Below are 72,089 nucleotides of genomic sequence, written 5' to 3' on the forward strand. Positions count from 1 at the left end.
GAGAGATGGCGGAGATTCTTTTTGAAGCTCGGGTCAAAACCAATCAGCCTCTCGCAGAAGGATGGATCCATACAGCTTTGCATTGTCACAAACTGGCCAGAACTAGGATCACCAAAGGCAGACGCACGCTCTATGATCCTGACACCAAAACCTATCATCCTCTTACACCTTATGAAGTGGAGATGACCACAGAAAAGCGGGATCAACTTGAGCAGGAGGCCATTTACAAACTCATTCAGAAGGAGAATGTTGGCACTGGGACTTCTCAGATGCCATCCAGGCCAAAGGGTAAACGAAAGCTGGTTCAGTGGAAGGATACTGGGTAGTTCCATCTCCGAATTCAGTCGAGGGCTTTTGCCTTCTCATCTGGAAGGTTGATATCAGTCTGTGTAGATGATGAGAGTCTACACTGGCCTTTTCAACTGTCTCTCTATCATTGGTCAAGTCCGGCCTCCAGAATCAGAATCAGACGGTGGATTTTTTTCTCATCAAACCAGAATCAGACGGGGTAATTTTCTTTTCAGAAATTTTGGAATCTTGCCAAAATTCAAGAAAGGAGGGAAGGATGTAGATGGCTGAGACAGTTTCACTATGTGGGAGCCGGCTCTTGTGAGACGGGCAGTGGATCAGTCAGCAATTACTACGATAATTACCATGGTAAACCCAAAGCATATAAATAGGACCCATTACATTGTAATCGGGTTGGCAGTTGTTGTCGACAATTATGGGCATAAGTTACAGGCAGGCATTAAGTCCTTTGTCGACTGTACTCTGTTCATCTTTTGGTCCACAAGCCACATCATCTTCATTGTAATCCATCTGTAATTCCAATTACAGCAGTGCAGTATATTCCAGTTATACTTACTCTGTATTCAATTATTTTGAATCTAACTATGAATCTAAATCTGAATATCATTCTCAGTGCTTAGTCTGGTTCTTATTCCAGTAGATGTATCCCAGTTCAGTCTTTGTTCCTTTGTCCAGTCTACTGTTTGAACTAATACATCACCAGTAGCTGTAAGCTTCTAACACTGGAATTATCTATCTCAAGAGATCAGCTCCAATTCCAGGCGGCATACACACACACACACTCACTCAATCACATATTGTCGAGCATCAACCTCAAGCAAAGCTTTTGAAAGAGAGAGAGAGAGAGAGAGAGAGAGAGAGAGAGAGAGAGAGAGAGAGAGAGAGAGAGAGAGAGAGAGAGAGAGAGAGAGAGAGAGAGAGTACGCACTTGGGTGTGTGTATACACAAGAGAGCGGGATGGCGGTGCCATTTCCGACTAGCACAGGAGGACGAGTAAGCTTGGGCATCCCTCGGCATTGCCTCCATACCCTCCGAGCAAGGGAGGGAGAGAGAGTGCATCGGCTCTCCTTTAGTGTGCATATATGACTTTGACTGTCGTGTTCTTGGCTTCGTGTTCTACTCTACGGCTTCGCATGGGCTCGGCATCGACAACTACATCAATGCGCACTTCCATCTGGCAGTGAAAGACGGCATCAACGAGTTTTGTTTTTCTCTACTTTGACAGCACAAGAGCAAGAGAGAGTGGCCTGGCTCTCCTCCAGCATAGCTTTGCCACCAATTTTCCTCCCATGTGCTCATCCGGACTGGTTTTATCTCCGATGGTTTCCCTTGGCATTCCGACTCCCCTCGACGGCATTTCGGCTTTGACGATTCCCTTCGACGGCACACACCAACGCATAGCAACTCCGACGGACCATTTAGAAGCAGTTTTTCTCATGAGTGCGACTCTGAGATGGCATTTTCGACCATCGGTAGTTGGTTGGCAGTGCTATGTGTTTGGTTTCCGATCGACATGTTTTTCCATCGATGAGGTAGTGTGCCAGATGTAGGCAATTTTGCTCACAGGTTGCGCGATATTTGTGCAGCACAGCTAGTGCTTGTGTTTGATTGTGTGGATTATTCTAGAGAGTAGTTTCAGCATGGCTTGGTGTGTTTATGCTATGTATGCATAATTGGATATAGCTTGAGCTAGGTATAGCTCGTACGTAGTGGGTCCATAGGTTTACATCATTTTTTGGATAGGTACTTGTCCATAGAGCCGTTCATTCGGGAGTGAGCTTGTTTGCTAGGGTTTTGGCAATTGATGTATACCACATTGTGGATTTTGCTACTAAGGCACTAAGTGTCTATTTTCATGCATTTTTGGTGAGATTTTTGAGATTTTTCTCAAAATACAAGGGAAACTATGTCCGTTTGTCCAAATTCTTGCCATGTTTTGCACGTATTCGCAGTTTACTCTCTGATGGTTAGTGGTCGAGTCTCACTCCCACTTTGACAAGTTTTGTAAGTCTTCTACACGCTCTCGCAGGAGTAAGAGTTGCATATGCTCGTGTGGCTACAGACATATAGGCACAGGCTTTACAAGCTCTATAGGTTTTTTGGCAAACCTTTTTTGTAGGCCTACTTGGGATGCATTTTGAGCGTGTTTGCTCACTACTTGTGCATATGGTTATGCGTTTTATGCTCAATTGAGCCTGTTGTCCTAGACTTGGCTCACTTGGTTTAGTGATGTTGTTTATCCTTGCAGATTGTGGACCTTTTCCCAATGGTGCATCATATACTCTACGACATGTGTGCTATATTCCTCAGCTGAGACAGAGCTTGATCTCAGTGAGACAGTTAGCAGATTGTGTGTGTCAGATAGCAGTCTTTCCAGATGCATTGCAGTTCATTAGTGATTTGTAGAGAAGCCCGCAATGTCTTGGTATATCCTATGCATGTATCTGAGGTATGAGACGGCAAGGTCTTGATTTTTTTGCTGGCATGCTTTGAGCGAGAGACGAGGTGTGTCTCCTTCGCGAGTGAGCTCCACCATGCTCACAAGACAACAAAGCATTTAGCTTTGCAGGATGTTGTTGTAGACCCTGTAGAGACAGAGGTAGAGTGGTAGTGCTCTAGTGAGATACATCAGGTCTTGTCAGAGTATGTGCATGCAGAGGTAGAGCAGGTCTTCTCCCTAGAGACACAGACGAGATGACAAACATGGAGTTCTTTGTTGATATGCCCATGCTAGAGGCTCATGAGTTGATTCTAGGATGCATGGTTCCACCTATGGGTGAGGGGGATGTAACCATCCCAGTGTCAGTGATGACACATCCATAGGTGATGAGTAGTCTTGATCTTGCAATGCATGCAGATAGCGCTAAGGAGGCAAGTACAACCAGGTTTGTAGAGATTTCATCAAGGTTCGGGTGTCTCATGTACGACCTACTGATGTCGAGCCTCGACTTAGCAACTGTAGTGGGAGCATTTGCAGCAGGGATTGTTAGTCATAAGATAACTAACACTAGCATGATGCATAGTGGAGTTCTGTAGACCATCAAAGTTTTTAGTAGGATTTACATGTTGGATCTAGCATGGATATGCACACTTGGCTATCACTAGAGCCAATACAGCTTCATGGAGATCAACTTAGCGAGCCAACGGGCGTATTTTGAGAGAGTCTCTCAACCATTTTCTTGTGCATACTAATAGTTTAGCTAGTAGGGCCCACTTATTGGCACATTCAACTTTAAGTGGGAGTCTATTAGGGTGAATGCATTGTGCCTTTGCCCGAGTCGAACGTCCAGTGTCCAGTCCCCCACTAACCTTAGGGGCAGCTCACTTTGAGACTTGCTCCACCCACACAACACCTTGCACTCTCTCCTTCTCCCCTTCTTGCATACACGCACACTGCACCACACGTGTGCATTGCACTCTTCAGGCTTTAGGTATTTATTTCACCTATTTGTCAAAGTCTAGGTGGTAGGGCAATTTACTGAGGTGTCTATATAAGCACACTTAGCCCCCATTGTAATCATATCAATTATCAATTCATTGCCAAGGTTGGTTGGTTTAGAAGTCTCTCTCTCTCTCTCTCTCTCTCTCTCTCTCTCTCTCACATTCTCCCCTTGGTCTCTGCGCTTCCACATCATTGACTCTGGCATTCAATGTGGGACGAGAAAACAAGTATACAAGGGAAGATCAAGTTCCCTAGAATTATAAAATTGTGTGAGAATGGAACCACCTCATTGCCATATGAACACATGGTTTTTTCTTTTTCTTAGGGGGCAAGCATGTGAGCATGATCTTTTGAAAACCATGTTTGTGAGGTTATTTTTACAATTTACCTATGCTAATTCTCCATTTCTCGAATCTTGCAAGGTTTGGACGATGAATAAACTTTATTGTTCAAGCACGTAGAATCAACCATCAATACAAATTCATGTATAATTACTTCAATATCATTGTAGCATAGCATATTTGACAATAGTTTCCAGTGTCAAATGCTATGATTCAAGGAAGCTTCTAGTGTTACTTAGGTCCTAGGTAAGGGTCCTCTTGTGTTCAAGAGAGCTCGGGTCTATGTATTTCCATCAAATCTTTTGTTCGATTCACAAGAGTCTCTACAAGAAATCTACCATGTATGGGTGGAATTAGTAGGCCTTCCATGTTGGTTGTGGGACAACCTTAGGGATCTGGGAGTTCCCTGGCCACCCAATTGTTCATCCCGACCGAGACAAACCTTGGCAGAAGCTCCAACATAGTATTATGCATTGAATGGAACATCTCCAAACCCACCCCCCAAACAAATGGTTTTCGATGTCAGGGCAGGACTAAAAGTAATTCCATTGCAATTTCGGACTTACTTTAGAGCGTGTTTTGAATGCAACAAGTTCGGCCACTTCGCTAGAGATTTTCCATTGAAACCTACAACATAGGAGGGAGAGAAGAAGGAAGATGTAGAATGTGCAGGAGGAGAAAAAATGGATTGTTCTGAGGCCCTCGAGAACCACTTAAGGAACAAACCAGTATATTCCAAACTACAAAACCTCGTCTACTTATGGTGGCCCGAAATGCGCAAATCACAATTCCAAAACAAGATACGACAATCAAGGCAATTAAAAGAGTAAAAGGGAGGAGAAAAAACTATCCTATCATAAGAAAGGGTAAGGAGAAAAGTTATCACCACCACTCACCTCCCCACTAGGGGGAATCCGTCCCCCACAATGCTTTTGAGGCACTACAAGACATGATATTCCCAGACAGCCAGGAGTCTCCCCTACAGTAGGAGAAGTGAGAGAACCTGGGGCTGTTGTTGAGGAATTTGTCCCCCTTTCCCCATGAACTCTATTCTCCAAGTGATCTCTTGGAATGTAAAAGGTATAAGGACAAGGGAGAAACAAGAACAACTTTGGCAGGTGATGAAGAGAAGAAGAGGGGTGTCCTACGGGTGTTTCCAAGAGCACTACCGTGATGTCACCTCTCCATGAAAGTAGACCCTTGGGAAAATCCTAATTTTCTATCGTACCACAATAGATGGATCTAGGGAGTTTTTCACAGGAGTTCATAGGGACCTCGAGCCAAAAATTGTCTACCAACACTCATCCAGGAGGGTACTGGGTATGTCAATCAAGCTAAACAATACCATGATCATGATCATCAACTTGTATGAACCCAATGAGTTATTCTCAAATTCCTTCCATCAAGGTTTTGATCAATGACAGTTGTATCGATGTAATCCTTCAATGATGCAAGCCTGTTTGCGGGATGGTCGGACTGACTTAGTTGTATGTCATAGGATGCTATGTCTTCAACTCCAACTCTCCTCGTCGGATATATCTTTAGGGCCACAAGAAACTCGTCGTTGTTAGGAAAAGCTGGTCGACACGGCCATGCGTCATGTGACGGTGGTGAGAGTTTACGGTGCTAGGGCACCCCATTTCTTTCACTCACAGATGTGCAATATGTCACGCCTAGAGAGAGAAAATAGTACACACAGAGAGAGAACAGTGTGCGCTCTCCCTACAGTGAGTTTGCACTCACACAGCCCACCATGGGATTCCAGTAGTCCTAGAAAGAGAAGAAAAAGGAAGAAGAGACCATTGTCTCTCTTAAGTGTAGGCCATCTCTCTGTAAATGTCTGCATTCTCTCTTACCTTTAGTAGTTGCACTCTTCCAGTAGCAGAGCCATGGCCAGCAGCAGGCCTCGCAGAAGAGATAGTGAAGCTCTCTGATCACCACATTGCGAATTGGGTCTCTCGTGAGCAGCTCTGCAAGTGTGAAGGTGAGCTTCTTCAGCTCTCCGCGGCGCCATGCGATGTGAGCAATTTGTCGTAATTCCTCACAAATCTTGCAGGTATGTTAATGTCTTCCTTCTTTGTTAGCAGGGGAGGGCGATGAAACAGTGTTAGGACACCATTAAAGCAGAAACAAAGCAAAGCCCCATCTTGCAGCGTCTATAAAAACGAAGAGTAGAAACAGAGTAAAGCGTGCCTCCACTAAGGCGGCGGACTCTAGCGGCAAGTCCAACAGAGCAGGTCTCGGCAGAGTGTCATTAATCTCCTCCTCTTGACTGCATTCTTCACTCCACCATGCATACCCACACCAAGTCAGATTCTGAGGTTACGAGCTTGGCGCCCTCATCCCCTCGATCGCCGCGGTCGCGCCCCCTCTACTTTGTGCAAAGTCCATCCCGTGAATCCCATGATGGAGACTCGAAGCTCTCTTTCCATTCTACTCCAATTTTGAGTCCTATCGGGTCTCCCCTTCATCCTGCAGCATTTTCAACATCGTCGAGATCTAGGGACTCCACACAATCACTTGCATCCGCCTCTCGAAAGTCAGGTTCGCGCAAAATTCTTCCGCAGCCACATGGCCACCATAATGGTAGCAGAAGCAAGCACAACAAAGGGTGGGCAGCCAACAATGTGATTGAAGAAGAAGACCCAGATTTTGACCAGCCAAGCAAAACCCCACAGATTTACACCATCCTTCTGGTCCTTCTTTCATGCATAGTTTTCCTGATTGTCTTTATTCTGCTCTTCTGGCTCATTTGCAGACCTTCCCATCCAAAGCTTGCCCTCAAGGTAAACAATGATGTTCTTGCTCATCTATAAGTCTTAAATGCTGTCGCTTCTCAAAGGAGTGGACCTGCACATTGGGGTCTTCAGTAGACTTACCCGTAAACTAACTGTATTTGAAACCTGGTCTTGAAAATCAACATGCATTTTGCACACATTCACTTTGTGTAGATCTACACTAATCCATATACATTCGCATCCATGCAACGCATACATTGTCCTCGCTCATCCTATTTTACTTGATTAGCTTTACTTGATGTGTTACTCTCCTTCCTACTTGATACATTTGCCGACATTTTGACTCTACATTGCATAGGCTAACTGAGCTTTGTATGTTTGCAGAATGTGGTTTTTCACTACTTCTACGTGAATGAGGGCATGGATGCATCGGGGGTGCCCACTCAACTTGTCTCTCTCAATTGCACTGTGCAACTGAACTTTTACAATCCATCAAAGTATTTTGGTGTCCATGTAAATCCGGTGGAAGCGGTTTTCACCTTGTCGCAACTTGAGATAGCGAGAGGAGAGGTAATATCCTCACACTTTTTCTACCTTCAAAATCTGTCTTATGAAGTACTCTATGCAGAAGGTGTCCAGATCATGTCAGCGTCGTTGTTGTGAAGTTGAAATCATGGTTTTCAAGGGCACCATGGTTTTCATGCGGTTTCAAGTCAGAAGTATGGTTTTCCAAAATGCTATATTCGACCAAAATCCTACTTCTCATGTGTGCCCTTATCGGCACATTCATCCAAAATTTAGTTTTCTTTTTTCTTCAAATGTTACTAGCTATGGGTGGGGTGTGCACTGAGTCTTCTGGTGATAGCCCTATTTTGTCAGATAAATCTATCAAAGTTGAGCTGCTAAAGTTTGCATTTTTTGGCATGATCACACCCGGTGTGACATAATGCTCGGGAGTATTTTTGCCTGTACTAAATCACTGCATTTTGTACAGATTTCCAATTACTTTCAAGCAAAAGGAACCCACAGGACAATTCCCGTGGTGGCGCAATCTACGAAGGTTCCCCTCTACGGCGCAGGCAATATGATATCGAATTCAGATGGGTCCTCCAAGCAAATTGTCCCATTGAGCATGGTAGCTACAATGCACTCTCAGTATTTTGTGGTGGGCAAGATGATAAAGGCAAAGTTTCAAAGCCAAGTGGTGTGCGACGTTCAGCTGGACCCACGGAGCATGTCATTACTTGTGCCACTGAAAAAGTCGTGCACATACAACAACTAGAAGGAGTGGGTGGCTATAGTGGGGTTTCCTCTGTAATTGCTAGTGTATGTATGTATTCCATGTTGCTTGCATTATGGTTGTGCGAGAGCCGAAGATATGGCTGCATTGCCCTGTTCCTTAATGTATGTATATCAAACATTTTGAGCTTTTGAGTATGTTGCTTGGAGAGAGGGCAAGGGGTATTGTGGATGTGTAGGAGGCATTGGGTGTAGTACAAAGTCATCCAATGGAGGGCCTAGCTGTGGTGTTACAATGGGAGAGGGTGAAGAAAAGCTTTTTGTACTTTTTAACATTGTATTTTGTTTGGTAATAAGTGACTTGGCCTTTTGGAGGGGCATAGCATTATTTTATCTGTTAGGTAGGAATTTCACTTCCTACTTGCACATGGTACTGTCCTTAAACATATTGTATGGGTGGGTAGGGCCTGTTGCTTTTTATCTTAATGTTTTTGACCTAGCAGTCATGGCATAATTGGTGCCTTTCCTTTTCGATGTGGTGTGATGAATCTGGGAGTCGAGTCCTTAACCACTTTGTCCCATGGCTCGACTCTTTGCCCATTGGGTAGCTAATGATTTGCCTCATAGATCTTTGAGGTCTCTTGGGATTGTTCTTGTTATAGAAATGATATTTTATGATTTATTGTAGTTGACAGGTGGAAAAGACTAGACCCAGTTGGGTCTATGCAAATGTATTTGTATATCATGTACATTTTATTATTCAAGTGCTCTTTTATGAGCTTCGGCCAATTATGATTGGCTGGCAATTTTGTAACCAATTTGACCATTCAAGAAATCTATAAAACAAACACGTGCAAAAGGGAAATGGTCACTTTTGCACGGGGGGAGATTGCACCCAATGCATGTGTCTATTCCTCTCTCTTCTCCTCTTTTCTCTTTCGTGGTGTCGGTGTAGCACTCCCTTCGAGGAGGTGCATCCGTACGTGCCCTTTCGCTCTATCTCGCTCTCTTTTTCTCTCTGTTCATGTATGATTTGATTATATGTTCACAGGCTTTGTCAGGTATGCGTATTTGCGGTGTTTTGTTGTTTCTATCATGCTATTTGAGGTATTTTGCAGGGATGCTATGTCTTCCGAATGCAGCAGTGGTATCAGAGCGAAGGTTGACGTCCTTGGTGATGCACAAATGGTTTCTATGGAGGATTCTATTTTTTGCAATATTGATGCAGCTAAGTTAGTTTCTAAATTTTATTTGTCCTTTTTGCTCCCTTTGTGTTTATAGACATTGTTTTTCTATATTCATCATCGAAGCACTTGATGTATGTATTGAAGGAGTTCATGCATGGATTTTACATATTTCAAATGGGGGTGTACAATTCATAAGAGACGTACCTTAAAATAAAAAAGGTTTTAGTAAAACACACAAAAGAAAAATTGGTAGACATATTTACATCCATTGGTGGAAATATCTTTGTAAGCTGGTAGATTAATTTATATTAGATAATGCAGTTTGATAAGAAGAAGATATGGACGAAACTCTCATCTCATGGAAAGGAAGAAAATGCAAAAAAAAGATGAGATTTTGATCATCAACACCATGAACCCCTCTGGTTAGGACCAAGGTGGATGAGTCAAGGGACCATGTTCCCAAGCAATAGATGGTCACTGTTGTGAGACACAATGCCAATAGACCTTTCAAAGGAATTTGTTTTCCTTTCTTTTGAATTAGAGAGGTGCAGATGGTGGTTATGAGACAGGGCAAGGGGAGCGCAGGCTTCGAACCAATATAGGAGCAATGTCGCTACTTAAGTACGGTGTGTAAAAGCAAGCAGCATCATCACAAAAAATGACTCTTGCTAACCACAACCATAGTTGGCTTCCCTAAAAATCCTATGACAGGAGGCATTCTTGTTGGTTGTTCCTTGATAACCACCAGATGACACAAAGAGGTATCCAAATCTGTGTGTGGATATGTAATGAGATTGTTGCAGCAGTATGTTGTTATCATTGCCTGCATGCTCTGCATGCTAGCGCCCAACCAGAGAAGGAACATACACACACACACACGACGGTGCCAGTCTCTGTAAATCATGGCTAACCACACCTTTTTGATGCATGGCTAGCCCGTGCTCATAGGTAACAACTCCCTACCTAACTCCAATCACCATGCAAACACCCATACACACACACAAACGTAGTTGAACTCTCTCTCTCTCTCTCTCTCTCTCTCTCTCTCTCTCTCTCTCGTAGTTCCCGACCACCCTCTCTGTGAAGCCACCATGCAGCCCTCATCAAGCTTGCGGCGCTCTCTCTCTCTCTCTTGTCGGACACAGCAGTGGTGTGTACCCGCCAGCATGTAGCTCACTATCGCTCTCTCTTGATTTGGTGGTAGACCACCCACCCAACAGTTCCACTAGACATCTTCGACCCCACCAACTCCCCCCACTGGCGCTGCTGACTCTCATGCCATGCAACTCCTCGAACTGCAGCTCTCTCTCACTACAACCGCCAGGCACTCCCACACACTATGCATGCCTCCGTTCGACACCCCGCTTCTGCCTCTCCCTAATTTCTCTCTTTTTCTCACCTTCGTTGCAACCACGTCAATCATCTGTGAGGGTCTCTCTCTCTTTCTAACGCTTGTGTACCCCACACACCCAATCCCTCACAGACTTCTTCTCCCCTTCACAGTCTGAATACCTACGTACAGAGGTGGAAATCTCTCTCTCTCTCTCTCTCTCTCTCTCTCTCTCTCTCTCTCTCTCTCTCTCTCTCTCTGCCCCACTACAACTATGTGCAGCAGCGGACATTGACGAAGCTTTGGAGCAATCGTTGCACTACTTTCTCAGCAGACAAACATTGACGATGCTCATGCGCTCAAGCGTGCAAGAGAGTTGATCCAACTCTGGCTCGCAAAGGCCTCCATGGGTCGCCCTGCTCGCCGTCTACTTTTCATTGTCGTGTCATTGCTCTCGGTTGGGTTGCCAAGCTCGACGACCTTAGCTAAACATAGTTTTTCTTTTCTTTTTTTAAACCTTCATCTCCACTGCTAAAGGCCGGTTCACCCGCTTGTGTAATTCGCCATACAAATTTTGTGATAAACTTCTAAATTTGTTGCTCAATATACAATTGAGGTGAACTATGGTAAGCTTGGCGGCAATGTGCTCTCCCCTCATGGGGCATTTAACCAGATCAAAGGTATGAAGGTGGACATGGTGGCGATATATGATGCCCATCTTTAAATTCTTGAAGAGCTTGCGAACACCGACATCAAGGTCTCTGTGATGCTACCACTGGCTCATAATTTTGTCGTCCCCAACAGATCGTCATTCTCCTCAAATATTAAGATGCGCACTTTGCTAGCAGGCAATGAGATCATTTCTGCAGCAAATGAAACATGGCCTTATCTTGTCCCTACTATGATCACCTTACATGAAGCTATTCAAAAGCACACACTTAGCAAGGTAAATGTGAGCACCCTTTGTCCATGGATTTATTCAAAGGGACTTTGTCTCCTCCCTCGAGATCCTCTTTTCATACTAATTTAATAGATGTTTAAATTAATTAATTAATTTAACAAAAACATATATATATATATATATATATATATATATATATATATATATATATATAGTGAAAATAATAATAATAATAAATATATAAAAAAATGTAGCCAAGTTAGGTTCCTACAATTATGCACCGACTATTTATAGATTGCATCTGCTCAAGGCTCGAGGGTTGTCGTGACACAATTCTTTAGATTCTTTTTAATATATATATATACATTTAGCATCCGTTGCATTGCTTTCAATAGGGTCCTAATGGATGAGAGCAATGTGAATGGGTCATTGTCTATGTCTAGCTTGGTGCAAACATGCTAGCTCTGCTAAGCATATCAGCAACAATGGGCATCATCTTCACTTGCGTAACCTACTTTATGATATCTTGATTCTTGCTTGCTTTTAAAACGTCTCATTGGCATGGACAACATGATATTGAACCTTCAGAGAGGATACCAAAAAAAAAAAAAAAAAACCATTTCTTTGCCAAAGACTGAGGTTTAAATTGAACATAAATGAAATATTAAATGTGGGGTCAAACTTTTAGCATTTGTTTCTGACATCATTGTTAGCTTACGCATCAATGGCAACATTTACTTATTGTTTTTCTTCGGATTTGTAACATGTGATGCAAAATATTTTATTGTTATTTGCTTGTTTTTCCTCAAGTCTACCTATTTAGAACACCAACTTCACATCATTTTATCATTAATAGCCTATAAAATGTTAATGTCTTGAATTTGCACTTAGATTATTATTTAATTTGTTATTGTCTTTGAGAAACATGTTTGTAAAACTAAGCCCAATGCTATTAGAGAACCTCCAGACATTCTCACAACTCTATACCCCAACAACTCTATGCTTTTGACCGCTCCTAACATTCTTACATTGAGTGTGGCCTCACTTTATCTGAAGACCGATATCCACTGGTCATCCCAATCTTGAAAACCACCCTGCCAATTTAGATCACACCTCCCTTATCCGCTCATTTATACTTAAAGTTGTCTACTTTCATTCTCTTTTCTTGGCAAAAAAACTTTGCATCAAATTTTTCCTTCATGATGTTTCAAATGTTAATGCATTTAATCTGCAATTATTAGCGTCTTCTTAAATTTAACAAGCAAATGTTTTTAGTGCTTTGTTTTTTTAGAAAAGTTATGCAGATACATCTAACTATAATGGTCTCATATCAAAATCCAGGTATAACACTCCGTAATGCATTATGATAATACCCCTCTTGAAACATTATTACAATGCCAGTGCAACTTTCTATTATTTGTGTCTATTTCCCCCACACACACTGGTATATATATTTTCAAAAACAATATACCCTCCTTGTATGTACATAAAATACATTCCTCTTTTCATATTTCATTTGTTGGCAGTGTGTTCTAAGCTGCATACTCAAACACTACTAAGATCATGACTTCTATTGGTATTAAAAGGGAATTTTTACTAAGCTAACTTGTCCATAAGCTATGCACCTACTCATGCAAGCTAAGGTGCTTTGGGATACTAGAAAAATTGTTTGTAAGTACTTTGTCACATAAGCATACTCAAATTTTATGTCAAACATGCAGTAGATATTTTGTCTTTTATGCCTTGTCTAGTCCATTGGTCATAAGCACACATATCCGTCGATTTAGGTAGTGTGTAAATGCTCATCTTGGTGTAGACTCGCCGATTTAGGCAACACCAGTTATCTGTGCAGATCCGCCAATTTAGGCAGCACACTGAAAAATTACAGATTCACAAGGGAAAATGCAGATTTGCCGATTTAGGTAGCATTAGTGTAGATTCGCCGATTTAGGCAGCACGTCTTATTGGTGTAGATTCGCCGATTTAGGCAACACCGATCACGAAATCATGCTGCAGCGGCTGGCCACCACTGCAACTGGTATGATATTGTTACCCGGGTATACAAAATGAAGAATATTTAGATTTGGATTTGCAATGGGTATATGTTGGCAGATGGTTGGATTTGGATTTGGAATTGGTATATGATGATTTTCTGTCACGACAGTATTTATGAAAGTGAACTTGAGATTGATGAGAATTGATTTATACAATGATGAGTGTGACCAATGATATCCTGATTCATCAGGGTATGACATATACTGCTTATTCTAGTGGTATGGGACACTAGAATAGGTAGTATGTGGATGACGGCAGGCATAAGCTAATGTTGTTTAGTTTCATAAATTTTTCTTTATTACGTGATGTTTTTGACACAACATACTAATCACTATTTTGACAAGTATTGTTTGCAGATTTTTATATTCGCAACTGAGGACAGTTGCTTTCCAACGGAGAGGTATGTTATAGAAATGATATATTATGATTTATTGCAGCTGACAGGTGGAAAAGACTAGACCCAGCTGGGCCTATGCAAATGTATTTGTATATCGTGTACATTTTATTATTCAAGTGCTCTTTTATGAGCTTTGGCCAATTATGACCGGCCGGCAATTTTGTAACCAATTTGACCATTCAAGAAATCTATAAAACAAATACGTGCAAAAGGAAAATGGTCACTCTTTCACGGGGGGAGATTGCACCCAGTGCCTATGTCTATTCCTCTCTCCTCTCCTCTCTTCTCTTTCGCCGTGCCGATGTAGCACTCCCCTCGAGGAGGTGCATCCGCACGTGCCCTCTCGCTCTATCTCGCTCTCTTTTCCTCTCTGTTCATGTACGATTTGATTATATGCTCACAGGCTTTGTCAGGTATGCGTATTTGCGGTGTTTTGTTGTTTCTATCATGCTATTTGAGGTATTTTGCAGGGACGCTATGTCTTCCGGATGCAACAGTTCTCGGGGGGTCCACCTTAAAATATGTAATTGTAGCATGTGATCATCAAGAGGGTTTTTTAATTTTGAAACAGTTACAGGTTTACATGACAGAAGCTCTCTCTCTCTCTCTCTCTCTCTCTCTCTCTCACACACACACACACACACACACACACACACACACACACACACATAGAGCACACCTTTTGTGGATTGTAAAGACTGTTATTAATAGAACTGCTAAATTCTAATGTTTCCAGAGTGGTCTATGGGTCCTAATGTTGCGAGTTTTCAGAACATTTGTGTAAGCCTGGGCAAATGAGTTTAGGGCAATGTCTCATGCAATTTATGCATGTTGCACATGAAGCATAGTCGTTTTCCACCATTTCAGCTTACTTTAAGGTATATATTTGTTCTTGCTAGGCTAGTTAATGCATTTTAGGTTCATCTCTTGTTAGTTTACATGGTAGCACACCTTGTAAGGTTCTTTGTTACAAGTACTTAGTGGATATAATATGTAGAGTGTCATTACTTGTTTTATTTGTTGAGATTTCATCTTATGGTAGGACAAGGCACTTGTAAAAGGTACTCCTCAGGGAGTGGATAGTTCATGGGTTATCTATAGGCAAGGACCTATATATAGGTGGTTGAGTGGAGATCAGACAACCTCGAACCTATTGGGTTTTAGGTAAGAGGAATCATTGGAGCTCAAAGGGTTTGACTATGGAGATGTTGTAGTCGGAGCCCTCTCAAATATGGTGTCATCAAGACAAGGGCCTTGTGGAAGACACCCCTCAGGGAGCTGGTGATTCAGTGGCCATGTATGGGCAAGGGCATATGTGTAGTGGTTTCAAGTGGAGGGCTCAATGGAGCTCAAAGGGTTCGACTATAGAGATGATGTAGTTGTAGCCCGAGCTCTCTCGTGATAACATACCAAAATTCAAAATTCAATGTTTCTTTATGAGAAAGATTGCATGTGGTATACCAAGCAACAAAAGTTGGTACGATGTGTAGGCACAGTAATATTTGAGCTCTTTTTTCCTCACTAGGAGGTTTTTCCTGCTCAAACATTATACTTCTGTCCATACCTTTAGGTGTAACTTCTCTCTATACTTTGACACTAATCAAAAGGAGTCCATGTTTTTGCCCTCTTGAGCTTTTCCCTCTGCAAGCTGCATATGCATGTCCTTGTGATTATGAGCCCAATGTTTGATATCAAAGGAAGATTTGTTAAGTGGCATTTTCTTTTGTGAAAAGTTGTTATAGGTTTAAGCTTGCGGGGGTTCAAAGTATTTTTAATCAACTAAATTTGGAAAATTTTGAGTGATTCCGAGCTTGCCTTGAAGAACCACTAAAATTTACAAGTTTTAGTGTAATTATTGGCAAATGCTTGCATCATCATCATTCCAAGACCCCCCCCCCACCGCCGCCCCCCCCTCCCTCCCCCCTCCCCCGGACCACCACTACCCCACACACATAATTGTCATAAATGATATTCATTCATACTACTCGCTCTCGTATTCGCTTTCCTTTTATTTATTCATTACTTCTTGAGATGTTCTCTGAGATTCCTTCTGTCCTCTCAAGTGAATTCTTCACTACCTTTACCAAAAGGGTTCTCCCCAGTTTCGAGCCCCCACCAGATTTAATAAATACCTTACTGCAATTCTCGTAACCACTTCAGCACCTAGCTGCCTGCTCCAGAGGGCACGTCGTATAACAAAACAAAAAAACAATTCTCCTTTCGCAGCTGCTCGTCGGCTTCGCATGTTGCGTCCTCATGCGCTCTTCTCGTCTCTCCTCCGCATGCTACAATCAGGATATGGGCTACAGCCTACAATCGGGACCTTCACGGCACCACTTGCCTCTCTACGCACTTGCCAAGATTCGGTACGATTTTTTTTTCGAAAAGTGTATCACCTACTCAGAAATGAGCAAGTTTTCTATTCTCACCTAAGTAAGATGTGATGTATTTGTGGCTAAGGGATCTGATTGTTCTCCCTACAGCTACTAGTCAGGCCATTTGATAATTTTGTGCGAAAACATTGAAGGGTTTTCGTTATGATGTCACACGTGCCTCGCCTTTGGGTTGTGGCATGATGTCATGCAATTTTTCTTTTACAAACAATGAACTTTTGCACTAGATACAGGAATGGCCATGGTTGCCAACAATGATGGTCCCCCAAGTTGGTTATTGAGAATGAATTGGACAGATCAAGCAACAATTTCTTACCTTAATGTGGTGTCATTTATTAATGGCAAAGAGATTGTAGAATTTTTTGAAAAGAACCCATCCACTATCATGTAGTTGAACATGCAAATGCAATAGCAATAGGTGTCGCTAAACATGTTGCATGTTCTACTATCATTGCTTTTGGGAGGTAGATGCTACAAAAATTGGCACAACCGATGCTAAAATTAATCCACTTATTATTTTCAGAATATTTTTTGAAGTGCCAAAATGTGCAACCTCATGTTTTGATTGTGTTCACTATTCAAATCCACTATTATCACACACGTTTGCTCATGCCCAATACTCAAGGGTGCAAATAGATATCAAATAAAAAAATGAGGCCATATTGCTTGTAAGATATCACTTTATGTAGTGGTAGTGTGTCTACGCTTATGCATGACATTTCTCATAAGGGAACCCCCCCCCCCCCTGCTTTAAAGCCAATTTCGCTTCAAAATCTTCGATTCAATACACCCATTTAATTGAGCCACTCACAAAAACTTCTTGGGTTGAGTCTTTTGAAACAACATAAACAATGAGATATGGTTTATGTATGTTACCTTGTGGATGTTTTAAAGTCTATAATTTGCAAATTAGTGGATAAATTTTTTCTTTTCACTACATTGGCATTTGGTTTTGTTGATCTCTACCAATTTGATGTGGTTTTCTTCATTTTGTGACACGGCTCAATAAAGTGGGTGTATTGAATCTATGATTTTGCAATCCCCAATGAGGCACAAGAAGTTGGATGCATTCTTGAACAAGCAAGTTTCTATTGAACAATATGTATTCGATTTAATTATATAGTAGAATCTAAAGAATATGCAATTAATGTTTCTTCAATCTTTCTACACAAAGGAAGACCTATTGTGAATGTAAAACAACCAAGCAAGATCTATTGTGCATGTAGGACAACCAAGCAATATTGGGATACTCTACCTATTGTTTGAGGAAAAAACTGAAGTTTTTCTTTTTTGGGGGAGGAGCAACTAGACAAGTCACTAATGCATGAGGATGATAACAGGATAGAGCACGTAACAAGGGCACATGATCTTAAAAGATTTATGAAGTCACTACGAATGAGGAGATATTTAGAAAGGCTTTTGCATTTTGGCCTTGTTTTTTAATGATTATTTTGGACTTCTCACATTATGCATGAGAGGTGGTTCAACTTTTATGAGGTTCCAAGGGTTAGTTTCCTTTTTGCACCAAGAAGGAGCAACAAATGACTGTTTCCATATCTAGCCATGATAATACCTTAATTCACATGATAGAGGCAAGAATGCAAAACATGCTTTTCTTGAGGCAAATAAGTGTAAAACTAGGTTAGTAATTAAGAAGTCTCATGTCAAAACGAAGAAGAAATTGGAATCATTATTGTCATAGATTTGAGCATTATGCATGAGAGGTATTTAAAATTTTATAAGGTTCCAAGGGTTAAGCAACAAAAGAGCATGGATATTTCTATATCTAGTAATGAAATGCATTAGTAGTTTTGTTGGAGACAAGAATGTAAAACATATTTGGCTTGAGGCAACCTAGTACAGAAGTAGGTTCACCTAAGAATTCTCCTCAAAAAGGAGGAAAAGAAAAAAATCATACTTTTGGAAACTTGGGCATTACATCTATGAATGTAAAGGCTTGTGTAAGAGAGAAGATAAGGAAAATAAAAGAATCCAACAACAAATTATTTTTTTCTATGCAAACTTCAAAAGATGAAAAATATACTCTATTTTATGTAGCATGATATAATTTTTCATGGGTGAGGTGTTTCAAACAATGTGGTCATTCTTGTTTTGCATGATATTTCATAAGGATTTGTTTATATTATTGAAGAATGCTTTAACTTGCATACTACATGTATGATTGATGCTTCTAACGTTGCGAAGCCATTGCAGTTCAAAGAGGTCCATTATTTTAGATGAAATTGTGTAGTGTAAAATTGCAGATAACGGTTTGAGTTCAAATTGATGCATTATTTTAGAATGATAGATGCATTGCTTAGTGTAAAGATTGGGGATCTAGTCTTACATTGATAGGTTCTTTATACTAGGGATTATGCATGTTAGATCATTAGGACATATTTGCTCACAATGTTTTTTCTCGTGTGGATTCAATTGCACAATTGTGGCAAGAGTAATTTAGCCGTTGCGATTTTCAAGATTAATTTTAAAAATCATGGCATGGTGCCTATGTTCATCTTCTAGTATGAAAGCATTCCATTGGAGCCTTCTATATAAATTTGTAGCAAGAGCAATATCGGCCATTTTGGTTTCCATGGTTTCCTATATTTGCAAAAACATGGCATGGTGCGTAATTGCCTATGTTCATTTTTTCCAATTGGAAAGATGCAACAAAAAATGTACTTGTGTTTGAGCTCCTTGTAAGCTTTGTCACAATAATATATAAGGACCAATGACTACTTTGGTTTTATGCTGGGAAACTTTTTTACCTTCATTGATGACTTAAAGACTTTACTTGTTGAAAGAAAATTCTTGAAGCATATTGCACGTATGTGTTTTCTTAAATCTCAAGGATTGCATGACTTTTGGCACATGCAACCCACATTGCTATACATGTCACAACAAAATGTTGTTCTTGAGCACAGAAAATTGGTTTAAGAATTTGCTAACAAAAGCATATTTTGTATCAATTTTTATGGACGCAATTGCTTATCCTATCATGTTTTAAACCGACTTCCTACAAAAGCATTGAAGGTAATGCCTCCTTTTGAGGCATATTCCGGCCATAAAGCCAAATGTTGAAAATTTGAGTGTCTTTGGTTTTCTTGCCTATATCGACGAGTGGAAATTTAAACAAAGCAAGATGATAAAGCAATCAAATGGATGTTTTGAGTTATGCTTATGACAACAAAGTGCACTATTTCTAAATCCTCTGATTGGCACAACTATTAAGAATCTTCATAAGCATAAGCATACATAGGATGGTAATATACAAGATTGCTTAAAGTGAAGGAAGGCAAGATGATACTCTCAATAGCAAGATGCCGTTAGTGGGGAGCAACAAGAAATTTGTGAGGCACATAGATTGCGTATTTGAATTTTATACGATGCTAAGCTTAATGGTTCTACAACAGAAACTCAATTAGGGGCCACATGTGAACATTGCTGCATATGCATGTGAGTTTGATAGTCCCTGTGACCCTAATGTACACATGCTCTACATTGTAATTAGTTTTTTTCATTTCTACCGTCAATGCAGGGGAAGATAGCAGGGAACCTTGTACATGTGTATTAACAACCGGACAATGCTGTACACATTCCACCACAGTGGGCAAAGCCGTGGGTACAACTTCCCCAGTGGAGCAGTCGACAATGCTGTGAGCCTCAAACCCTCTACCTTGGACTTCCACCACGAAGGCGCAATCAACCAAGCTATGATCTTTGGAAAGATGCCATGCAGTTTGGCAATTAATGCACACTGCGAATCCGTTCTGCTGAAATACCTCTTATTTAAACTTAATGGGACCATTGAGTTATTTCTTCCTCACCTCTAACCTTACATGCACTCAGCTGGACCTGCCTACAGCAAAAAAAAGATGGGCACACATCTGTGATATCAAGTTGTAGGGGTTCTATTGCAAAGAAGACAAGCCCCGATACAAAATGCTGGGCCATTTTGCTTCAACACAAAATCATAGAATTGTCAAACGTAATATCTGCATGCATTGCTTAGGTAGCAAGACAATGTTCACATATACTCTCATATAAAAAAAGATGCCAAATTCTGCATCTGAAGAGAACACTGTGGTCATGCTTCCTTATAACAATCCACCGCTTTCTTGAATTTGTCAATAAGCCATTAGAATGTTAGTGCTGCTGCAAAAATAACAGCTGTACAATATTCATGTATACATATTCTTTGGTTGCAATATTACTCAAGTGAAGAAAGATGGAATGTCTTGCAATTCTGCATTTGAGGAGAAACTGCTGGTTACATCCCTGATACCAATCCACCACTTTCTTGGATTTGTCGATATGCCATTTGAATGGTACTCTGTGACGTTGCCAGCTCAACTACAGTTTCCAAAGCTAAAAAGAAATCGAACAAATCAGTGCAATGAATATTCTCTTTAACTTTTAGAATATTAAGTTCTACACAAACAGGTCTGCAATGATATGTAAAAATGTCACTTGCCTTCTTTGAAAGATGATTGAGCGACTCGAAGATGCGGTGAAACCAAAGTCCCAAACCATGCTAAAGAATCGTGCCCCCTTGATTTACTCTGTGCAAGCTCCGATGTCAAAACTTCAGTTCAATATTCATTGCAAGTAAAAGATTACCTTCCAATGTTATACCACTAAAAAACAAAGAACGTTTCAATACCATTAACACACTACACATGGATTAAAGTTATAAGAAATAGAAACATGTATGAGAGCAGGAATGAGAACAGCCAAAGGTAGGGGTCAACTTGAAGGGGTCCTAGCATTCAACTAGAAGCAAAAAGATTCTAAAACATTGGGCATATTCTAGTAAATCCTGACTAATATGGATTTGTTACAATGGATAGAGCTAGAAATGTAATTACATGTAAATGTTACTGGATTACAACTAGACTTCTGACATGCAGCCCGCATTTTTTTCTTTGACTCGAGAGCTACACAGAACTTTATATTCAACTGACTTTGTTAAGACGCTGGGAGTTGATTATGACCAAGTTGGCTCATAAATTATAGCTAAGCTTACTACTGGAGACACTAGTGAAGTGACACCACTTATTGGCTCACTTTCAATTACTATTCAAGGATATTTATTCAACATGTCATTACACTACAGCTGGACAGATGGCCAGTCACCTTTCGAGTCAATTTGACAGAGGTCTGAGAATTGTCGACTTCTGTTTTGTATAAACAGACACTCCGTTTGAGAATACCATTTGGGTATCGTTTGAACTTGTCTGACCTTGTTTGGACCTGTTTGACCCTTGTTTGGGCACTGTTTGAACCATGAATATGGCGGTTCCTAATTGAACGTGTTTGACTTGTTTGGAGTCTATGGCATGTTGGAATCTTCAAGACCAGCTATGAGAGGTTTAAACTTTAGACCCGGTGAAACGGTTAATTTGTATGGTTGGACAGAAGTCCCAACCAGACAAAATTTTATGTAGTTGGACAGAAGTAGTCCAGGATCTGTACCTTGACCCAGCGAACATTTTGGAGACAGGTCTAGGACCCCATACAACAGTTACTTGGACCCACCTTAATGGTCGGACACTCGTCCAAGACCCGTTCTGATGGTTTTCATTGAATGGCTGGACAGACATCCAGGACCCATTGTACACAATATATGTTGCACTTTATGTATTCTTGTTTACATGAATGCATTCGTAAGTTGTGCATATATGGCATTGGCATGGCATTGTGTTGCATTTGTGAGTTATAATCTTCTAGAAATTTGACTTTAGAGCATCAAGAGTTCCGGCTTCGGTGAGATATACTAGAGGGATGGCAAAACTAGTGCATCGAGAGTTCAGCAAGGATGAGATGACAAGATAGATCATCCCTCTAGAATATCAAGAGTTCCAAAATGGATGAGATGACTAGATAGAATTTAATTGTGGAACTGAATTTTGTGTTGATGCAAGTTGGAGAACTCACTGTCTAGTGGGGATGTTCATTGGGCATGTATGCATGAAGTCGGTGCTTGCTCAAGAATTGGATTGTTTTCTCACCTGTAATTGGGAGCAATTACTTTTCTTAAAGAATTGCCCACCGGGGGGGAGGGTTTGGGTTTGTGTACGTCACAACTTAATGCGTGGCATGCAGACACTGAACCATAAGAGAGAGGAAGTGTCAGCCTGTCGAATCAAAGGACCCAAAGGAAACCACAGCCACCCAGAGATTGCGTTGTGACTTGCAGCGCAAAACACCCCACACGCTGGCTGCTGACGTGATATTTGGAAAGATGGCGCTTTCTAGGAAAGATATGAAAGCGCTGACTTTTCAGAGTGTCACAATATGATGACGTGGCATGCCAAATTGATCAGACCCAGAGTTATAAGTTGGAAGGGTCCCGTCCGATGGGGCCCTAGGGACACTAGAGAAATAAAGAGAGAAAATCGCGTGGAGCCCGCTGACATGGCAATTGTACAAACGCTCCACAAGTCGCGTTGGCTGACGTGGTAGGCCATACGGAGGCTCTGCGTTTTACAGGACTACGAAAATTCCGCAATTAGCACTGGCAGCTTTTGGGGCCAATTGCTTTTGAGTTTGAAGATTTTCAAGTAACTGCTTTTGAGAACCCTTAGGGCCTTTAAATAAGACCCCAGGACCACTCTCTGGCTCAGTTTGGCTGACGAGATACAGAGCAAAGAGGACCCGCAGGCATTGTAACTTTGCTCAAGCATTAATATAAAAATACCGAAAGGGGCGCCAGTCTTTGGGGCCAATCTCTCTCGGCACAGAACTACACCGGCGGAACTACGCCGGGCGGTGTCGACTCAATGATTAAAGTGTGAAGTATTTTTAAGTGATTCTCTCTTGTGTCGTGCGAGATTCTCGACTCGGGATGCCCAAGTCTGTTACAGTGTGCACGGTCCGCTCTCAATGAGTGAAAGGAGAAACAAGGCGAGGCTGGACAAGCCCTTCTTTCTTGGGTTTCCTGTCACTCTTCAAAAACACAATTAGGAATCAACACGCCCAAGTGGACTTGGGTTACGTGCGACCGCAACACTTCAGTATCCATCCGTACACTCCTGGGTTTCACGGCACAATTTGCACCCAAAAAAGCAGTGGTATCTACAGGTCCACAGGCTGCCAAGTCCACAGTTTGTCGTAGTGTGAGGGTGCCTGTGTGTGCACGCACATACATAATTATTATTTAAAACTTTTCAAAAACTGTGAGGATCTGTGCATATATGTAATCAGATTTACACTGTAACAACTCCCTCTCAACATGTCATTCTTCGAGCTCGATATATGGCAATAATAAGTTAGCTCCCAATAATTAGCAATGCTTAGCTTCTAGCATTTCTGCCACAGTAACATGGCGTCAACGCAACTTTGAAAATTTGATAAATCAATTTACCTGAGCCATGTCACTGTCATTGCCAAGTATGTTACTATCTTCAAAGTCGTTGTCAGTGTGTTGCCTGTTTGCCGAACCTGAAAGTAAAACTAATCAAATATCCATGTCTAAATTCAATAGAGTGAGTAATCAAATCACACATTACACGATGTATTGGGTACACATTTAAATACAAAGATGTGGTATCATAATTTCCTGATTTAATGAAAGTTTTGAAGTCTATCAATCATCAATTGAAGCATGTCTGAGCACATCACCATGAAACGATAATACGATTCAGCCCTGAAATGTTCCATTCTAAAACACAGAGTTTTGAATATTCCAGCTGATTGTACAATTCAAAATTACCTACCTTTCACTACAAAAGGCCTTTAGATACGCCCGATTTGTGACGCATTCTCCAAAAATGCTACCAATAAAAAGCAAAGCAAGCTCTCTATTGAAGCGACTCCAATCTCCCCTATCTGCACTCCCATTGCCATGCCACACTGCATGCACATTGCAGAGCCTTCGAGCCGCTCCCGCGTAGCCTTCGTTTGTGTTCTCTTTGGCTGCCGCCACCATGCCTGGCCACCCTCCTACACCTGAGTCCGTAGCAAACACCAGTGTAGTCAGAGCCCTCAGCTCGCAATCTCCCATCATCGTCTCTTTAAGACTTTTCTATTCTCAATTAGGAAGGGTAATAGGTTCGGACGTTGTAATCACTTTGGACTAGAATGCCTATGAACCATCAAAGATTGATTCACTTTTATACTTGACACTCGATAAACTGAGGTGAAGAGTCAAGTGCAGCGGATGATAAATGCGGCACAAAATTTGGTATCGCACTGATCCAACCACCCTTTCCTTGCTCAGATGTGCTCCAACCGCAGGCCTGGATTTTCCGCCGCAAATCCCGCTAACATGCTGACGTGGCAAGCGTACGGATTTTCACTTTTCACGCTGATGCTGTACGGAAATTTGCTTTTGTGCTACTGAAATTCTACACTGGCTGATTTGAGAAGCTTTTAGATTAAGTGCTTTATTTTTACAAGTTTTTGAAGTTGACAGCTTTTGGGGCTCTGCTTTTGGGCATCCATTGTAACCTATAAATTAGTGGGCAAGGCCCTCACTTCTCAAAGCATCTGGACGCACAGTCTGAGAGTGAGCACCTACCCACTCTCTTGTACTTTGAGCACAGATTAATACAAAAAGAAATACCGAAAGAGACACCAGTCTTTGGGGCCAATATCTCTAGGCACGGAACTACGCCGGGCCGTGTCGACTCAACTGTGAATTGTGAACTGTTTTGAAGTGAATCTCTGTTGTTTCACGGTAGAAACTTGACTTGGAGTGTCCAAGTTTGTTACAGTGGTATCAGAGCACAAAAAGATTCTTCTTCTGCGGAGGATCCGATCCTTTTTGCAGCGCACATCTACGTGCCCCGACCCCGGACTTATTAGCCACTCCCACCCTTCATACATCATGCATCGGGCGCGCTACCGTCTTTATCGCTCTGTCTTACAAGGCATAAAGCCATAGAGAATCCCAGATTACACATGGGTTCTTGTGGAGAATCTGACAAAGATGGCACCTCTCAGTGGGAAGGCAAAGAAAAGTTGAAGATTTGAATTGGGAACTGAAGAAAAGAATGAAGATTTGGGCAAATTTTTTTGGACAAGTTTGCCAGAACGGAGTACAATGTCAACTACAAATTGGCGTATGAACAGATTGATTAAGTACTCTAGGGACCCGAGATTAGCGAAACACCTTAAGAGTTACCCAATTGATAAGATTTACTCGAGATGGCGTGTAGCCATTGCTTCTCCTCTCCGGTAGGGAGGAAAACCGAAAAGACAGACGAGTGCAGAAAAGTAGAACCTGTACTCGCAAAAAGACATGGACAAGCACTCTTGAAAGAAGCACTTCTACAGAGCCAACCAGTATGACTTCCTCGAAGATAAAAGCAAGAAAGTTAAGAGAATTTAAAGAAGGTGGACAGTCAATTAAGTTTGACAATTTTCTAGATTCCGAGAAGCTTCGAGGGCTTTGGCCTTAATGCAGCAGTTTGACATAGCTTTCTCTGAAGGGCATTACTCAGAGCACTCCAAGATTCGGAGAGCTACCTCTTTCTTCAAGCGAGATGCTCGAACATGGTGGTTGTAACAGCCTTGGACACTCCAAGTCAAGAATCTACCACGACAACACCAAATAACCACTTCAAAATAGTTCACAGTTCACAATTTATTTGACACTGGCCCGGCGGAGTTCCATGCCTAGAGATATTGGCCCCAAAGACTGGCGCCCCTTTCAGTATTTCTTTTTGTATTAATCTGAGTTCAAAGTACAAGAGTACGGACAGGCGCTCACACTCGCACTCTGCGTCCAGATGCTCTCAGTTGTGAGAGGCCTGCTCACATATTTAAAGTTACAAGGGATGCCAAAAGCAGAGCCCAAAAGCTGAAAATCAAAAGCCCAAATAAAGCAAAGGCTCTTTCTCTCTCTTGCTTGTAAAAATAAAGCAAGTCCTAAAAGGCTGTCCTTTTTAAAATAAAACAGAAAAGCTCTCTCTCTTTCTCTCTTGCTTAATAAAGCAAAAAGGCTTCTCTCTCTCTCTCTCAATTGCGTAGCAAATAAAGCAAGCCAAAATCTGCCAAAAAGCTGAAAACGCAGGGATCCATACAGCTGCCACGTGTCAACTGCCAAATCAGCAAAATCAGGGTTTCGATTTTCTGCAAAAAATTAGGGTTAGGGTTAGGGTTTCATCAAAATTTAGGTTTTTTAATTTTAGGGTTAGGGTTTCCTGCAGAGGGGGCAGCCACGTCATCACTTTGTGACATACCCCCCTCTTGAAAGCATTGCAATTGCCCTCGATTACACCTGCAAAACAAACAGAGGCCATAAACCGTCTTAGCAGACACTGACTGTTAGTACCTACGTACTAGGAACACACATCTAGCACATGTACCAACAGACAATCCCATCACATGACATTCAACATTCAGTCGAATCTTAGACCATGATTTATCGACAATGTAGCTAGCAATCGCATCTAGATCCAGTCGGGACCTCATCGATGCCCGATTGACTAACCCCTATTGCAACCATGTCTATTCAAGATCATTTGGATCAAAATGCTGTAGTCATTTCGTATATCAGTTCCTGCACTTAAAAACAAGTCAAGAACAAATCAGTTTCATATTCAGGAATTCCATTTCATAAAGTCAGTCAACAGAATACTGTCAGCTCTCAGTATCCCTCGAGCTCAAAGAGACATCACTGACTCTAGTATTCAAAAATCGAGGCATCTGTTGACAAAGGAGCGGAGTAACTCCCCTCTTGTGCAAACCCACTGCACCAGATCTCCGGCCAAGCTGAATTCTGGGTTCCATTTGGAATAGACTATGCTAAACCAAAAGCTTCAAGGCAAAGGTTCTCATTCCGAGGAATATCTGCTAGGTCTTCCTCCTCCATTTGCTTCGCATCCAATGAGTAGGTCTTGAATTAATCCAAGAACCGTCAGTTCGCTTTACCTTCTTTCTTTCTTTCTGTGTCAATGTCTGTTCTGAAACGAGTATCTGCTCGTTTTCGTCCATTTCGGGTTGTTCATCAACAGGCACATCGCCTTCAAAAGGCTTCAAGAGACTCACATGAAAAACATTGTGAATCCTCCAAGTGTCAGGCAGTTTCAGTCGGAAGGAGACATCATTGATCTTTTCAGATATCTGGAAAGATCCGTAGTATCTCATACTAAGCTTTGAAAAAAGCCTCTCCTTTCCCTTTTTCTTTCTCAGGCGTGCCTTCTCAAAACGTAAGAGCACCCAACCATCCTCCTTCAATTTCAAATCGTGACAATGGCGATCCGTTGCCTTTTTCCGTCTTTCCTGAAATTTCTGCAAAGCCTTCCGGACTAAGTCTCTCCTGAACCGGTCGGCTTCAAAGAAAATTCTTATCTTTTGCACTAAGGAAGGGGAGAACCTTCGTAGCAAATTCAAAAATCTCAAATGGCATCTTCCCCATCAAAGAGTAAACGTGTTTCTACAGGCATATTCCACCAAAGGTAAAAACCTTTCCCAAGTAGTCTTCTGATCCAACCAAGAAGACTTCAACAAATCCAATACCACTGAATTAGCAATTTCTGATTGCCCGTCAGTCTGCGGGTGGAACGAGGACGAGAACTGCAACCGCGTGCCTATGTTCTCCCAAATAGCTGTCCAAAACGAACTCGTAAACTTGGGGTCCTTTCGGCGGAGACAATCGTCTCAAGCATGCCATGTAATCTGAAGACCTGGGCAATAAACAATCGTGTCCACACTGAGTTCTCGGGAGATGAAATCCATTGCAATACTTTCCCAGGGGCGGGTGGGCATGGGTAAAAGCTGTAACAATCCCTGTGCTTTATGCCTGTCAAACTTGACCTTCTGGTATACGAAGCAACTGCGCACAAACTCGTCCACATCCTTCTTGAGTCTCGGCTAAAAGAAGTATCTCTCTACCCCTTTCAAGGTGGTAGCAATGCCGCAGTGACCCGAAAAAGGCAGACAGCGGCATTCGATTAGAACCTTTCCCCTCAACAGTTGCGTAACGCACAACAGGTTTCTTCATCAAGTAGCCATCCTGAATGGAATAGTCCGCTACTATCTCCCCTTTCTGTATTCAACTGGATACATCTGCAAAATCTGTTATGTGGCGTATTGACCGACCATATCCTCGAAATTCCTATGATGTATCGTGGAAATAGCCAGAACCAACGGCTTTGGAAACAAAGTATTTGCCACCAATTTCTTCTGTCCCTGCACATGGACAATCTGGAAGTAAATCGTGACAAGATGTTTGCCCACCGCATCTGCTTTTTCCGGTAGAAGTAGCATAAACTCGCATCATCTGTGAAAACCGTAAAATCAACTCCGAGTAGGTAATGTCGCCACTGAATAAGAGCATGGATAGCCGCCAAAAGCTCTTTCTCACATATCTGTACTGTCAATTCCGGCCTTGAAAACAATCGGCTCTCATAGGCAATGACATTGGCCTTCTTGCATTAAGACCGCATCCAGACTACGACCACAAGTATCACAATATACTTCAAACGACTTCTATAAGTCCGGCAAAGTCAAAACTGGTCCCGTAGTCAATTTCTCTTTCAAAGTCTGAAAGGCAGTCACCTTTGTGGGTCCCCACGAGAAAGGGACTCCTTTTTGTGTCAAGATATGCAAAGGGGAAGCAACCTCTGCAAACTTTCGAATGAACCGTCAATAGTACCAACACAATCCCAAGAAGCTTCTAACTTCATGGACATTCTTCAAATCGGGCCAATCACGGATAGTTTCTATCTTGGCCGGATCCATTTGCACTCCTGCTGTTGCTGACACAATGTGTCCCAAAACGTGTATCTCTGGTAGGAAAAATTCACTTTTCTTCGCATTAATCACTAACTTGTGATCTTGTAATGCCTGAAAGACCTGAAGCAGATGATCTCTATGTTCTACCTCATTCTTGGAGAAACAATGATATCGTCAAAGAAAGTGCCAACAAATAGCCTGTACTCTCGAAAAAATCTTGTCCATCATCCAGTTAAATGTCGCAGGAGCATTGGTTAAGCCAAAAGGCATCACCCAAAACTCAAATAACCCAAAAGTCATCCGAAAGGCTGTCTTGTAAACGTCTTCTGGCGCGATTCAGATCTGATGATATCCACTCTTCAAATCAATCCTGCTGAAACACAAGGATATTTGTAATCTGTCAAGTATATCATCGATCGGAAATCTGTTCTTGATGGTGATTTTGTTGAGAGCTCTATAATCGATGCACCTTCTCCAAGATCCGTCCTTCTTCAAAACCACAACACTGGAGAGCAATACGGTGAAGTACTAGGCTAGACAAGACCCTTTTCCAAGAGGTCTTTCACTTGGTTCATAATCTCTTCGTTTTGGGCTCGGCTCACACGATAAGGTGCCCGGTTCAGTGGTGTGCTTCCTGGTATCATATCAATAGTATGATCCTCAGGACGAATGGGTGGTAACTCGCCTGACAGGCCCTCTGAAAAGCAATCTGCATGAGTGTGGAGAAAATCATGGCGTTTTTTTGTTCAGGTCAAAACATATTCGACTTTCATCCATCATTCAGTTCTCTAAAAAAAAGTGAGTAAAGAAACTGAAGTTCATCAAGTACAATTTTTGAGCCCTTCATTTGTCAAAGTCGCTTTCTCGGCCCGGTAGTCAACCACGGCGTTGTTCTTGTGGTACCAAGGGATTTCGAGTAGAACGTCACAACCTTCCAAGGCAAATACGTAAAACTCCTTGTGCCCTAAACACCCCTGTCACTGCAAACGAAATTTGCAAATGCTCCGTGTAATGGCAACATCCCGTCCGCATGCCACTTGAACTACCTCCGCCTGTGGCCTCAGCCTGTCGGACGTAATTGCAAATCGAGCCGCCAATTCAAGAAGTTTGCCTTGGCTCCTTCAAAAAAGCTTCCTGAGCTTTTCCTTTGCCCGGCAAAGTTTGTACTTTAATTCATTTGATTCGGTTCAGGCCCCACGCAATGTGGTAACAGTTCTACTTTTTTATCTGCCTTTTCTGCCACGTCGCTCAAATGCTTTAGAACTTTCTGGCCTTTCTTCATCCTGTTCATTCGGTGTCTTGTCAGGGCACTTCGCGGAGATATGCCCAGTTTCCCCGCATTCAAAGCACTTCCCCTCCTTTATGTAGAGAGCCCTCTCTTGAGGAGTAAGCTTGGGTCTGAGCACCATCCCACTCTCATGTACTTTGAACACAGATTAATACAAAAAGAAATACAGGAAGGGGAGCCAGTCTTTGGGGCCAATTCTCTAGGAACGGGGTCATGTCGAATCAAGTGTAAATTGTGAACTCTTTTGAAGTGAATCTCTGCTGTGTCGCGGTAGAATCTTGACTTGGAGTGTCCAAGTTTGTTACAACAACTTAAAAGGAAAGTTGGCCTTCTCCCTTGTCTTATGTAGCGCGATGATTCCGCTCTCGCGCACCTCTCACCCCCTTTGAATACAGAATCGTAATGCCCCTCTCGAGGGCTTTCCGTCTGTATGTACAATTGTGTGGGTTCATGCGCGTATGCCGAGGCAAGAGCCTCTTGTTCAGGTACTAGATTAGCTAATCCCATGCACGTATAGGTGAATTCGGAGAAATTTCACGCAAGAAATCTCGTCCAATTCAAAGGGCAAGTAGCCCTACAAGTGCAGGAGTACCAAGGCTTGCTACGGATGCGACCGGCATGCGAAACGGAGCCCAAAACAGTAAAATACAGCCTGCTGTGTATTTTTGCAGGTTTAGGATTTTGACCCTAATTGATCCCTGATACCCCCAGGAGCTTCGGGGAAGCGTTGCTGGGAAAGTCACCTTTGGCATGGGGATTTTGTCTGTGAAGCCTCCTACTGCGGTAATGCTGCAAAAATCGGGCTAAAGTAGGCCATTTTCAACCCGGTAAAAGCGGGACAGCTCGTAGGAACTTGTAGGTTTTCTCCCAAGTTTTATAAGAATAAAGATAAAGAAATAACGAAAGGGGCGGCAGTCTTTGGGGCCTACAGGGTGTCGGCGCTCTAGGTACCAAGCCGTGGTTTGTGTGAAGTGTTAATTCCAGTCACAGGTTTATTCCTTAAGTTTTCCTCTGTGTCGTAAAGTCAAGTAAAGTTTATCAAGTAAAGACTCGGGTAAAAGCTAATATTTGCCCTACGGGCCAGTTTCATGGTTCGGGCGCCAGGATAGAATCACCTTTTCCTTTAAGAGCGAGCCTTGGTTGGTTTGCTGCAAAGACATAGAGCACAAGAACTTGGAATTACACTATGGTTGACAGGACAAATGATGCCAGGGAAGAGGGTTCCTCTTCACAAAACAGAAAGGTTGTTCCTCCTCCAGTGTTGGAGCGTGGTTGAGAGTTCACGGTCACCCCTATCTGTACCTTTTGTTGATTTGAATGCTCCACAAGGTAAAGGGTATATGACTAGGCAACTAGGCGAGGATGCGTTCAAGACACACTTGGTTGCTACTGTGAATGTGTTCTCTCGGTTGGTGCAGAATCCTAGGTTTATGGAATATTTGCAAGCGCCGCCAGTGTTACAGCAGACAAGGCAATCGTCTCATGCAGTAGAGCCTGTTGAGGCTCAAGCCCAGGTCCCTTGTGCGTCTCAGCAGGGCAGGAAGCACTCTCATGTTGCGGAGTCCGTTGGGGCTCCAAGACAAGTTCCTTCTGTCCACGAACAAGTGGTTAGGACGCCTATTCCACAAGCTTTACCAATTCAGCCAGCCACCTTTCAGACTCCGCATGTTGCATTAAATGGACAGGGAACCAATTTCCGGGCTATGCAACAGGTTTTTCCACAACCCACGGTACATCTTGGGTATTTCGGGAGTGGATCAATGTTTCAAAGCATGGCTGGTTATGTGCCTGGAAACCACTAATACATGCGAGAAACAATGTTTGGGGGTATGCAAAGCTTGATGCCACACTCCATGTATGGTAATATTGGCATGCAGCAAGGGTTTCAAAGCAATCCGGGCCAAGATGAGCGCTCTATAATGTGCTCAAGGTTCCTTTTTGTTCTTATGGAAGGGAGAGCCTTCCGTTCTTAATGAGAGAGTGCAATGATCATAAACAAAGTGAATGGACACTGTGAATTGAAGTGTATGAGATTGAGAGATAGAGAGAGAAGAGAAATACGACACCAAGACGTTGTAAAACCCTCCTCCGAAGGCCCCACTCTCTTCGGCGAGAGTGGTCTACTATTGATTGCACAAACGGGTACAAACTAAATGCATGTGACTGATGCAAGTTTAGGCTAGATCGATGTCGACGACGGGGATGACGAGACCGATCTAAGGGCTGAATTCTGAAGCTTTCTAACTGCTGTCCAAAAGCGCTACTAGCTAAATCTGCGGCTGTTTTGCTGTTGTTCCAAAAATGCTGATGGCTGAGATTATTTTGACACCAAAACGCTGATGTGGACAAGTTCTTGCGGGCTGGAATCTGCTGGTCTTTAGGGCTGAAAACTGCAGGTCTTCATCTACTGAAAATCGCCATGCAATGGGAGGGCGATTTGTGGTTCTAGGAACGCTAGGAATGAGAAGGTCTGGCGATGAGATCTTGCTGCAAAACGCTAGTGCTGAGGGCTTCTTGGCAATGGGTATCTGCTGAGGAAAACGCCAAGCTGATGTTGATGAAAAACGCTAGGAGATGGGGATCTTGCTTGGAGGAGAAACGCCACTAAGGTTCTTGCTGAGAAGTTGCTTGTTGAGCACTGGTGCTCCTGCTGCCAATTAGTACTAGTCTAGGTTTGCTTATATACAAACTTACTCAATTTGCCCTACCTACTTTCCAACAAAAGTCACTTAAAAATAATAAGTGAAAAATGTCAAAAATAGGGAAAATAGGCTAAATGCACTGGAAAATTCCCCTAAAGGATTCTGATGGATTCTGATGGGAATGCTTATGATCATGCTGTGTGCAACCAGAGGATATGCATCTACACTAAGTGCCTGGGCATGCACGGTCTGCGAACAGACTCACAAAATTCCAGATCACTTCTAAATCTAGACTGACTGGACTGACTAAACTCTGTCCTCCTGTAGCTTGTCCACGGACACATAGGGTTGGATGTGTCACGTGACATCCTGTCCTTTTCAAAGTGAGGTACTGGTACCGAACTGTATGGCATCGAGGGAGATCGCCAATAGCATCCAAAATCCTGGAAGGGACTCTTCGTCGGCCCACTCTGATGTGTGGGTCATGCGATACTTGAACTTCATAAAGGTCTGCAACGCTTGCTTCTTTGGGCCGCACCGAAAGCGACACGAAGTCTTCTGTAGCTCCCTCAATGCTTCAACTTCGTCGAGTGTCATGCTTCTTTCTTCTTCAAGAATCTCCAAGGCTGAAAATTCCTGAAACCATTTCCAACACAAAAACATGAACATACCCATTCCATGTAAAGTGAGTGGAAAAAATCTTGTCTTCCTCAAAGACTGTGCATGCAATGTAGATGAACAAATAGACGGAGTGCAAAACCGTTCACCACACACACGCAAACAATGAGATCGAATCTTTCTCTTATGATCTAAAGCAATCAACTGTGGCAATTCGCAATGGAAATGCCCATGCTTGGTGCTCATACTTTCATGTGCTCGTTCTACGAATGTGTCATGCCAAGGAAGAGACATGGAATGTGACTTCCTTACATACATACTTTTCAGCTTTTCATGAACAATTCGCATACATTTGTGCTCATTCATGAGTGAAACGTACTCAACGTACAATATGTCATGCCTAGGAAAAGGGATCACATAAAGACGCTGACTAAAATACAGGAAACAATCACGAATGAAACACTCGATCAATGCGTGCGTATGAATCATGCGAACACATAATACTTCCTGTAAAGGTTCTTTGGACCTAGGCTCGAGAGCCAAGATCGATCCTTCGTGATTGATCGAATCTACAACGAGGTTAGCTTCGCTAGAAAAAGCATCAACTAACTCGTCATCCTTGTGAACGATCACGTCTTCATGCAAATCATCATGCTTGTGAGAAATCACATCTTGATCATGCAAATCATCATACTCATCATTATCATCCAAATCATCATGCAAATCCTGTGTGTCATGCTTTGGAGAAGAAGAGACTGAGAGAGTCTCCTTCTCCTATATCCATTCAATCTTCGCCTGCACATCAGCAATGAGAGAGGGAGAATGAACAACTTGCTGACAATGGGAGAGTCACTTTTGGCATTGAAAGTGAACGTATTTGCCGCCCAATCAATGAGAGGGTTATGCTCACGAAACCATCGAATGCCCAAAATCTATCACATCCTGAGAGAGGAGAGACAAAAACATTTCTACGGAAAGCAGCTTGTTGAACTGTAAACAACACATTAAGGCACTCTTTCGTGATGAGAGAGTCCATACTGGGAGCAAAGCCAGAGACCTCGAGAGGAGATTTCTGACTAACCTCTAGGCGGGCTTTCTCAACAAGAGAGGGACTGATCACATCATGCATACTACCTGGGTCAAACAATATGACAAAACGCTCCCCCGTCATATGATCGTAACATTTAATGAGAGACTCATCAATGGGAGGGTCAGGAGAAACTTGGGGCACACTCATGTTATCATTAATTGCATTGACAGAGAAAGTGGGTTCTGTGGATTCTTTAGATTCATTAGAGTCAAGCTTAGGACATGTTCTGTTTATGTGACCCTTAATGACAATGAAAACAACGACCTTCTTTAGAATAAGTGCTTTTCTCTTCCGACGTGATGTTATCCTCCTAAAATTCCTTGTGCTACCTTTTCATATGGAGTAAGCTTAGGTTTAGCAATTGTGTTAGCCTTATCCTTAGGTTCATTGGAAGAATTCTTTTCTGAGAGACTGTTGGAAGATCGGTTAGAAGAGTTACCTTTCTTACCATTCTTACCGTTCTGAGGGTTCTGAGAAGTCTGAGAGGTACTTGTGGAAGTCTTGTTCTCCTTGTTGTGCTTCATCTCCTGTGCAAGAGCAATCGCTACCGCCTTGTTGAGATCGATTGGATCGAGCACCTCGACATCGTACTTGATATACTCGTCCAATCCATAAAGAAATGCCTCTTTACGTTCATCATCCGACTTGCGTAATTGGGTATCTAGTTGCAAAACACGATTACAAAAAGACATAACCGGCATACCATTTTGCTTGAGAGCGCGCCAATCGTCCTTCAATCGTGCGAGGTACTGAGGTGGCATAAACCGCGCCTTGAGCTTGTCTTGGAAATTGAAAGAAAGGGACGTGAATTCGTCGGCTTCCTCTAGGTGCGCGGCTAACTATGCCTCTTGCCATGCGTGGTACCAATTGATGGTATCACCGGCAAGGTACATAGCTGCCCTCAAAACCTTGCTATTCCTTGTCTTCTTAGTTGTCGCAAAATAAGTATTAAATTGATGCAACCAAGAATGAATAACCGTAGCATCCATCTTACCATCATACTTACTGAAAGTCAACTTTTATGTGACTAGGTTGTTGGAATCCGCATCGTGGCTTGCGCCACTTGAGGAACTCTCACGATCTTTGGCTGGTTCGAACTTCGAGGCAAGTACTTGTAGAACCAATTCTTGAGTGCGGAGGTCTCTTTGAGCCTCACGCTCGGCCTCCAAGGCCGCTCGTCTTGCTTTGGCTTCCTCCTTTCTTTGTGCTTTTCATTCGTCGCGCTCGCGTTCCAAAGCAATGCGAGTCGCTTCTTGTTGTGCCAGCGCAACGCGAGTCGCTTCTCGATTCGCTTCTTGTTGTTGTGCCATCATGTCCATCATCGACTTGAGATCGCCTCCATAGGATTTGGTACAACTCGTGGCGTAGATCTGGAAGGGGGAGGGTCGGGAAAAACTCCTAGAGGGGAAAACTCTTCTTCGCCACTCCCATGCTCATCACCTGTATGCAAAGTATCCATTCCACTTCGGGTGATGACCATGCACTGTGATCTTGGGTTCTTAAGTTCACGAGGAACATGGGTTCTTGTGGTTCTTGGGTTCTTGGGTTCTTGAGGGTCTTGAGGTTCTTGAGGGTCTTCTTTTGCTTGCAATCTGTATTCGAGAAGGATTTCTCTTCACCCGAGTTCTGCTCTTTTCTGCGGGTGCACCCCTTGGCGGCCTTGCGCTCACACCAAGGTTGCTTTTCCCATCTGCCGCCGCTAAGTGCACGGTCCGCTCTCATTGAGTGAAAAGAGACACAAGGGGAGACTGGACAAGCCCTTCTTTCCTTGGATTCCTGTCACTCTTCAAAAACACGATTAGGAATCAAACACGCCCAAGCGAACTTGGGTTCGTGCGACCGCAACAAGCAAAAAAAATTCTTGTGGTTCTTTCCTTGAGTGATACAGAACACTGCCAAAACTCTGATACCAATGTAAGGTGCAACGAAATGAATGTTGTTCTTTCTCAAGATGAGTGCTCCATAATGTGCTCAAGGTTCCTTTTTGTTCTTATGGAAGGGAGAGCCTTCCGTTCTTAACGAGAGAGTGCAATGATCATAAACAAAGTGAATGGACACTGTGAATGAAAGTGTATGAGACCGAGAGATAGAGAGAGAAGAGAAATACGACACCAAGACGTTGTAATACCCTCCTCCGAAGGCCCCACTCTCGTCGGCGAGAGTGGTCTACTATTGATTGCACAAACGGGTACAAACTGAATGCATGTGACTGATGCAAGTCTAGGCTAGATCGATGTCGACGACGGGGATGATGAGACCGATCTAAGGGCTGAATTCTGAAGCTTTCTAACTGCTGTCCAAAAACGCTACTGGCTGAATTCTGCGGTTGTTTTGCTGCTGTTCCAAAAAAGCTGATGGCTGAGATTATTTGACACCAAAACGCTGATGTGGACACGTTCTTGCGGGCTAAAATCTGCTGGTCTTTAGGGCTGAAAACTGCAGGTCTTTAGGGCTGAAAACCGATGGTCTTCATCTGCTGAAAATCGCCATGCAATGGGAAGGCGATCTGTGGTTCTGGGAACGATAGGGATGAGAAGGTCTGGCGATGAGATCTTGCTGCAAAACGCTAGTGCTGAGGGCTTCTTGGCGATGGGTATCTGCTGAGGAAAGTGCCAAGCTGATGTTGATGAAAAACGCTAGGAGATGGGGGATCTTGCTTGGAGGAGAAACGCCACCAAGGTTCTTGCTAAGAAGTTGCATGTTGAGCACTGGTGCTCCTGCTACCTCTTCTGCCAATTAGTGCTAGTTTAGGTTTGCTTATATACAAACTTACTCAATTTGCCCTACCTACTTTCCAACAAAAGTCACTTAAAAATAATAAGTGAAAAATGTCAAAAGACTGACTGGACTGACTGAACCCTTGTCGTCCTGTAGCTTGTCCACGGACACAAAGGGTTGGATGTGTCACGTGACATTGAGGATAAGGCAAAGGCTCTGACTTTCCTCCAACAGTTATTATACAGCTTATGCAGGGGGGGAATTTTACAGAGACCTGCAAAGTTAGAAAAGCTGCCACTTTCTTGAAAGGCAATGCGCTTACATGGTGGATGACATTGTTGATGCAAGGACAGGCACCCACCACATGGGTATACCTCAACCAAATGTTTGCATCTACGTGGCTATCAAATGAATTTGAAGCGGATGTCGTGACGGATTGGCACCAACTCACTGCGGCTACTTGCAAGAGCCTATAGGAGTACAATCGGAGGTTTTGCACACTGGTCTTGCCTTGTTGAAGGGAGAGGACGGTGGGTTTCCAGGCAACGTCAGCAAAAGAAAAATTCAGCAAAGAAGCCCGTTATGAAAGTGTCTCCAGAAGCATACCAAAGGACAGAAAAGGCAAACAAAGGCAAGGACTCAGCCAAGACGTCTGAAGGACATGCCAAGAAAAAGAAAAGAAAGCCTTTTGTGCGCAAGTCATTAGAGGAGAAGAAGGCTTTAATGGGTGAGAACAAATGCTTTATATGCGAGCAGCCTGGCCATTTTGCTGCAGATTGTCCCAAGAGGAGGAGGCCAGCTGACTCAGAGGACAAAGAGGACAGGAAAGGCAAGAAGCCTAAACCCACGGCAAGTCTAGTGCCAGATATGGTGGGTGATAGGCCAAGTTCAAATGCCAGTGAGTTATGCAGAGCATGGGGTAAAGTTAGAGACCAGACAACACTTATCTTTTTTGATCCAGGTGCTAAAGCAAACTTTATCTCACCAGAGTTGGCCATCAAGCTGGGCAAAGCTTAAGAGGTGGGTACACAGCAGAGGCAGGGTTGGCATGTCCTAGCCACTCAAAGTGTGTTATGCCTATCATTGGAAAGCTACATCTGCATATCCAATCATATGTGGACACAGAAGAATTTTACATCATGCCACTGGAAGGGTGTGACGTGCTGTTAGGAATCCCGTAGATGTTTCGTATACATGGAGTGTTGGATGTCTTCAACAAAAAGATCACCCTTTAGCATAAGGGCAAAACTCACATCCTTGATGTAAAGCTTAAAGGGAAGTCTGTCCCTATTGTATCTGCTTCGACTATCACTTCTGTAATTAAGAATCGTCTTTCAGCGTACTCGATTTTTGCACGTGATGTTTCAAATAATTGTTAGTCAAATTTATCTCTGGTAGATAAAGAAAGGTCAACATTTTTGCCAGACTTTAATGACTGTTTTTCCGACTCATTACCATCTCGGTTACCGCCGGAGAGGCCTGAGGATCATGCGATAGATTTGGTGCCAGGTTGTAGCCCACCAAATAGGCCTCCCTATAGGGTTAGTGCAGCTCAGCAGAAAGAGATTATGGGCCAAGTAGAGGCACCGGTCTTTGGGGCCTAAAGGGTGTCGCTGTCTGCTTGGGAGCGCTCTAGCTACCAAGCCATGGTTTGTGTGAAGTGTTAATTCAGGTTTATTTGTGAAGTTTTCCTTTGTGTCGTAAAGTCAAGTAAAGTTTATCAAGTAAAGAATCGAGTAAAAGCTAAAGTCTACCGCCCAACGGGCCGGTTTCATGATGCCAAGCCGTGATGAGATCTTCTTCATATTCGTATGTTATCCAAGCTGAAGTGAAAATACCCACTTTGTAGGTGCTTCTCTGTGTAACAACAAAGTAGACCACCATGTATGTGCATTTCCTTTCAAGTAAGATGCCGCCCTTCGCACCTTGGAGCGTTCCGAGAACCAACATTCAGAGAAGGCGACGTCAAACTGCTGTATAAATTCAAGGGCTCAATGGGTGTCCTCATAGACCGAAAACGTGTCGTCGCTTGCAAAAACGCAGGTGGCAAAGCATACCGTCACGATGGAAGTTGTCCAGAAGATGGCGCCACCCCCTCTTGCAGGCACATTTGCAGAAACGCTAGCTAATCTTTTTGCAAAAACACTGGCTGTGCCGATCCCGCCCTTGGGAGGAGAACCTGTTGCTGAAGGTAATGCGCAACATCCAGAGAAGGCAACGTCAAACTGCTGTATAAATTAAAGGGCTCAATGGGTGTCCTCGTAGACCGAAAACGTGTCGTTGCTTGCAAAAACGCAGGTGGCAAAGCATACCGTCGCGATGGAAGTTGTCCAGAAGATGGCGCCACCCGCTCTTGCATGCAGATTTGCAGAAATGCTGGCTAATCTTTTTGCAAAATCGTTGGCTGTGTTGATCCCGTCCTTGGGAGGAGAACCTGTTGTTGAAGGTGATGCGCCTCAAACTCTAGCAACTGATACCATGTGAGAGTACGCGTGTGCGGAAGCGTGAGAGAGAGAGAGAGAGAGAGAGAGAGAGAGAGAGAGAGAGAGAGAGAGAGAGAGAGAGAAAACCACAAACGCAAGATATGGTGAAGAGGGGGCGATCAGTCCCCTCATGACTACCATGAGCAGAAGACCCAATACACAACAACCAGATGATGGAAGTGGGTACCCCCCTGGCTCCATAAATAGGTGCCCAAGGGGAGGTAGGGCAATGCCAGATAAAATCCCCCACGACCCAACAAGAAAAGAAATATATACGAGGGCGCCCAAACAAGGTGGGCGGTCGGCGCCAAACTCGGTCGGCCAGACCAGGTACAACCTAGATTATGGGTGGCCAGCCTGGAGACATACTAGCCGTACAAGTATGCCCTAGACCTATGTAAAGCAGCAGAGTGGTGTAAGTCTAACATTCAAGTGATTCGCATATTTCGGGTCTCTAGAATACTTGATCAATCTTTTCACACACGTGTCAACCTACAGTTGATGCTTGTACTCTACTTTGGCAAAATTCCCCGCCAGAAATTTGCCTAAGTCTCCATTGGTGTCTTCAATTACACGATGGGTTTCAGCTTTTCTTCATCTCCTTCTAGGGAGGTGCCGTCTCTATCAAATTCTCCACGAGAACATGTGTGTGCTGCAGAAAGAATCAGATCCTCCATAATAAAAAATTTGTTATGAGCTTTGATACCATTGTCACAACCTTAAACACTCCAAGCGAGAAATCAATAGCAACACACGAACAAAAACTGCAAAACCACTGAACTTGATTGAGAGAGAGAGAGAGAGAGAGGGGGAGTGTCACCAGCGTGTGACTACTATCTATCCTTTTTGTTGATTTCTTTCTTATTATCTATTTACTTTCACTTTTTGGAAACACCCCTTGGGAAATCTAACTGCCCTGCATTGCATAGCTAGGGTGGAACTGTCCAGAGGGAGTCCAGGCCTGAGGGCAAAAGAGCACTAAGGTTGGACAAGGACTATGGTTAGCCAAGTGGGGTCATTGACTAGCCAAAGTGGAATCCTTTGCTACAGAGGCTACATTTCAGTTCTTGATGTGGCCACAGTGTACAAAGAGGGTCGGATGACCTAGAAAGATACAATGGCAGCATCTGCTAAAATTTAGGGAACTGCTATTTTGGGACTTGAAAATGTGTTGGCGTCATTACCTCCGGGATGACAAAGGGAACATTTTCTTACTCTGCCGTGAAGTCCACTGGGCAACCGGTTGGGATATTTTTAGGCGGCAACCCCGAAACGGGAAAATGCTTGTAAATGTGCCAAGTGGCACATTTTGGTGCCCTTGCCTCATGCAACAAGAAGTGGCGCTGAATTTGAAGAGGGGAGAGCCTCATTTTCAGATTTGTCACAGGTTAAAAGCTATGGAGTGCTTGCTTTCCCTCCTATGTACAGTGCGGTGCCAGGCGTGATGCCCTGCACGCTACGCACTGCCCTCTCTCTCCCCTTTGGCAGTATGTTATGCCCCTCTAGTGGGCTCTTCATTTGACCAATGTACAGTTGTGTGGGTTCATGCGCGATTGCCGAGGCAAGAGCCTCTTGCACAGGTATTGGATTAGCTAGCGGCTAATCCCCCCGCAGGTACAGGTGAATTCGGAGAGGTTTCACGCCAGAAATCTCGTCCGATTCAAAGGGCAAGTAGCCCTACAGGTGCAGGAGCTCGAGGACTTGCTACGGATGCGACCGGCACGCAAAACGGAGCCCAAAACAGTGAATTACAGCCTGCTGTGTATTTTTGCAGGTTTAGGGTTTTGGCCCTAAACGGACCCTAATACCCCCAGGAGGTTCGGGGACGCAAGGGGACCGCTGTACAGGTGATCTGACGCATTTTCAGGGCTGAAAACAGAGAATTCAGCGTCCTGCAGATTCTCGCCAGGTTTTGCAAAGTGCCCGTATGCGTCGGGAAAGTCGGCCAATGCGTGGGAATACTGACTGTGAAGGGTTCTAGTACAGTTATGCTGCCGAAATCGGGCTGGAACAGTGGAAATTCAGCCGAGTATGTGCGGGGCAGCTTGTAGGGAACCACAGCGTTTATTCCCTCTTTTGAACAATAAAGAAATACCGAAAGGGGTGCCTAAGTTAGGGGCCACTCTGGTGTCCGTCTACTCATACAGGTGCAATCTAGCAGCCTGTATCCCTCTCCCCTTTGTTGTGTCTTGAAAGTACAGGTAAAATAGACGACTAATAATGGGTGAAAGCTAAATCAAGCTTTAAAGTAAAGTCTACCGCCCTTTTTGGATTGAACAGGCCGGTTTCATGGTTCCATCGACGGGATTAAATCACTTTTTCCCATAGAAGTGAGCCTTGGTCAGTTTTGGGCTTGAAGACACGGGGGATCATAGACCAGACACAGGGAATTGCAATTATGGCTGACAGACCAGATGATGTGACTGAAGAGGTATCCTCTTCGCAGGGTCAACAGACACATGAAGTGGGTGAGTCCTCAAGACCACCACAGACGGATGATGATATATTCAGGACCCAGTTGGCTACCGCTGTGGCTATGTTCACACAAGTAATGCAGAACCCGAGGTTTTTAGCCTTTCTGCAACCTCCTGTTCCGTCTCAACAAGTTGGGTCACTGGATCATATTCAAAAGCCTGTTAAGGCTCGAGCACAGGTGATTCATACCGCACAGTCAATGGAAACACCTGCACACTTGACGGAGAACATGCAGTCTCCACAACCTATGCCTAAGGTGCAAGAACAGGTGGCTGAGATGCCAGTATTTCAAGCTGTACCAGTTCAGCCCGCCACCTTTCAGCAGCTCATAGCTGGTTCTAATGGGCAGGGAAGCAACCTACAGGCTATGCAACAGGTCTTCCCACCACCTTCAGTACACCCTGGCTATTTTGGAGGTGGATCCGTATTCCAGAGCATGGCTAGTCATGCACCTGGAAATCAGTTTTACACGCCAGGAACAGTGTTTGGGGGTGCTCAAACGATGATGCCTAACCCCATGTATGGTGTCACGGGCATGCTACCAGGGTTTCAGAGCACTCAGGGCCAATTTGGGATGCCACAAGCAAATTTTGGTATGGCTGGAATTACAAATCAGCAGCCAAATATGGCATTTCCAGGTCAAGTTAATAGCGGCCAAGGAACACAGATGAACCCTAATAGTGTTCCCATGTTTCAGTCACTTCCATATGACAATTTAACGCCGCTGGAGAGGCCAACTCCGTACAAAGAAGGTGGCAAAGGTGTGTCATTCACGACCTTTACAGGGTTTGATGACAGGAAGAAGGCTCTCTCATTCCTCCAGCAGTTTGACAAGGCCTATGCAGGGGGAAACTTTACAGAGGCTTCAAAGGTCCGCAAGGCAGCCACTTTTTTGACAAGGAATGCGGGACAATGGTGGACAACTTTATTGCTTCAAGGGCAAGCTCCGTCCACATGGATTTACTTCAAGCAGATTTTTGCAGCAGCATGGTTATCTGATGACTTTGAAGCAGATGTCATGACAGAATGGCACCAGCTAAATGCTGCCACTTGCAGAAATCTGGATGATTACAATCGGAAGTTTTGGAAAGCTCTACTTCCAGTAACTTCCTATAGGTTTGTGCCATTGACAAAACAGATTGAAAAATATTGTTGTGGCCTACCCAAAGGATTGAGAAAATACTGCACGAAGACAAAAGTCACTACTTTGACGCAGCTCATCGAGGTAGCAAACACTGGCAATGGTTTGCTCAAGGGAGAAGATTGTGAATTTAACACTCGCGTCAAGGCAGGATCAGGCAAGAAAAATTCAGCCAAGAAGCACGTTCACAATGAGGCTCCTAAAGGGACTCAGGAGTTAGCCAACGCAGGGAAAGATAAAGCTACGGCTGAATCAGAAAAAGGACCAACAAAGAAATGGAAAAGACGTTTTCCTCGCAAGTCAGAAGAGCAAAAGAAGGTCCTAAGGACAGAGAACAAATGCTTTATATGTGAGCAGCCTTGCCACATTGCTTACAACTGTCCTACAAAGAAAAGGCCAGCTGATTCTGATGACAAGGAAGACAAGAAAGGAAAGAAGCCCATGGCTGGTCTAGTGCCAGATATGGTGGGCGATAAGCCAAATTCAGATGCAAGTGAGCTTTGCAGAGCATGGGGAAAGGTCAGGGATCAAACAGTGCTTATCTTCTTTGATCCAGGTGCCAAAGCCAACTTTATTTCCCCAGAATTGGCTTCAAAGTTGGGAATCGGACCTGAAGAGATGGGGTATACAACAGAGGCAGGTTTGGCATGTCCTAGCCATACAGAGGCTGTGACACCCATCATTGGAAAGTTGCGTCTACATATCCAGTCCTATGTAGATGCTGAAGAATTTTACATCATGCCACTGGACGGATGTGATGTGTTGTTAGGTATTCCTTGGTTATTTCGTGTACAGGGAATCATGGATGCCTACAACAAAAAGATCACTATACAGAGCAGGGGAAAGACTCACATTCTGGATGTAAAGCTTAAAGGGGAGTCTATTCCTACTGTATCAGCTTCTGCTATTACTTCTGTAATGAAAAAGCATCTTTCTGCGTACTTGGTTTTTGCACGTGAAGTGTCAGATTGTGATGAATCAAATTTATCTGTGTTAGATAAAGAAAGGTCAATGTTTTTACAACAGTACAGTGACTGTTTTTCCGATTCATTACCGTCTCAATTACCGCCAGAGAGACCCGAGGACCATGCGATAGATTTGGTGCCAGGCAGTAGCCCACCAAATAAGCCTCCGTACAGGGTTAGTGCGGCTCAGCAGAAAGAGATAATGGGCCAAGTACAGGAGCTGTTAGAAAAGGGGCTGATTCAGCCCAGTTCATCTCCATTCTGTTCTCCAGTGTTGTTGGTGCAAAAAAAGGATGGCTCATGGCGTATGTGCATCGACTACCGTGCACTGAACAAGAATACCATCAAGAATAGGTTCCCTATACCTAGAATTGATGATATTATGGACAAATTAGAAGGAGCAGCTATGTTTAGCAGGATAGATCTAAAGAGTGGGTACCATCAGATCCGCATTAGATCAGAGGATGTGCACAAGACTGCTTTTAGAACGACGTTTGGCCTTTACGAATTTTTAGTGATGCCCTTTGGTCTCACAAATGCTCCTGCTACGTTCAATAGGATGATGGACAGAATTTTCCGTCCACACCAGCAGTTTGTTGGTACATTCTTTGATGACATGATAGTCTACTCAAAGAATGAAGAGGAGCATAGGCATCACTTGGCCATTGTGTTCAAAGAGCTACGCAGTCATAGGTTGCTCATCAATGCAAAGAAAAGTGAGTTTTTTCTGGAAGAGATTCACTTTCTGGGACACATTGTCTCAAAGGATGGTGTCAGAATGGATCCTGCAAAAGTTGAAGCGATCAAGTCATGGCCAAATTTGAAGACGATGCATGATGTCCGAAGCTTTTTGGGACTATGCTCCTATTACAGAAGGTTTATCCGAAATTTCGCTGAGATTGCTTCACCTTTACATGCTCTTCAAAAGAAGGCAGTCACCTTTAGATGGACACAAAAAGAGATTTCAGCTTTTAATCTCTTAAAGGAAAAGATGACTTCAGATCCAGTCATTGTGTTGCCAGATCTTAGGAAGTCATTTGTGGTCCAGTGTGATGCCTGCGGTAGTAGCATTGGTGCAGTGCTAATGCAAGATGGCAGGGTAGTAGCCTATGAGAGCAGAATTTTGCAAGGGCCAGAGATGACCATGCAGGTCTATGAGAAAGAGTTACTGGCTGTGATTCATGCGCTCTTAAGTTGGAAACACTACCTGCTAGGTGCAGATTTCGTTGTCCAAACGGATCATCAGACCTTGCGATACTTCTTGACACAAACAAAGTTATCTGAGAAGCATATGCGATGGGCAAATATCTTGTCCATGTTCCATTTTCAGATTGTGCATGTGGAAGGCAAGAAGAACGTTGTGGCTGATGCCTTGTCAAGGAAGCCACAAATTTCAGCTGTGTCGATTCCTTATCATCATGAACTTGATGATATGAGAGAACAGTATGCAAATGATGAAGATTTTGCAAGGGTCTTCGAGCAACTAATGGATGGACAACGTCATGAACACTATCTTCTCAAAGATGGGTTCATGATGATGCATGGCAGATTGTGTGTCACAAAGCCATTGCGACGCAAAGTTATGGAAGAGAGTCATGTCCCACCGTATGCAGGGCATCGTGGTATCGATGCTACAGTTAAAGCGGTTGAGACATTCTTCTATTAGCCTACATTGAGAAGGAATCTGGATGCCTTTGTGCGAGAATGCCTAATATGCCAAAAGGTCAAGTTTGACAGGCAAAAGGCACCAGGGTTATTGCAACCACTACCTATTCCAGATAAAGCATGGGAAAGTATTGCTATGGATTTTATCTTCGATCTTCCGAGAACGCAGACAGGAAACGATGGTATTTGGACCATTATTTGTAGATTCAGCAAACAGGCTCATTTTATTCCTGTCAGGAAGAAGATAAAGCCAGATCAGATGGCACGCTTGTTTATGAGCAATATTTTCAAGTATCATGGCATGCCACAGTCGATTGTTAGCGACCGTGATCCACGCATGACAAGTTTGTTCTAGAGAGGCTTGTTTGAGAATATGGGCACTACGCTCAAATTCTCTTCGTCATTTCATCCTCAAACAGATGGGCAGTCAGAAGAGGCAAATTCTACTGTCCTAGATCTGCTGAAGTGCTATGTGTCAGAGCATAAAGGAAAGTGGGAGCAGTATTTGCCATTGGTGGAATATGCATACAATAATACAGTGCATTCATCAACTGGCAAGGCACCCTTTGAGATAGTTGAAGGTGGCAAGAAAGTTCCTCCCATACTACATACAAAGGACAAGATATTTGAAGCAGATAAGTATGTTCAGGACATGGATGAAATGTACAAGAAGGTCAAAGTGGCCTTAGAAAGGACTCAGGCAAAGCAAAAGAAAGCAGCTGATCGTCACCGTCGTGAAGTGGTATATTCACTTGGTGATTGGGTGCTTTTACGCTTTGAAAAGGCAAGGTTAAAGAAGATGAAGGGCAAGGAAAGACTGTTTCCAAAGCTCAGCATGCGTTACTATGGGCCTTTTCAAGTATGCGACATAATCAGTGATGTTGCATATAGGCTGAAATTGCCTGACAGTTGGAAGATTCACAATGCATTTCATGTGAGTCTTCTCAGACCCTATGTGGGTGATGTGCCAGAAGATATGCCAGCTGAAGATCAGCTGGAAGTCGAGGAACTTGACGAGATCTTGGTCCCGGAACAGATTTTGGCACACAAAGAAAGGAAAGTGAAAGGCAAGGTTGCTAGGCGTTCCTTGGTAAAGTTCAGAAACTATCCACCAATGGATGCTAAGTGGATGGAAGAAGGTGAACTTGCAGAGTCACCAACTGTGTTATCACTTTACCTGGAAACCTTCGATTTGCAACCTACCTTGACCCCTTGAGTTTCAAAGCTACATGGATTTGTCAGTGTGACAATGGCTTCTGAAACAAATGATGTACATGGTATTTAAAGTGAGCTCAAATCAAATATCTGTTACATGAATGTTAGAGCTGTACAGATTGTCAGTTTGGCAATTGCTCTTATGGAATGTCCAAAAGTTTGGTTAGTGCTATAGAAGTGAGTATTTCTTGTCAGTTTGTCAAGGATACAGTGATTGCTTCTATTGAAGAGTACATGTGTAACTGCATTCTTAAACTGTCGGTTTGGGTATGCTCGAAAGTGTTACGGGATCCAACGTGTACTATAAGACAGTGGCAAAATGTGCAGCTACCATTTTGTCATTGGAAAGTTAGAGACTCAAAGCAATGGCAGAGTGCGAAGCTACCACTATGTCATTGGGACAGGGTCCACACGCAGGCAATACATGAGTCGACAAGGTGTTGAATACACCAGGGTTGACAATGAGCATGTATTTGTCGTATATGTGTCGACAGGTGTTGAATACATCAGTGTTGACAATAAGCATGTACGACATAGATGCAAACGAGGACGTTTGCGATCTCAAGAGAGGGGTATACCACCAGCGTGTGACTACTATCTATCCTTTTTGTTGATTTCTTTCTTATTATCTATTTACTTTCACTTTTTGGAAACACCCCTCGGGAAATCTAACTGCCCTGCATTGCATAGCTAGTGTGGAGCTGTCCAGAGGGAGTCCACGCCTAAGGGCAAAAGAGCACTAAGGTTGGACAAGGACTATGGTTAGCCAAGTTGGGTCATTGACTAGCCAAAGTGGAATCCTTTGCTACAGAGGCTACATTTCAGTTCTTGATGTGGCCGCAGTGTACAAAGAGGGTCGAATGACCTAGAAAGATACAATGGCAGCATCTGCTAAAATTTAGGGAACTGCTATTTTGGGACCTGAAAATGTGTTGGCGTCATTACCTCCGGAATGACAAAGGGAACATTTTCTTACTCTGCCGTGAAGTCAACTGGGCAACCGGTTGGGATATTTTTAGGCGGCAACCCCGAAATGGGAAAATGCTTGTAAATGTGCCAAGTGGCACATTCTGGTGCACTTGCCTCATGCAACAAGAAGTGGCGCTGAATTTGAAGAGGGGAGAGCCTCATTTTCAGATTTGTCACAGGTTAAGAGCTATGGAGTGCTTGCTTTCCCTCCTATGTACAGTGCGGTGCCAGGAGTGATGCCCTGCACGCTACGCACTGCCCTCTCTCTCCCCTTTGGCAGTATGTTATGCCCCTCTAGTGGGCTCTTCATTTGACCAATGTAGGTTCATGCGCGATTGCCGAGGCAAGAGCCTCTTGCACAGGTACTGGATTAGCTAGCGGCTAATCCCCCCGCAGGTACAGGTGAATTCGGAGAGGTTTCACGCCAGAAATCTCGTCCGATTCAAAGGGCAAGTAGCCCTACAGGTGCGGGAGCTCGAGGACTTGCTACGGATGCGACCGGCACGCGAAACGGAGCCCAAAACAGTGAATTACAGCCTGCTGTGTATTTTTGCAGGTTTAGGGTTTTGGCCCTAAACGGACCCTAATACCCCCAGGAGGTTCGGGGACGCAAGGGGACCGCTGTACAGGTGATCTGACGCATTTTCAGGGCTGAAAACAGAGAATTCAGCGTCCTGCAGATTCTCGCCAGGTTTTGCAAAGTGCCCGTATGCGTCGGGAAAGTCGGCCAATGTGTGGGAATACTGACTGTGAAGGGTTCTAGTACAGTTATGCTGCCGAAATCGGGCTGGAACAGTGGAAATTCAGCCGAGTTTGTGCGGGGCAGCTTGTAGGGAGCCACAGCGTTTATTCCCTCTTTTGAACAATAAAGAAATACCGAAAGGGGCGCCTAAGTTAGGGGCCAATCTGGTGTCCGTCTACTCATACAGGTGCAATCTAGCAGCCTGTATCCCTCTCCCCTTTGTTGTGTCTTGAAAGTACAGGTAAAATAGACGACTAATAATGGGTGAAAGCTAAATCAAGGTTTAAAGTAAAGTCTACCGCCCTTTTTGGATTGAACAGGCCGGTTTCAGGGAGAGTCGACACGGCACGACGGAGTTCCAAGCTAAGACGCATTGGCCGCAAAGACTGACGCCCCTTCCGGTATTTCTTTATTATTATGCTCGCAAAGTACAACTCTCGAGGGTCCAACCCTCTTCGAGACTGCATCCAGATGCTCTCCAAAAGTGACCCTCTGGGCACTTACAAACTTACAAGGTGTGCCTAAAAGCAGAGCCCCAAAAGCACTTAATCTAAAAGCACTGCACCCAAAAGCATATGCCTTCAAAAAGCTCACGTGGAAATTGCCAAAAAGCCAGCAGTGCAAAACACTGAAATCCGTACACCCTGCCACATCAGCACTTGCAATGCAAATCACAGAATTTCATACAACTGCCACGTGGCGTCAATGCGTTTTATGGAAATCAGTCTTAGCGTTCAAGCTTTTGATAATTGGGTTTTAGGCCCCTCGGCCGGTGCTCCATGAGTTGGGTAGGGTTAGGATTATTTGAAATCCCTAACCCCCTTCAGTTTAGGCGCTCCTGGAGGCCTGGGATATTTTATCCCAATCTCCCCCTTCTCTCCCTATTTACTAGGTCGTGGAGCTTGGAGGTTGGGTCGGGCAGTCAAGGGTAGGACCTATATATGGAGTATGGGGGGTCACCTCCAAAGGCATGCATTCAGCCCCAGTGTGGGGGCACCCTCTCATAGGCATCCCAAGGGGCAGCAAGTGGAGGCCATCGGCAGGCAGCCCTAGCGTTTTCCACCATGCAGCCGTAGCGTTTTCCACCATGCAATCCGAGCATTTTTGCCTGGCAGCCTCAGCGTTTTTGGTGGGCAACCACGGCGGGGTTTGCTGACGATGACGGGCTTCTTGTGGAGATGGTCCTTTGCTAGGAGAGATGGGCAGCAGATCTTCCCCTTGGAGTTATCCCCTCAGGGCAGCCCACCCCGTGGGCATCTCAGTCAGAGCATAGCACCATCTTTGTGTGCCGGCCTAGGAGAGCAAAGATCCACTTCTATCTTTCTCTCCAGTTCTTCCTTGATGCCAGGAGGTGGATCAATGTTCGGGTTGTCGCCCATGTGGTCGTCATGTCAGTGGTCTCATGTGTAGAAGTAGTTGGCAATGTCAGTAGCAGTCACAGTTGTGTGCACCTCGGGTCTATCCAGTTGGCATGTCAGTTCTATGTCGGACCACCCTTGGTCACTTGTATGAACAGATTGTTATCAGCAGGGAGAGCCTTTCCCAGATCTCTCTCTCTCTCTCTCTCTCTCTCTCTCTCTCTCTCTCTCTCTCTCTCTCAGATGTCCCGTCTCTTTCTACCTTAGTTGTCTCTCTTCTCCACAAGTGTGCCTTGTTCATGTGTTTGGCATTGCAAGTGTTCTAGATCGAAATCGAGGTGCCCACCGGATCACGAGCCAGTTCGTGTCTTCATTGCATCTTCCGCTGCAACCTTTGACATGGTATCAGAGCCCTATCATCCTATGGTGATACGGCCACCTAAATGCCAGGATTTGGCTGATCCAGTGCGGTTTTGGACATGATTGAGAAAGAAGAAGCTTGCTGTTTTTTCCTGGGTTTGGGGCATATTTGAGTATGTGGAGGCCTTGGATCCTCGTCTACGACTTCCCCATCTTTACCCTTGCTTACCCCGACCTCTCTTCACCGAGGGGAACCCGATGGAGGCTTCAAGATGTGCACAAGTGCTGGATTGCTTTGGTTTTCCCAAATAGAGTCGTGTTACCGTGCCTTCCCACAAGGGGAGCAAGCATGAGGTTGTTGGATCCAGAGGGGGGAGCTAATCATTTCCAGCTTCTTCTACAGACAGAAGTGTGTAGACAACAGTAGGATCTTCTCCCTCACTTCTGGAGGAGGTTTCTATGGCTGTGTTTTATTCAAGGAGATGGATTGGCAGGTTTGTTGTGCCTTCTGCAAAAGCACGTCTTTCATGGAATTGTTGACGGAGGTACCTATCCAATGGGTAGCAGGTTGATGATTCAATTGCACTCTTGTACCAAATTGTGGATTATGGATGACAGAGGGGGATCTCTTTCCTTCTTGCAAGGAGAGGATGTTCTTTGATTTTACACTTGTCCATCTAAGGATGGAAGTCTGAATTCCGGCTTCAATTGATTGGTATGCAGCAGTTTAGATGCATGTTACAATGCATGTGTTGGAGTTGGCTTTAACACGCAGAGGGGGATACTTATATCTCCAGAACCACTTCTTGTTTGATCAACCGACTTCTTTGGATGAGGTTTAGAGGTGAAGCATGTGGTGCCAGACCCTTAGCCAACAATGACAGCAATTTGAGGAGGCTTTGTTGGAGTGTGGACTTTTCCTTCCTCCATATTCTCTCCTTCCCCGGTGGTCCTACAGATTTGGTCACTTCTTTTGTGAGCTTGTCAGTACCACTTGTGGCACAGCTTCCGATCTCTTGTGAGCTTGTTAGCACCACTTTTGGGACAAGTTTGCAACCTTCTATGGGTAGTTTTTTTATGTTCAACAACAGATTTGTTAAGATCCTTTGAATGACACGTTTGCACGTATGTCAACAGTTGGTGGGGACATCTAGTTCCTACTCCCGCAGTCAGCAACGTTCAGATGCCTCTTCGATACATCTTGGGGCAGCTCTTCAGGTGCAAATCTGGCCAAGGCTGGCTAGTATAGCAGGTTCTCTACCCTTGTAGTTCTTTGCCCAGCTTTCTGGCATGTTATAGATCAGCCCCAACGTCCTTCACGGGCTTGTTCCTCGAGCCGGTTCCTTTACTCTTACCTTGAGTATTGGAGCCATGTTGTGTATTGGATATTGATTGCACAGTTCAATTGTAGGTATATTCTTCTCAACACAAGTACAACGGACAGTTTTGATGAAGATTTTGTTACAACAATGGGAGTATATGTGCTATTCCGAGTCTGTCTACAGTTTGGCATATTATAATGGATTGTACCTACACATTTGATCTTGGGAGATGCAGAGGAGTGGCGGACATTTGGTTTGATCTTAGGGAGCTTGCTTGAGTAGCTAGGTCTTGTTAGACCTCGACGGCTTCTTTGGCAAACATGAGCCTTGAGTACGACCTGAGGTCTTCCTATTCTTAGCAGGCCAAGTTTATCGATGGTGTAATTTTCTTTGAGTCTCGAGTTCCATGAGATCCAGGCTTTGCTATTTAGTTACAAAGGAAGCAATTTTACTCCAAGTTATCTCAGTTTTCTTTTTGGTGGTATTCATCTCCTTTCCTAGCATTGAGCAGGAGGGGGACTTCCTATCTTGGGGGAGTTCTCAGCTTTAGCTTTGGAGCTTTCACTGACAGTGTTTGCTCAATTAGGATTTGTAAAGGAGACTCTATAGATTGAGCAAAATCAAGCAAATTCATCTTTTTTGGCCTCTTTTTCTCAAGAGAAATTGAGTGGTGTGCGGGAAGCTCAAATGAACTCCAACCGTAGAGGTCAAGAGCTCAAATGAAAGATGGAGCAAAGGAGATCCTTGTGGACAAAGTCAAGAGCTAAGCTCACAAGAAAATCCACACTAGATGCAAATACAAACACTAATTAAACTTGAGCACAAACCTAATGCAACTTAATTAACTAGCAAAGAAGCTCTAATCTCTCCCATTTAACACTTAACCCTCTTGATGTGAGTAGCAGCCCATGGATATGCTCACAATCAAAAATCCAAGAGCTAATTAAAGGCTTACTTTAAGAGAGGGGGGTGAAATTGAATAACAACCAAGTGTGTTAGAGTGTATATACACAAAGTCTAACGTAGAGAGAGGATAAATTAAGATCAAGATAAGTGATTAGGAGGTGCTAATCACCATTATAGCTCTGATACCACCTGATAGAGCTAGGATGGATTAATAAGTGTAGCTGTGTGTGTGTGTGTGTGTGTGTGTGTGTGTGTGTGTGTGTACTCAAAGAGAAAGGACTCAATGTAAACTCACAGTAATCACTAGATTATGCATTAGAAAAGAGAGATTACAAGCCTCTTATATAAGCACGCATAGGGGGTGACATCATGGATACATCATGAGGTGTACATCATCATTCGAGGTGGAAAGTAACCACATGCTATCACATGACGTATGCCATATAAGCTTCCACATAGGGTGTTCACACACACAAGGTGCAACAAAGCTCACACCCAACAAAAAGGCCTACAAGAAGACAAAACAAAGGAAACACAAATCAGCTGACGCGCAAGTTGCACAGAGCACAGTCGGCAACCAGGAAAGGGGGGGAGGGAGGTTTGTTTCAAATTGCTATCGAAGGCCTGGAACAACGAGTAGCACTCTCCCTCATCTACATTGCTTTACCTTGTGCACCCTCACAAAGAGGACATCCCTAGCCAATCCTCTCAAATGTGTGAATGGCTATGATAAGCAGTTAAGCTATCATTATATTTGGGTTTCGAACAAAACACAAAGAAATTAAGTCCACTAATTTGATTGCATGTCAATTTTAAATTGAGGTGACATCAATTTTGCAGTACCAGAGGGGTGCCGTTGCCGCAATTGTGATTGAGGTAAGACATCTGACTTTGCATTTTCATAACCACCTGGATTATCCTTGTGAGGACTTTGCAAAGCAAACTGAAATTCTTGTTGAGAAATACATTCTTGCTCACATTCCTCAACGTGACCTTGCAGCAATGATTTTCAATACCAGGATAAGACTGCTGAAGATGCGTGGAGAGCAACACTGTAACAAGCAATGCAAATCTACCTTTATCGATGACCAACTCATCCGTTCTGGAGACGGAGACTAGAGTAGATGCTGTGCATGGCTTGAGGCTGAAAAGAGCTTGATCGATGCGCGAGGGTCCCATAGAGTAGCGGGCAGATGCAATCTCCATCCATCCCTATTTAGTATCACATCCTTTACAAAACATAATGATGTAGCAGAGCATGGTCTGCTGGACATGATATCGGTAGAGTACCTGGGAGAGGGACTTCGCAAGGGAGTCCCTGCAAGAGAGGAGGTGATCCATGGCATCCAGAAGGCGGAGCATCTGTGCGTCTTCGTGGGCTTCTTGCACTTCACTGACACACGACGACGTGGATGTCGAGTCGGCTTCACCACTCTTCTCTTCAACTCTCCCAGAGCCGTCATCGGCAGCGTCCTTCGCCTGCTCCATTTCGAAATTTTCGAAATTTGAAAGTCCAAGTTGAATTGCGTTAGTTGTTTTTTATCAGATTAATTTGGTCCTTTGTCACTTACATGGCAGATTGCTGAGGCTGACGTGGCAATCAATCAGCGGCTTGGGAGCTCACAAGTAAGAACACGCCGATCTAAAAGTTCCATGAGCAGGGCGTCGTTGACGGCCTTATCGGCAGCACAAACATTTCCATGTGATGATGGTACAGCTAAATTGTGTCGACCATTGAAGGTGACAGACAGGTACAGATGAGCTAGCAGGTGCATGGCAGAGGGCTGAAGCAAGTGGGAGAGACCTACACAGGCAGGTGGCAACGGTTGTGTATGTTTGATGAGGTTTTGGTCATAAGGGCTCCAAAAGGGCTTGATGGGATGACAGGTGAAGGAGGCTCATAGGGTTGGTTCTCTGCTTGGAGATGTAGAGCTTGAGATGCTGAGTCAGCTAGTCGAGAAGGCTCATCAAACGGAGACATGGTGTGCGAGTTATGGATGTTTGAAGCTGGAGTGCATTGCAGATCCAAGACGGACAGGGTAGGTGATGACAGGTGACCAAAGTTGGTTTCAACAAATAGATGTGAAGAGCTTGTGATATGGAGCATGTCGGTCTTTTCGAATCAACCATCAAAGTCTTGGATACCAAGTTACAGATGATTGAAGTTTTTCCAAGGGGTCGGTTTTGAGGCCGGTTAACTTCTTTGGAAAGCGTGACATCCGATGTTTTTTGAAGCTCGACAAGGTTTGTAGAGGTAGTGGGTGATGTATGGAGCTAGCTAGAAGTTTTGTAATCGGATGCCTGGTCAGGTAGATACGGCTCGTTGAAGTTTGGTTCACAGTTGGCGGTAGGGCAGTGCTAGAAAAAATTTCTCAGTTTAGAGGTCGAGGAGTTCAAAGTCAGGGACAGTGGCTTTCGATGGGTTTTGTCGGCTCGATGATCGGAGCATCACGCAGGAAATTGCAATGGCTTGAAGTCGGGGGAAAAAAACAAAGTTTTTTTTTATAATTGGGACTATGGAGACTAGTGAGCCTGGAGCAAGGAGGGGGTGCAACGTGGCACCTCCCATAGGCCCATATGCAAAGGTTGGTGGCACCCCTCTGGGTATTTAGGTGGAACAGGTGTGCCATTTGGAGGCATCGCAAGGAGGAGGAGGTGAGCTTGGAGCTTGTGGCCATGGCCGACTGCGCGTTGATGGTGCTGAGCTCTGCATGGGTGCGCAATGGCGGCGGTTGGGCAAGCTTGTGTTGTTGTCAGCGGTGCTCGTCGTCGGGGGTGTAGACAATTGCTGACATGGCAGGCCCTTGAGGGGTATGTTCTCGTGGTGCCCACTTGGCGCCCCACCTTTTTATTGAGGAGAGATCCCGCCTTGGGGTTGTCACACCGTCGTGACAACACCCCGAGGCCTTAGAGATGGTTCATGATAAGCGCAGAGAGAGAGAGAGAGAGAGAGAGAGAGAGAGAGAGAGAGAGAGAGAGGTGAGATTGGAAAGTCATCGATGTGTCCCAACCATGCATTGGCTGCTAAAATTGAAAGGCCACGTGTATGCAATACAAAGAAAATGCTAGAGGAGGCTCACATGATGGGTGAGAGAGGCGAAGAAAGTCGACGAGGCCCAAGAGGCTGTCCACATGTAGAGGGGAAGATAGGAGTGAAAAGTTGATGATTTTGTCGACACCATGTAACATGTGCTCAAAAAGGAAGTGCCAAATGGGGGTATAGTGTGAGAAATGCTAAAAAGAGGCTCCTAGTTGAATTGTACGAGCAAATGAAACACATTTTTTTCTTTTTATGCCTTTGTAAGTTCTTATAAGAGGGGATTTTTTGCTTTTTGGGGGGGGGGGGGGGGGGGGGGGGGGGGGGGGGGGGGGGGGGGGGGGGGGGGGGGGGGGGGGGGGGGGGGGGGGGGGAGGGGGGTGGGGTGGGGGGGGGGTTTCTCTTTTCCTAGCAGAGGTACGGAGGCCACCATGTGTTTTTTTTCCAATTGGGGGCTTGGGCCATGGAGTTTTGGGTTGAGAAGATATCGTCGAAGCTATGGTGCTTGTGCGGAGTCGAGAGGGCTGCCAGGTTATGTTCGAGCTCACCGATGTGTGTGCCGGGTGGGATCATTCTGTATATGGTCATCGTTTTGTGAATTTAAGCCATCATTTTGCTGTGGAATTGTGTCTGTTCCCCCTTCTCTTCTCTTGTTGTGTGCGTGTGTTTCCAGGTGTGTGTTGGCAGGTGTGCCCACCTCGAGGTATGTTGTGCAAAGAGGGATAGAGAGAGGTTGTGTGTGTGGTGAAGGTTGTGAATCGGGTAGTGTGGGATGATTGGGCCTGTTGGGTGTGTAATAGCGAGTGTGTGCATATGGTTGTGTGCAAATGGTGGTTTGCCTAAGGGTTGTGTTGAGTGCTGAAGGTGAACTCTAGTGGATTGGGGTGTTGTGTATATCTTGGGCTATAGAGAGGCAGTTTGTTTGTGTTCCGGGTGTGTTCCCCTTTCCGACGAGCAATGGGATGTGCCATATACGATACATTTCCTTCAATGCCTTACGAAAATGGGATAAACCTATCTCTTAAGATAGTCAGCATGATGTCAAAGGAGTAGGTGAAGCTAGGGACAAAAGCCTCTGCCTAGGTGCCGTGGGTCTAAGGCGATATTTGAGAAATGGTAAGTATACTATGTGAAAGACTCTCGCACTACTACCTAAAGAAAAGCAAACGGCATACACTACATATAGTTGTAGGTGTTATGACAGGGTAAGTAAACCTAGTCAATTGTTAACTTGGGGCAGCTTGAAGCAGTGAGGATGGTTTTGAGCACGAGGCAATGGTTGTGGAGCTATTGAGTGGGGCTATAAGAGCAACCGATAGTAGAGGTCATGAAGGAGAAAGAGGCTCAACATAGTAGGCAAGAGAGCCACCACACACACACACACACACACACAGCAATGACCTCTATTAAATTGAAGCTATTAATTTCGAGACATGCAACATTTCTATGAATTGATATACAATTTTATACAACTAAACACACACACACACATTAATCTTGTTAATTAATCTTAAATATGCTACATAGTTCTACAACTACTAAACACACACACACACACACACACACACACACACATGAATCTTGTTAGTTAATCTTAATTTTTCTACATAGTTTCGATTATCTTGGCATTAGCATCAAAGAAATTTTGGTTTTTCTTTCTTTTTTAAGAGGGAACGATCTAGGAAAGATTAAGCACATTTGATGTTTGTCATAATTGCATTTACAAAGAATTCTAGACCTACAAAGCACCACCACCTTTATGACAAGAGAGAGTCTCTAGTGGAAAATTAATCATTCTCTTGTATACATAGGCACCGCTCAAAATGGAAACAGTCGAAACAAAAAGGAAAATCTAGTGTTTTGGAGTTTCACATGAGGCAAAAATGTTCAAGAAGTGGATTTTTAAAAATTAATAATAATAAACAATGCATTTCATAAAACAAGTAGTCAAGGAGCCAAGGAGGGGCTATAGGTGTATTCTAATTTGAAACACAATAAGACCTAATTGAAAAGAAACCAAAACCAATAAATCATAAACCTACAAGCTACAAGTTACAACTTTATAGATTGTTTTCAACCCTTAAACTAGATCTTCTTAGTGTCAAACCAATTTACTGCTTGCAAGGTGCATCATACATGTGACAAGCCAAATTGTATGACTATGCATAAGTTTGAGAGATACCCTCCCCAGGGGTTTATGTGAAAATTACACAATTTATGCTTTTATACAATTTCAATTATACATCAAAGTTGTGGAAGCGTTTGTATAGGGGAGGAGTTCTCAACGCCCGACGTAGCATGGAGTTTGAGCCATGAGCCAAACTATATCCAGAGGTACCTAGCGACCAATGCTACCCCTAAATGTGTGGTATGAATGAAAGCATATTCAAGAAAATGACGAAGTGGAGGGTGAATAAATGTATACACTGCATTGCGAGAAGAGAGAGAGAGAGAGAGAGAGAGAGAGAGAGAGAGAGAGAGAGAAGAGTGGAGGGTGAAATAAACTACATAGAGACACAAGAGAATGAAAAAAGAGAATCTTTAGATGCAGGATCTAAATGAAACAGGCAACCATGAATTAATACAAGTACAAAAAAATATAAATGACTAGTAGAAGCAGCAGACCCTATGTAGGCATCGACTAGTCCACCCATCCACGCTCCTACTATGAATTTCACTTCCTAGGGAGCAAGCCAGAACACCTCCAACTTACTTGATCCAGACATAAGCCGAGGCCGCTTCGCCTCCCTCCATGAACCCGAGCTCTAAAAGGATTCCAAATACCAACAGGTGGTAGAAAATCAATACCAACCATATCAGTTTAGGCGTCACGTCTCTTCAATGTCCAGCAACGGGTGTTTAGGCAAAGCCAAGGCAAGATCCCCGACACATTAGCCATGTAGGTCATTCAACCCCTAACAAAATGATCATGTAGATGAGCCTAACAAAAAAGAAGAAGATCTAGGCAACACCCCCGATCCAACAAAGCCCCAGGTCATCGACACTTTCATCTGAGGCTAAGCGATATAGGTGATCCTAATCTTGTAGTGACGTTGCCATGAGAAACATAGCACATGAGTCCAATTAAAATAGCACCTACATATGCACAAACAATCTTTTTCAAGCAGTCAGACTGTATAGGGTCTCTACCCGGTTTACACAACCACCATAAACCATTAAAACCATTTCATGATCCAATCCAAGATAGTAAGCCATAATCCAATCCCATCACATGGATGCGCACTCTACCCATCTTAGGATGATGCACATCCATCCTGCAAAACCGCTTTATCACATAACATGGTCGCAATTTTGGCAGCATTTTGACAGTACAACCATAACCCAAAAAAAGATCCATGAACCACATCGGCTTCCACCATAAAAAACACAACCATAATCCATGAGGAATATCAGCCCTTTATCATAAACCATAACCCTTACTGAACCAACTTCCACACTTGGAGCTTTGATCATACACACTTCAACTAACTAAACCATCACAGATGGTCCTTAGAAATGAACTTTTTACTGAACCAACTCCCACACTTGGAGCGTTGATCATACATGCTTCAACCAACCAAACCATCACACATGGTCCTTAAGAAATGAACTTTTTATGCACAAAAGAAGTCTAACCAACGACTAAACATTCCTCCATTATTGGTTCTTTTTGTGGCTCTCCTTGTAAGGCTTGAGTAGGCTCATATGGTTAGCATTGTGAATGAGCTAATGGTTGGGAAACTTTAACTAATAAGCCATCTCATTTATTTGCTTAAGAATTTAAAAAGAAAGGACCATAGTATCTTTTTGCTAGTTTAGCATTTTACTCTTGGTGGCTCGTAGGATTCTTGCCCGTAGTATGCCTTAGATGAGCCTTGAGAAACTTTAGCAAGACCCAATCATTTTTCTTAAAGGCTAAGGCTCTCGTGTGCTTATTAGCAATAGCCATTTTTGCCTTTGCTGTGATATGGATATAGCCTTTTTAATCTTTGGAAAAGATTCTTGTAAGTCTCGGCTATATTCATCAGCAACAAAGATCTTCCCATATACTTTAAGTAGTAAGGGACTTTTGGATCTTCCATCTTTAATCTCGAAAGGTGCTTTCCCAATAGAAGTATGTACAATGTCATTGTATAAGAGGTAGGTACTTCTCTCATTGAGAACATTGATCTACTTCCATGACATAGGCTTTTGGTAGAAGCAAGATTCGTTAGATTAGTTATTTCACTTTGGTCATCCGTTTGTAGATGATAGACCAAGAGAGAAATTTAATCTACTTCCTAGATTTTCTAAGAGACCCTTCTAGAAATTATTGGTCATTCTAGGATCTTTGTCGGACACTATGGATGTTGGCAAGCCATGATATTGAAAATTTGAGATCTAAAGAGGGTTTCCATTTGATGTGCCTTAATAGTCTTTTTAACAGGCATAGAGTGTGTTTTCTTGCTAAGCTTGTCTACTGAAACAATCCAAGTTTCTTTCCTAGATCAAATTTCCATTTCTGGTATACTACGCATTTTGAAACATACTCTTGCATGTTTACTTTTCATGGTAGACCAAAAGAAATGCATTTCTACTCCTTGAAGGGTAGATTATGAATCCTTCTTTGCCCCGCATAATGAGAAGCATGGGATTCATACATGAGTTTCTTATTATATGGGTGAGTAACACATAGATTATTGTCGTTTGGAAGATAACCATCCTTCAAGGTTAATGGTTCTTTTTTCTTCCCTAATGCAAAGGCTCTAATTACCTACTTAAAGTTTCGTACAGTAGCACACTCATCTATCTTAAAAGATAGATCATTGCGAGTTGTTGTAGACACCACATTTACCCTTGGCTGTCATGAAAGTGCATCAACCACTTGGTTGTGCTTGCCAACAATGTGAGTAATATGAAATTTAAATTGTGAAAGAAAATTTGCCCACCTCATTTTTTTGTTGGAGAGCTTGGTTTGAGTCATGAAGTTCTTGAGGCTTTGTGATCCATTCGTAGGATGAATGGAGCCCCCAAGAGATAGTGCTTCCATGTGTCTAGGGCATGTAGAACAACTAAAAGCTCTTTTTCGTATATGCCCAAAACTTTCATATGCTGTGTCATGCCCTTTTTAAAGCAAAACTTCTCCAAGGCAATCACCACAAGCATCACCTTGAACCTCAAATGGCTTCGAGATATCCGAAAGCATAAGGATTGGTTGGGAGGTAAGCTTCTCTTTGAGCTTGTCAAAAGTATTTTGTTCTTTAACAGTCCATGAGTACTTAACGTTCTTCTTTGTTAAGTCATGCAATGGTCCTGCTATTTGAGAGAATTTTGCTATGAAGCATTTATAGTATGCACACATACCAATAAAGCTTCTTAGCTCATGTAGATTTCTTGGATTAGTTCATGCTTTTATTACCTCCAACTTTGATGGATCCATACGGATACCATCTTGAGAGATAATGTGATCTAAATATTGAACCTCTTGTAGGAAAAATTCATTTTTCTTTTGATTAATGAAAAGCTTATTCTCTCACACAACTTGAAAGATTACTTGGAGGGTTCACTTGTACTCCTCATGAGAATTGGAGTGGCTTGAAGATTTTTGTCCATCATGAGTTTGAATGCGGCTAAAGCATTTGTCAGGCAAAAACTTATAACTTATCAAATAGATCTTCACCCGCGGCACGGGAAATCCTTTTTATTTAAAGTGATCCTATTTAGTGCTCTATAGTCGACACACATGTGATATGTGCCATCTTTCTTTTGCACTAAAAGTACTGGTGAACAGAATGGAGAGGAACTAAGCCTCACCACCCCTTTTTCCACATATTCATGCACTTGCCTCATGATCTCCTCTTGTTGAGTTTGTGAAACTCAATAAGGAGGTTTATTAGGCGGTGAGTTTCCTAATAGAAGCTCTATTGCATGGTCATCATCCCCTCGTTTTGGAGGTAGCTCACTAGGGATGTCATCAATGAAAACATCTTGTCCATTTAGGAAATTAGACAACTCTATTCCTCTTGATTCCCTTTTTGCTACTTGTGAAAACATTAGAATCATTTACAGATTCTCTAACAAAAATTATATACGCAAAAATAGAGCTTTTCATTGCATTATCAAAAGTAAGCGTATTTAACAGGAATATGGTGTTCCCTGAATCATTAGCATCTATGTATACGCTCTTTTTCCTGTAGGTGAAGTAAATTCTCCTTTCAGGGAACTTCATGTTGGCAGCCATGCGGTTGAACCATGGTGCCCCTAGGATAGCATTCTCATGTTGGAGAGGGGAGATGAAAAAGTCTTCTTTGTCGACATAGCCTTGGACATGAAGTCTCAACTTCCCAATCAAGGGAGTAACGGAGGCTTGTTGTCCCTTTAAAGCTGTGTCAACACTTACAATATCTCCCATCTCAAAAGCTTGAATGCCCAACTTGGTGGCCAACTCCATTGATATGAAGTTGTGAGTAGAGCCAGGGTCAAACAAGATGAAGGCATCATGTTGCCTTACTTTTTCCTAAGCATAGGAGAGGAATGAGCCTTTGCAATGAGTATCCTCTTTTGGAAATTCAACCATAGAAGCTCTAGGAGTGTCATTGCATACATATCTTTTGGGGCAAGAACGATAACCATGTCCTTGCTCCCCACACTTAAAGCATTTATGGTCTTTATGAAAGGCCTCTAATTCTTCGAGAGAGAGATTATTTTTACCTTTGTAAGCTCCTTTATCCTTGGCCTTGTTGTTGTTGGTGTTGGCTTGGGAAGAGTTTTGAGCATTGCTCTTCCCTTTAGCTTCATTTCGATCCTTCTTTTCCATGGGCTTGAAATTTCTTCTCGCCCCTTGTTGGAAATCGAATCTTGAAGCAACCATAGTGTGGTGGATGACTTTGGTGATAGTGCGAGGCCATTGTGAGTTGACATACTCGGCCATTTCTTCAAGTAATACCGCACAAATATGCTGCTTTTGTTTGTCGAAGTCTATCCTTTGAAAGACTGTAGGTTTGAGATGTAAATCCCAAAACTTGTCTACATATTTGTGGATAGACTTGTTGAAGAGTAGCTTCAAACTTTGCCATTCGGTGAGCACTTTGTCCTTGGCATTGCTTGGTTGCAAGGAATTGCTTCATTATGGGAACTTGTAGAGTTTTCCATGTCTTTGGGGCTTTGCCGTTGCCATGAAGGCTAGCCCACCATTGACAAGCAGATTTCTAAAAGTACATAGCTACATGGTGTGGATTAGAGGACTCCGTGAAGCCCTCGTCTCCAAAGGCCACATCAAATTGTTGGATGAAGGCCAATAGTTTGTTAGTGGCACCAAAGGTGCCATCATAGGTGAGAAAAGAGATACTCTTTCCTCCCTCTTTGAATTTCTTGAGCTTTTGGGATCTTCGCCATGCACGGTAAGTTCTACGATGTCCTCTCCTCTTGTATACTCTAGGAGAATAACTATTGCTTTCATCGGAAGAGGAGGAAGGTAAAGAAGAAGGAGAAGAGGATGACCTCTTTCTTGCCTTTTTCTTCCTTTGTTTCCTCTCTTCCCTTTTGGAGTGACAAGGAGAAGGACTATGGGTTGATCGTTTCCTCTTGGGAGGAGTTGGTGATAGTCTAGACCGCCGTCTTCATGGAGCCACATCTTTAGAGGAACTTAGGGATTCACTTCTTTCTCGTTCTTTGGATTCCTCCTCTCTTATGGGAGAGAGTCTTCTTTTGGGAGTCTCATCAAGAGGCCTCCTAAACTCTCTCTCCTCTTGGAGAGGAAGGGAAATCCCATAGGCACGAAGTTGTTGGGTAACTTCGGCTTGCAAAGTAGGGTTGCCCATAGCTTGATGCAACCTAGTAATAAGATAGTTGATAACATGGGGGCATCATCATTAGCATCTTCATGTGCAAAATCAAAATTATCAATGTTCATTCTACTCTCTTGGTTATTGTCAGCCATGCTAATTATACCTATGTGTTTACTTAGTGTATCCTTTGGCAATTCAAAACCTTACTTGCTACTCCTCTTAGCCTTTGAAAATAAGCACTTCAGTTCTACACCCACGGCTCAAATTGGTTAATTATAGAGAGTAGTGGGGTGGGTCTAACATAGCAAAATTGCCAAGGGATAGCTCCTTTCGAACTTTCTTGTGGCTCAATAATGGTAAAGCCGTAGGCAAGTCTAAAAGGATCCCATTATTAAGACCAAAGCTCCCAAGGTGTGCACCATATCCCACATAGTGGGCTCAACAAAATCGATAATAGATCCCAATCCCACTTACCTTCAATATAATTAAATCAACCATTAATAGGCTACTTAAGGACCTCTCTTCTTAAGCAAGAAAAGAGAAACCAAATGCTCTAATACGAATGTAATGGAAATGGCCTATGAACTTTGAGAGTAGCGGAATTAAGAGAATTAGAGTGAGCATTTTTGTGAGATTACTTTGAGAACATAGAGGGCAAACTTAATTGATGGTAGCAACATGAGCATAGTACTTATTAACTTGGCATGAACAATACTTTTGTAAGAGAGAGAGTATTAGAGAACATGAAAATAGTTGAGGACCGGATTTACTTAGAGCCGGTTCCCCCTCCAAAAGGCGTTTGTATTATAGATTCTCCCATAAAGAGAGACTTGGTAAAATACAATCTTTGTGTTCCTTGTGACCTTGGTGATGCTATGAAGATGGAAAGCTTCATGCATCACGAGCATAACATAAACTTTGCAAAAAGAATTAACTATCCCAAGCCTCAGTCCCAAGGCCTCAACACCTTCGAAGGTGGAGAGACTTAGTGGGAAATGAGTGTAGGGAAGAGGAAGAAGAATCATCCATAGGAGAAAGAAATACTTCCTCACTTATCATCACTCTTCTTGGATATCATAACATAATAGCATAGTAATGAAAATGAAGAAGATGGAAATCTTAAGCGTTGAAGCATGACTCTTGGTTGGATTTGCATTCCATAGCCAAGAGTGTTGGTGTAGGCTCTCTACTTCTCAACAAGCTTGGAGAAGGAGATGGAACTCTTGCACTTTGCACTCCATAGAATGAGAGAATGTGTGTGTGTGTGTGTGTGTGTGTGTGTGTGGGAGAGTATACCCCCCTCTCATGCTTGGTCCACACCTCTCTCTCTCTCTCTCTCTCTCTCTCTCTCTCTCTCTCTCTCGTAATATTTAATTATATCATTTGGTACAAAGCTTCCAAAACTTGTGCACATTTGATTGCCAATCAAGTTCATCCAAAGAAATTGTTTTGACAATTGTAGAAGCTAAGAAGTGAATCTAACTTTTGGTTGCAACTTGTAGCACTGGATGTTTTCTTTCACGTGGAGAATTGGCTCCATAGTCATTTTCACTGGTAGCACCTATTTTTAGCACAAGATCTTATTTTTGGCCTAGAAATTTGCTGCAATGTAGTAGGTTGATAAGTTTTTTGATTCACAACAACAATCATATGCTCGTGGATTTACCTGGAATCTTCTAATAGCAATTGGTTGCATTATCCTATGCAACATTGGTATTTCTCCTGTCATAAAATCTAATATCTAACTAACCCAAATGATTTTCTCATATTAAATTGATCACTTAATGTGGGAGAATAAACGGGAACAAGTGTTAAGATATAGGTATGTGCTTTTAGATCTATCTCAACACGGGGCCAATGTAAAGGGGCCCAAAAGGGAGATGGTCTATCAAAGAGCAAGGCTAACCAATGGAGCATAAGACCTTAGGGTTAGCTTCATTGAAGACCTCCAATAAATGTGTGTAAAAGTCCTTTTGACCTTAAGTAAGCTAGGGCTGAGAGCTTGAGGTGGGAACCCGGCCCAAGCTCGAGGTGCTTGTCCTGCTTGAGGTGCTTGTCATGCTTGAGGTGTTTTTCATGCTTGAGGTGCTTGATTAAGATGCTTGAGGTGCTTGACTGGCTCCATGCTTGAGGTGCTTGACTTGCTGCATGATTAAAGTACTTGAGGTGCCTTGAGAAGCTTGCCTGAGATGCTTGTGGGAACCCCCCCTAGTTCAAGTGCTTTGTCATGCTTGGTGAGTAAGGTGCTTGATCACCTAAAAGTCAAAAGCATTCCTACAAGAGGGGGGGCGAGCCCTTTTCCTAGGGCCTAGAGAGAGAACACCCACTCACACACACAAGGGAAGCCCATCTTGAAGAGGCAGCAAGGACACATGTCAGGCCCCTACCCATGTTACCTTCATGTGTTGCTTGAAGCCTATTGGCTAGGCTTCAAAGGGGTCCAATGATAAATTACATGAATTATCTAATTGTTTTAGCATTTATCAAGTCCTCTCTCTCAAAGGGGAAAGGGGGACACTTGTCCCAAGGCTACCCATGTTGCTTGTAATGGCTCCTGCTTGTGATTGGCTAGGCCTGGAGGGGTCCAATGAGCTTCAGGCATGAGCTACAAGGGGGGGTCGACCCAAGCAAGCTAGGGGGTGCCTAGGGGGTATACTCACCCACACACACTCACAAGCACTCTCATTGTGTGATATGCAAAGTGCAAGAGCTCCCTCTCCAAGCAAGTAGAGGTTGAGAGCCTACACCAACACTCTTGGCTATGGAGTGCAAATCCAACCAAGAGCCATGCTTCAATGCTTAAGCTTGCCATCTCCTTCTTCTTCATTACTATGCTATTATGTATGCTAGCAACAAGAGTATGATAAGTGAGGAACTAATTCTTTCTCCTACGAAATGTTTCTTCTTCCTCTTCCCTACCCTCATTCCCTGCTAGCTCTCTCCACCTTCGAAGGTGTTTGAGGTCTTGGGACTGAGGCTTGGGATAGTTAAAGATTTCTTCAAGTTTATGTTATGTTTGTGGTGCATGAATCCTTCCATCTTCATGGCATCACCTAGGTCACAAGGAACACAAAGACTGTATTGTAACAAGTCTCTCTTTATGGGAGAAATCATAATACAAATGCCTATTGGAGGGGGGACCGGCTCCACATAAATCCGGTCCTCAATTGTTGTCATGTTCTCTAAACTCTCTCTCTTGCAAAAGTATTGTCTATGCCAAGTTAACTAATTGCTATGATTATGATGCTATCTTCAATTATGTATACCCGCTATGCTCACAAAATCATTTCTTGAAAGTACTCTCATTAAATTCCGCTATTCTCAAATTGAATAGGCAAATTCCATTACATTGGTATCAGAGCATTTGGTTTCTCTTTTCTTGCTTAAGAAGAGAGGTCCTTAAGTAGCCTATAAATGGTTGATGTTGTTAATTATAATAGAGTAAGTGGAACTGGGATCTAATACCGGTTTTGTTAAGCCCACTCTATGGGGGATGGTGCACACCTCGGGAGCTTTGGACTTAATAATGGAGTCTTTTTAGACTTGCCTACGGCTTTACCATTATTGAGCCATAAGAAGTCCGAAAGGAGCTAGCCCTTGGCAACTCTGCTATGTTAGACCTACTCCTCTACTCTCTATAATTAACCACTTTGAGCCGTGGGTGTAGATACTTAAGAGCCGATTTTCAAAGGCTAAGAGGAGTGGCAACTAAGGTTTTGAATTGCCAAAGCATACACTAAGTACATATATAAAATTTTGTTAACATGGCTGACAATAATCAAGAGAGTAGAATGAACATTGATAGCTTTGATTTTGCACACGAAGGTGCTAATGATGATGCTCCCATGTTTGTGAATTATCTTGTGACTAGGTTGCAACAAGCTATGGGCAACCCTACCTTGCAAGCCGAAGTTACTCAACAACTTCGTGCCTATGGAATTTCCCTTCCTCTCCAAGAGGAGAGAGAGCTTAGGAGGCCTCTTGAAGAGACCCCCAAAAGAAGACTCTCTCCCATTCGAGAGGAGGAATCCAAAGAGAAAGAAAGCAATGAAAGTTTAAGTTCTTCTGAAGATGTGGCTCCACGAAGAAGGCGGTCTAGACGATCGCCTACTCCTCCCAAAAGGAAAAGAGCAACCCATAGTCCTTCTCCTCATCACTCTCAAAGGCAAGAGAGGAAACAAAGGAAGAAAAGGGCTAGGAAGAGGTCACCCTCTTCTCCTTCTTCTTCACCTTCCTTCTCTTCCGATGAAAGTTATGGCTATTCTCCTAGAGAATACAAGAGGGGAGGGCATCGCAAATCATTTCCTGCATGGCGAAGGTCACAAAAGCTAAAGAAGTTCAAGGAGGGAGGAAAGAGTATCTCTTTTCTCACCTACGATGGCACCTTTGGTGCTACCGACAAAGTGTTGGCCTTCATCCAGCAATTTGATGCGGCCTTTGGGGACGAGGGCTTCACAGAGTCCTCCAAGCTACTCCATGTAGCTATGCACTTCCAAAAATCAGCTCGTCAATGGTGGGCTAGCCTTCGTGGCAATGGAGAAGCCCCAAAGACATGGAAAACTCTACGAGTTTCCATCATGAAGCAATTTCTTCCAAGCGATACTAAAGATAAAGTTCTTACCGAATGGCGCGGCTTGAAGCTCCTCTCTCATGAGTCTATCAACAAGTATGTAGATAAGTTTTGGGATTTACATCTCAAAGCTACTGTCTTTCAAAAGATAGACTTTGCCGAGCAAAGACAACAATTCTGTGTGGGATTACCTGAAGAGATGGCCGAATATATCAACTCTCAACGGCCCGGTACTATTACCGAAGTAATCCACCACACCATGGTTGCTTCACGCATCAATTTCCATCAAGGGGCTAGACGTAATGTCAAGCCCATGGAAAACAAAGATAAAAATGATGCAAAGGGGAAATCCAATGCTCAAAATAATTCCCAAGGCACTTCCAACAACAACAACAACAATCGGTCCAAGGAGAAGGGAGTTTACAAAGGTAAAAACAAACTCTCTCCTGAAGAGCTTGAAGCTTTTCGCAAGGACCATAAGTGTTTCAAGTGTGGGGAGCAAGGACATGGCTATCGTTCTTGCCCCAAGAAGAATACTCGCAATGAGACTCCTAGGGCTTCCACCATCGAAGCTCCAAAAGAGGATGCTCATTGCAAAGGATCATCACTCTCCTATGCTTGGGGAAAGGTAAGAGAGCATGATGCCTTCATCTTGTTTGACCCTGGCTCTACTCTCAACTTCATATCAATAGAGTTGGCCACCAAGTTGGGCATTCAAGCTTTTGAGATGGGAGATATAGTAACAGCTGATGCAGCTTTCAAGGGACAATAAGCCTCCGTTACTCCCTTGATTGGGAAGTTGAGGCTTCATGTCCAAAGCTATGTCGACAAAGAAGACTTCTTCATCTCTCCCCTCCAACATCAGGATGTTATCCTAGGGGCACCATGGTTTGATCGCATGGCTGCCAACATGAAGTTCCCTGAAAGGAGAATTTACTTCACCTACAGGGGAAAGAACATGTATATAGATGCTAGTGAGCGTGGTCGCACTATTCCACCTGTAAATCCTCTTTCTTTTGATAAATCAATGAAGAGCTCAGTTTCTGCGTACATGATTTATGTCAAAGAGTCTCTAAAAGCTAATAATGTTTCATCAAATGAAAATGATAGGAATCAAGAAGAGTTAGACTTGTCTACTTTTCTAAAAGGATTCCAAGATGTGTTCATCGATGATATCCCTATGGACCTACCTCCAAAACGAGGGGATGATGACCATCGTATTGAGCTCCTTCCAGGAAGCTCACCGCCTAACAAACCTCCTTATCGAGTCTTACAAGCTCAACAAGAGGAGATCATGAGGCAAGTACAAGAGCTGGTAGACAAAGGAATGGTGAGGCCTAGTTCCTCTCCCTTTTGTTCTCCAGTCCTTTTAGTGCAAAAGAAAGATGGTACATACCGTATGTGTGTGGACTATCGAGCACTAAACCATATCACTATCAAAAACAGATTTCCCGTACCTCGGGTAGAAGATCTGTTTGATAAGCTACAAGGCTCTACCTACTTCAGTAGGATTGACCTTAAGAGTGGCTATCATCAAATAAGGATAGTGGATGAGGATATCTTAAAGACCGCGTTTCGCACAACATTTGGTCTTTATGAATATCTAGTCATGCCTTTTGGCTTGACTAATGCACCAGCTACGTTCAATCGTTTGATGGAGAAAATTTTTAGACCATATCGAAAATTCACTGGAGTGTTCTTCGATGATATCATCATCTACTCCAAGTCTTTGGAGGAACATAAGCAACATCTCCAAGTGATTTTTCAAGCCTTGAGGGAGAACAAACTTTTTCTCAACCAAAAGAAAAGTGAATTCTTCCTTCAAGAGATTCAATATCTAGGCCATATTATCTCTCACGATGGTATTCGTATGGATCCATCAAAGTTAGAGGTAATAAAATCATGGCCTAACCCAAGGAATCTACATGAGCTAAGAAGCTTTATTGGTATGTGTGCATACTATAGACGCTTCATAGCAAAATTCTCTCAAGTAGCAGGACCACTACACGACTTAACCAAGAAGAACGTTAAGTTTGTATGGACTGCTAAGGAGAAAAATGCTTTTGAAAAACTCAAAGAGAAGCTTACTTCCCAACCAGTCCTCGTGCTTCCGGATCTCTCAAAGCCATTTGAGGTCCAATGTGATGCTTGTGGTGATTGCCTTGGAGCGGTTTTGCTTCAAGAAGGGCATGCCATAGCATATGAGAGCCGAAGGCTCAATGGTGATGAACGAGTCTTGGGCATTTATGAGAAAGAGCTTTTAGCTGTTCTACATGCCCTAGACACATGGAAGCACTACCTATTGGGGACTCCATTTATCCTACGAACCGACCACCAAAGTCTCAAGTATTTCATGACGCAAACCAAGCTTTCCGACAAACAAATGAGGTGGGCAAATTTTCTTTCGCAATTTAATTTCCATATTGCTCACATAGCTGGTAAGCACAATCAAGTTGCCGATGCACTTTCACGACGACCAAAAGTTAATGCGGTGTCTATAGCTACTCACAATGATCTATCCTCTATGATAGATGAGTATGCTACTGACCCTGACTTTAGAGACATAATGTCAGCCCTTGCTTTGGGGAAGAAAGAGGAACCATTCACCTTGCAGGATGGTTATCTTCTCCACGGCAATAGGCTATGTGTTACCCATTCCCTTCGTGAGAAGGTTATGTATGAATCCCATGCTCCTCCATATGCAGGGCATAGAGGTATTCAACCTACTCTCCGAGGAGTAGAGACGTATTTCTATTGGCCTACCATGAAAGTGGACATACAAGAGTATGTTTCAAAATGTGTAGTATGCCAAAAGACCAAGTATGATAGAGGGAAGCAACCTGGATTACTCCAGCCATTGCCTATTCCAAATTCACCATGGGAGAGTATATCCATGGATTTCATCTTTGGATTACCCAAGTCTATCCATGGGAATACAGGAATATGGACAATAGTCGACAGGTTTAGCAAGCAAGCACATTTTATTCCTGTCAAAAAGACTATTAAGGCACATCAAATGGCAACTCTCTTCATATCTCAGATTTTCAAACACCATGGATTACCCACATCCATCGTGTCAGATAGAGATCCTAGAATGACCAGTAATTTCTGGAAAGGTCTCTTTGAAAATCTAGGAACAAGATTGAATTTCTCTTCGGCCTATCACCCACAAACGGATGGCCAAAGTGAGATAGCCAATCTTACGATACTCGATCTACTCAAGACTTATGTTACCGAAGTAGATCAATGCTCACAATGGGAAAAGTATTTACCGCTAGTAGAGTATGCCTACAATAATACTGTACATACTTCTACGGGCAAAGCACCTTTCGAGATCATAGAAGGAAGACCTAAAAGTCCCTTGCTACTGAAAGTACATGGGAAGATCTTCGCCGTCGATGAGTATAGCCGTGACCTACAAGAATCTTTTCAAAAGATTAGGGAGGCTATAGCCATCTCTCAACAAAGGCAAAAAGCTGCTGCTGATAAGCACAGAAGAGCCTTAATGTTCAAAGAAAATGATTGGGTCTTACTCAAGTTTCCTAAGGCTCGATTAAGGCAAACGACGGGCAAAAATCCTACGGGCCATCAAAAGTATTATGCTAAACTAGCAAAAAGATACTATGGTCCTTTCCAAATCTTGAAGCCTATCAATGAGACGGCTTATCAACTCAAGTTGCCCAACCATTGGCTTATACACAATGCCTTTCATGTAAGCTTACTTAAGCCATACAAAGGAGAGC

The 72,089-nt window shown here is 43.3% G+C and overlaps 2 protein-coding genes and 1 long non-coding RNA gene across 3 annotated transcripts; 2 read left to right on the top strand and 1 right to left on the bottom strand.

Annotated features, from left to right (window-relative positions):
- The first annotated feature begins 5,881 nt into the window (after positions 1-5,881).
- On the top strand, positions 5,882-8,457 carry LOC147447746 (uncharacterized). The gene is made up of 4 exons (XM_086523458.1): positions 5,882-6,076; positions 6,180-6,878; positions 7,215-7,400; positions 7,825-8,457. Exons 2-4 carry the CDS (start codon positions 6,384-6,386, stop codon positions 8,110-8,112), a joined length of 969 nt encoding a protein of 322 aa, XP_086379584.1. The 5' UTR covers positions 5,882-6,076; positions 6,180-6,383; the 3' UTR covers positions 8,113-8,457.
- Positions 8,458-19,525: 11,068 nt separating this feature from the next.
- Positions 19,526-20,559, top strand: LOC147447747 (uncharacterized). Its single transcript, XR_015189636.1, has 2 exons — positions 19,526-19,788; positions 19,871-20,559. It is a non-coding gene; the product is annotated as an uncharacterized LOC147447747 (long non-coding RNA).
- LOC147447748 (uncharacterized) lies at positions 20,307-54,490 on the bottom strand. The gene is made up of 6 exons (XM_086523459.1): positions 54,264-54,490; positions 54,050-54,185; positions 53,817-53,966; positions 23,699-23,775; positions 20,807-20,894; positions 20,307-20,700 (listed from the first exon to the last, which is right to left on the bottom strand). The coding sequence occupies exons 1-6, from the start codon at positions 54,459-54,461 to the stop codon at positions 20,603-20,605; spliced, it is 747 nt and encodes a 248-aa protein (XP_086379585.1). The 5' UTR covers positions 54,462-54,490; the 3' UTR covers positions 20,307-20,602.
- Positions 54,491-72,089: the final 17,599 nt, after the last annotated feature.

Source organism: Adiantum capillus-veneris, chromosome 11, assembly GCF_014529385.1.
Source record: "Adiantum capillus-veneris isolate H3 chromosome 11, ASM1452938v2, whole genome shotgun sequence".
Taxonomy (NCBI): Eukaryota; Viridiplantae; Streptophyta; class Polypodiopsida; order Polypodiales; family Pteridaceae; genus Adiantum; species Adiantum capillus-veneris.

Coding starts and splice junctions, on each gene's coding strand:
- LOC147447746 (XM_086523458.1), top strand. CDS start 6,384: ATGCATACCCACACCAAGTCAGATTCTGAGGTTACGAGCTTGGCGCCC. Junction 6,879..7,214: donor ATCCAAAGCTTGCCCTCAAG/GTAAACAATGAT, acceptor GTATGTTTGCAG/AATGTGGTTTTTCACTACTT. Junction 7,401..7,824: donor TTGAGATAGCGAGAGGAGAG/GTAATATCCTCA, acceptor CATTTTGTACAG/ATTTCCAATTACTTTCAAGC.
- LOC147447748 (XM_086523459.1), bottom strand. CDS start 54,461: ATGGAGCAGGCGAAGGACGCTGCCGATGACGGCTCTGGGAGAGTTGAA. Junction 53,967..54,049: donor TGAGTTGGTCATCGATAAAG/GTAGATTTGCAT, acceptor CATTGCTGCAAG/GTCACGTTGAGGAATGTGAG. Junction 20,895..23,698: donor ATGACAGTGACATGGCTCAG/GTAAATTGATTT, acceptor GAGCTTGCACAG/AGTAAATCAAGGGGGCACGA.